The sequence below is a fragment of the Papaver somniferum genome, unplaced genomic scaffold, assembly GCF_003573695.1.
Source record: "Papaver somniferum cultivar HN1 unplaced genomic scaffold, ASM357369v1 unplaced-scaffold_102, whole genome shotgun sequence".
NCBI lineage: Eukaryota > Viridiplantae > Streptophyta > Magnoliopsida > Ranunculales > Papaveraceae > Papaver > Papaver somniferum.
The window spans coordinates 4,533-76,621 of NW_020619048.1; the positions used below are offsets into that span (position 1 = coordinate 4,533).

Consider the following 72,089-nt stretch of genomic DNA (forward strand, 5'->3'; position numbering starts at 1 on the left):
TGAGTTTGATAAAACCCTGCTTGGAAACCATCTGGACCAGGGGAACTCCAAGGAGGCTTACTCTTAACAACATTTTCAATTTCAGAATCAGTGGGAATATTATTCAAAACAGCATTATCAACATCAGATATAACACAAGGAATAACATTAAAATCATCATCAGTGAAAATAGGATTGGAAGTACTAGCAACTGTTCTAAAATGATTAGTTAGAAGATTACTAAATCATTCCTATCTCTAATCCAATTACCATTAGCATCACAAAGGACATTAATAGTATTAACATGCATTTTTTTTTACCATAGTGTGAAAATATCTAGTATTATTATCTTTTTCAAACTCAGACTTATCCCTAGACTTTTCTCTATAAAATTCAGATTGAATTTTGTACCAGTTTTCAAGCTCATTAAAAATAGACTTGAACTCTATCAGACTGAGAATCTGAAAAAGGTTCATTTTGAGCAGCATCAAGAATATCTTGAAAATTTTTAATGTTCTTGTGGATATCTCCAAACTCCATCCTATTCCAATGGGATAAGGACAATCTAGCACTATGATGCTTTTGCTTAAACTGATGAGCAGGACTCCCTTGAAAATCTATACTCCAAGATTTATCTAGTTGTTCCTTGAAACCACTATGTCTTATCCAAGTTCTAAAAAACTTAAAAGGCCTCCAAAGATACTTAGGGATAGGATCAGTTATTAGTAGAACAGGACAGTGATCAGATGCCATAAAACTTAAATGAAGAAGCTTAGCAGTAGCAAAGTTAAGAGTCCAATCATTATTGCTGAGGTCCATATCTAATATGGCTTTCCTAGTACCAGTTCCATAGGAGTTACTTGTCCATGTGTAATCTTTACCTTCATAGCCTATGTCAATGAAACCAGCACCATTGACTTTATTTTGAACCCATCTATCTGAAGTATTATTTTTCTTGTCTAAATAAAAATTTAAATCACCTAAAATTATCCATGGTTGTTGAACATCCTTACTAAATTCAGATAAGAAATTTCATTGTGTTAGGCTCACTATAGGTAGAACCATACATAAAGGAGACAAGTGCCTTAGGTTTTCTAGGATCTTATTGGATAACAACATGAATGATATTATTTTCACAACCAAGAATCTCAAAATCAATACCATCCTTCCACATCAAAATACGCCCACCTGCATATCCAATTCTATCAATACAAGTGAAGTTGACATAGTGAACTGATTGTGCTACTGGAATCATCATATTTTCATCAATCTTGGTTTCATAAAGAAAAATAAAATCATGATTCTTGGTTTTAACAAAATTTTGGAATTTTTGTTTAGTAAAAGCATTTACAATAACTTGCATATTCCAAGAGATTATCTTCATTTTGAACTTTAAATAAAAAGGATAAAAAAAAACAGAAAAAGTTTGAGATACCTGTGTCTCCTTTGTGATGCCCTTTTGGGTATCCTTTTCAGTGACTACATGAATTGTCTGTGTGTTCATTTATTTTACACTACCATTCTCAATATGTTCCAAAACATGTGTACTTGGAGCCTCATTTCTCTGCCTCTTACCGAGTCCTTCTCCTTCAGGAGAAACATTCCATCTTCAATAACAGTTCTGGAACTCACAACATAGCCATCTTTTGGTGGAACAAATCCACTACCTTTCTTGATATGTCTCTGAGTGAAATTAGGAACTTGATCTCCAGCTCTTGAAACTACAATTTTCTTGCTTTCTCATTCTTTCATCTCTCCAAAATAATGGGGCTTAGCATGATCCTTTTCTAAATAGTCAGTAGCATCTTTACAGGCACCTTGAGTAAGGCTTACGATATAACAATTGGGAAAAATCTTATGTGGCTGCTTTTCATAAAAAAAAATTTTATCCATCTAGTAGTCCCATCATTAGTTTTTGACATTACTCCTCTTCTTAAAGGATAGTTCAGATTAAGTTGAACACATACCTTCACTGGGACACCTTCTTCTGGTACTGCATATTTGAAAGATGGTTAGTTATACATATTTGAAAGATGAGAAAAAATCAGTCAAATTAGAATTAATGATTTGAAAAATAAAAATTACTCAACAGAAATAACACATAAAGAAGAATCAGAAATCTAAACTCAAAGGATTAAATCATGAAAACAAGGAATTAAAGAAAGATTTAAGAAAGACGAGAAAAAAATCAAAACTGAGTCGACTCTAAGTTTCTCTCCCGATTTACAGAAAGATGAAATTAAGAATATTTCTTAACCGAGGCCAGAGTGACCCAAACCTTATAGATGCTGTGAGTGCTAATTCTTTCGAGATCGTAACAACTAGGTATAACCTGGTTCTAGCATTTAATCAGGGTAGATGTAGTGGTTTGGATTTTATTATGATTGTTTTTTTATTTGCAGAAGCTATTTTTAACCGAATGTTAAGTTTCAAACATTTAATTCATTAACTGTATCAATTAAATCAATAGGAATGCTAATCATGGCAAAACGTTCCTCTCTGGTATTAAGCTTCCTTTTTGCGGTGTTGGTGGTTTTCCTATTCGAGTCCTAGTTAGTAAGTTCGCGAATGATTCGCGAATCATTCATGAATTTTACCGTCTTATTCGCGTACGTTTACAACTCCGAACCCAAGTCACGTATTATGTGGCATTCCCGGATTATTCGCGAACCGTTCACGAATTTTACGTATCCCGAATGATACGTCCGCTTAATTCGCCATAAATTCTTTAGCTTTTACTTTTCAAAGATCCCATTTTTTGGGCTTTACTGCCTCCCGAGCATACACGACCGAATATTAGACGTGTTGTAATTTTTATAAAACAAAAACGACTGAAGAGATTTGAAGGTGAAGGTGAGAGAGATCTCAAACTCACTAACCAAGCATCTAAACCACCATACGACGTCCTCTTGGATAACTAATGTTGTATATATTAATATCATCATATTAAGTTTATTTTTTCTTAAATAACTCACACATATGCATAAAAATTGGTCTATGACCTTATAAATACAAATTATTTTATATATAGATACCGAATTTTCAGAACCGAACTCACATTTATAAATCGAATTATACACGTACGTATGCCGTTCCGAATTACTAACGAATCACGTCCCGTTGACCGAATTTTGGACCGAATCTGGATTTTACAAAACCGTATAATACTCGTATGTTTGACGTTCCGTACGTTTGACGAATCCCGAATTGCTAACTAGGATTCGAGTAAGTACTGCTTGTCCAAAATCCTCGATTACTTTATTTGTTGAGCACCCCAATATGAAATTATAATCTGATAAATAAACTATTGTTGAATGCAGGTATGTCAGTGGTGCAGGTTTTCCCAAGAGACCCCAGATTCATACTCCAAGTTTTTTGTGTCAGCTAAATCCACCGTTCAATCCATCTCACCTAATCCCACCGGGAAAAACAGGGGTCCGTCTTAAGGAAGGAGCCAATTAAAATTTGAAACATAATGGTGTCGAAATTCTGTATAAGCGGGGCTCTAAAACATTTTTGTTCTCCATGAGATAATGGGCAGTGTGACCCCGTGACCCCGTACTGGAGGTACATTGGAAACACGCCGTCATGTGTTATGTGTGCAGCTGCTTGTGGGAGCCCAATATCAACCACTTCGGTATGTGTAGAGCAAAGCTTCAATAAACAGTGGTAACAACTTGAATCACTCTATTTCATTGGCATCTCAATCATTCTATTTCACTCGAGCAGCGGTAATAACTTGAATCGTGTGCCCCACCAATCACTTAGAAACATGTTTAAAAGAAAATAAAAACAGAAGTGAAAAGGATTCATCGAGATATGGCGAAACTACCATGTTTTTTTTCTAACACCTGAGCTTTGTGCTTTTATGAATAGACTTTTTAGATGTTTCCATCTAATCAGATTGGTTCCTCAACTCCTATAACCAAGATGCTTCCATCCACTTAGATTGGTTAGTATCATCCTTAATAAACATAAATTTTTAGGCTCTGGAGTTTATTATGCAACAAAAGGTTTCTCCCATACCCCCAAACTTAAATCTGACATTGTCCACAATGTTCCAAAGATAAAATTAAAAGCATGAACAAGTAGAAACTGTCACCATTTGAAGGAAAGGAAAAAGGAATAATATTACTGTGTCGCACGAAGAGGGTTACCTCCCTAGAAGTGCTAAGTTTAAAGTCTTCAGCCAGACATTGGAAGAATTAGTCGCATCATAGAATCATATAGCAGTAGTCGAAATAATTGTGGGTCATCTGGATCAAAAAGTGCTAACCACAAGAAGAGGAAACTACAACAAACCAATAAGATATCGAACATACCCTTGTTTAAGACAACTACATATAGTTGTGGTTCAGGTTCAAGATCTATGAAAGGGTCTAATAAAAAGTTTTCATCGGTTGGATTTCCTCAAAGGTAGGGTCCTTAAAATCAGTTTGTAAAGTCTGGAAATACTCAACCAAGAGCTTAGAAGCACATAACAAAATCCTGAATAATTTGGGATCCTCCAAGTCAATCATATTTTACTCACACAGCTGACCACAATGAAATAGGTGATCTTCCTTAAGAAAATGTGTCGACACTATTCTCCTAAAGTAATTTGGTTTAGTCACAAAACTTAATAACCGACACATCTGAAAATCATAAGTTCCCACAATTGGAAGAAAAGTTTTTGGTGGGAAACAAAGTAAATCTTGGTATCATAGCCTTGGTTAACCACATCAACCATAAGATGGGTTTCTAACAACTGAGATCTCTTATGGACACAACTAGGTTCATAAAAAAGTGTATGAAGATAATCTTGTAAGATGGTTGAGGCACAAATGTCAAGTCCTACACGAGGGAACTTTATGAGAGTTAAAGGTAAGGTACCTCGAAAGTAACAATCACCCCCAAACTTAGAGTTTTCAGTGTCTCTAGATAGACTAGTCACAATCTCCCTAATTTCTAGATCATCAGATTCCTGAAAATGGTCAATTGATTCTTCTAAGTTATTATCAGGTAATGCATCCTTACTCATCTCTACGAGTTTATGGTCTTCCAAGACTAGTGTTTCTAAATCGCTAGACTCTAAAACAATATTCTCAGGGTAAACTTTTCCCTTTAAACCATCATCACAATCATATAAAGGATTATCAGTGAAAGTTTCTAGTAAAGGCTCGTTAACTAAGGTGATAATCATAGTTACTTCCTCCTATTCATTGATAGGCACATCAAATAATGGATTAGCTAACACACGGAAGGCTAAAGGATCATGAACTACATCGTCTAAAACGGTGGTATCTCTAGTCAAATCCACATCCTTTTGAATGAGTGAATAATCATTAAAATTATTTGGATTTGTACTAGAAACAACGCTATCATTATAAAGCTCAATCGGAGTAACAAATTGCTGATCACTATGCCTATATATTTCATGATCTTCATCAATACTATCCTCATCATAATCCTCATTATAATAACATGAAATTGATTGAACCTCATCTAAACAAGTAGTGTTACCATTTCTAACCTCTTCATCTTGATTATTATAAAAATTATCCTTATTTCCACGGGTGATATAGGAAAGAATGTATTGGCAATCAAGAGTAATTCGAGCAACTTTTTCTTCCGTCTCTAATTCAGGCCTACGTGTTGACTCAGCAAACTCACGTGTTGAATAAGTTAACTTACATTTTGACTCATCTAACTTTCAGAGGTTATCTTCTAAAGAAGTTTCACTGATTTTTACCTTTCTTTCGTCCATAACTAAGTCATTTATGTCCGCTAACGTATGTGTCGACTCAAGTAACTTACGCGTTGCCTCAAGTATCTTACGTTCTTCATCTAGTGGAGAGGAATTATAAGAATCTCGCTCGTATGACCGGTGGGCATGTAGATATTAATTGGGCTCACCATGGTATGACCCATAACCTTCAAAAGTTTGGCGTTCCCAACCACTATTCACACTATGGTCATAAAAAGAATAATGTTCATGTTGCTCAGTCGAATAATCATTGTATTGGCTATACCAGTTCGACATCCTAACTACAAGGAAATTCTAAACAAGCACAAAGAAGGTTGACTCGACCAAAACAAGCCTATTTTATCTAGCAAAGAAAAAGCATGATGGCTCCCTTAGAATGTTTCTAGACTAGCTTCTATTCTTTCGAAAAGGAATTCGTTACAATCTGAGCAAACCTCTATGGAATCAATCCGAGTTAAAGTAGGTTGAATAGAGACGAGGGAAGCTCAGTGGAGCTTTGGTACCCAAGGCCTCACCGGCATTACAAGGCGGTGTATTCAATTTACAGAAACCATCATGAACTTCGAAGTATGCTCAATAGAGCAACCAATATTTTTCGAACTACTTTCCTATAAATATCGTTACCCTATCGGTATCGTTCTAGTCCAAATTTTAAGGCTTAGGTTCGCATAAGTTACGTGTTCCTAAGGCGGGCAAGAAGGAAACGTAATGAAATCCGAGTCCTTATCTTGATTTGGCCAGGCCTTTCCCTTTACTAGAAAATTAAATCTGATTTCAGGTCCTCAACATATATGCATACAAAATCATCCAGTAAACCCGCTGACAGGGGATTCACGGGTGTTTAGAATTCTTACCTCCCGTTCCAGACGGGGGATGAACTGTTGAAGTCGACTCGGGACACCGACTCCAATGTCAGTGTACGAACCCGAGGGGGCGAGGCGATATCGTAATCGCCGTCCTTCTCTGCAAACAGTTTATATTTAAAACTACCCCTCCGTAGGGTCTAAAAAAATAATGTCCAATGTCCAAAAATAGAATTCAAAAAGTGTCCAAAAATAAATAAAAGATAACAAAAATAAAGATTCTAATTACAGTTTATAAAAAAAACAAAATAATTATATACAAGAAAAAAAAATTCTTCTTCACTCCTTTCGGATTTCTCTTTACTTTCCTTTTTTGGCATTGCTTTTCTTTTTAGCACTTTATCTTCTTTTTTTTTAGCTTAGCTTCAAATCTGAAAGAAAACAGAAGTACCAAAACGCATAAATAAGAACAAAAAAAAAAAACCTAAAAACAAATCTATAAACGCAACGGAACCATTTTGGCGCCGCCGACGTGGATTTGTTTTTAGATTAATTTTTAGGTTTATTTTTAATTTTGTACGGTATTTTCATTTTTTTTAGATTTTTTTTCTTTTTTATGCGTTTCTTTTTGTATTTCTTTTCAGGGACTTTTTGAGGATGATGACTTCTTTTGAGGAGACGTCACTTAAGATGACGCTGGTGGAATATAAGCGTAGAAAGTCAGGCAACCTCATATGAGATGACACTTGGTGAATATATTCATAGGCAACGGTATGGAGTTTTTGCTCCACAAATGGTAAGTGAAGAATCTTCTCTAATGATATATGATAAGTATTACAAATATACACCACCTAGTTTGGAACAAAGATTGAGAATCCTGGAATGCCAAAAATTATTTAATGATGATGATGATCATTCTTGTAGTGACTCTCTGTTCCAGACAGAATTTGTAGATGACCTTGTGGATGATTGTATAGATGATTTGCCTAATTCCATAGATGAATCTATCTCACAAGATAATTTACCGAACTTAGAGGTTGTTTCTACACCCCTAGACTTCCAAAAGTTACCTAATTTAGGGTTAGAATTATGTGCTTCTAAAATTTTGTTGGATTACTTTGCATCCAAATACCCAGAGGACTTGCTTATTGCCGAAATTGTGCATGAACTAATTGATATTTCCCCAGTCTCAATAGAATCCCCGTATTTTGTTCTTTAATTATGCACTTCCATGTGTAGTACAACTAGGTTTGGGGGTTATCATTTGTTTTTGATAGTTTCAGTGTCTCCACGTTATCATGACATAAGTGTGAAGCTGTCATTTGTAAATACTGTATTTTGGGTTGATCCCCAAATTTTCAGGTTATTAGTGTATGGGGATCCTTCTTGTACATTCCAGTAGGTATATTTTTTATTTTTTATTTTATTTCCCATCTTAATTTTTATGTTGGATGATTCAATTACATTGAGTACAATGTGATGCTTAAGTGTGGGGGAGTGGTTGTTAACTTTTTATTTTTCTTTTTCAGGAATTTTCTTGCTTATATTATGACCAGCTGTGTAGCGGGTCTTTTTCTTTTCTTGCATATTATGACCAGCTCGGGTCACCAAATTTTTTTTGTTGATTCTTAGGGTTATGACCAGTTTTGTAGCGGGTCTTTTTCATTCTTATTCAAATTTTCACTTTATGACCAGCTGTGTAGCGGGTCTTTTTCATTCTTTTTCGAATTTCTATGACCAGTTGTGTAGCGGGTCTCTCTTTCTCTCTTACTATATGACCAGTTGTCTAGCGGGTCTCTTTCTCTTATTTCATGACCATCTATGTAGCGGGTCAATTTTCTGTTTTGCTCGAGGACTCGCAAAATGTAAGTGTGGGGGAATCTGATAAGCACGAAAATGCAACACAGTTTAACCCATAAATACATTAGCTGGGACTCATTTTATCACTAATAAACTTGTTTTAGTTTTTTTTGAAGAATAAGCTCTTGCGGAGAATTGGCTCGAAAAAGATGTTATTTACTACCGGAGGACACGTGTTATTCGTACTCCCAGTTTTGGATAAGGGAAAACCTAATTACTAAGGGGAACCCCAGTTATTATCGCCATCCCAGTAAATCGGATAAGGGGCACCTTTCTTCAACATTTTGAATACTGTAATTTGGCGGGGAAAAGTTGCAGGCAACTGGCAGAATTAGGGTTCACTTTTTGGACGCGATTTCATGAGATTCAATGGCTGATTTTTGTTGGATGGGCTCAATTCAGCTAGACATGGATGGTATGGGTCGTGGAATCAGTTAAAATTGGATGGATAATCCATTCGGATCAAGACAGGGGAGTATGATATTCACGGGACTTTGGTTTTTATTTTGGAAAAAATTCTAAGAGATTTGATCAAGGGATTGGATTGTTATCATTCTGTAACACCTAACCAGGCATGGTAACATGTTTTAATTCGTCAAACAAGGACTATAGGTTTAATAATACAGGGAAGGATATTTCGAGGATATTACTCGATATTCTGTTGGACGAGTTTGTGGATATTACGTGTTTTGGGTGTGAAGATATCCCCATTTGCACAAGTTTGACTCATTCCTAGATGAGTTATTGCATGATTGGAGTGTGTAAACGGCAAACAGGCGCGCGAAGAAGAGAAAAAGGGAAGAAAAATCTCGTATCTTGCGGAGATTATTTGGATTTGTAGGGATTTATTCTCGGTCCAAATGGGTATATATACGCTTCTGGGATCACAAAAATGGGTAGGGAGTGATTGGTGAAGCTACAAAGAAGAATAGGAAGCTGCAGAGCAGATTTTTTCTGCTGCTGCAGGGAAGAAGAACCCGAAGAACATAAAACCATAGAAGACTGTCGTTTTAAGGGTTGTATCTTTAACAGTCTGTAACATTATCTTCAGTGTGTGACAAACTTTGTAACGGTGAGCTCTGTAACGTCTGAACATCGTTGTGAATTCCCTTGAGTTATATTTTCTTCTTTGTAAACACATTTTGAGCAATAAAAAACCATTTTTAGCGTGTTTCCATCATGACGAGCTGGACCCCGACACTGGGTCGACGGAGGAAGACGAATTTCATACATGTGTGAATTTATTTTATTCTCCATTTGACTTTTGCACTAATTAAAATAGAATTATGGTTTTGATTAATTAGTTATTATTTTATTTAATGGGTCATGCTTACTTAAATGTTTGATATCCCATGCTTAGGATTTATAACTAATATTTGAGAATCTACCTTGGCAAAATCAGAGTCGGCGTTATTTTATTTGTTGAGCGATAATTGTTGAGAATAAATAATTGATCCTTATGATATGAATTCGGTGGAATCCTAGACCCAGTAACTCTCGCTTTTATTAAACCTTTAAATTTAATCTTCACAAGTCTTAGAATTCGAATCTTTATTACTACAACAAATTAAAAATATTATCAGCCTGTTATAAGTAAGTTGAAAGTAAATTCTCTGCTTGCTAGCCCACTTGCATTAGGAAATGATACTTGTCGTCTTATCTCAAATGGCAGAGAACATGATTTTCAACCATGTTATTGTGGGTTCGACTCCTACAGATGATACCGTTATTTGAGTTTTATAAAAGCTTACATACTTTTTATGGCGATTTTAGCTTCACAATATTTTTAGAGAAGGATAATTGACATCATTGTTCAACATCTATCTTGAGTATTCTCTTTATGAATTCTAAAGAAACTACAAATTTGCAAATAACAGGTAAGCAACGTCATTTCTTATTTCTTAGATCACTATAACAACCATCTCTTTCTTGATTGTAAAATAGAAAGCTTTGAACTGAAGTATTAGAGATTTACTTTTTCAAGTGGGATATAATTTGAGAATATCGAGAGGGTGATCTAGGGGAGCAAATGCAAATCTTTTTTTTCGCTTTTTTGAAATAATTTTTGCAGTAAAATTTTATGTAATCTTCAAAACAAGGATATATGCACGTAATTACTTCACATACAAATTGTTATTGTTTTGTATTTTGCATTGTTGTAGAGATACTCCAAGACAAGGAAAGCCGGTAGTAGTGGAGTATAAAGAAGGTGCCCTAAAGAGGTAATTTGGTCTCCTCAACTTCGTTGTGTTGAAACATGAATTTAAGGGAACGGTTTGATCAATAGGTGTTCGCAAAATCTTGACTTTGTGAATTCAATGTTGTTGAGAACTCATGATGCTCATATGTAGATGTTTTAACCAAAGATTACTACTTCGATCTGAAGTTTGTTCTAAGAATGTTAAACAATAGGAGATGATAAGTGCAACGTTTTTTCCACTTTAAGAATGGTTATTGCGGTTAATTTTTTTTTTCTTATTGCTGATCAATCTTGAACGAATTGATTTGTTGTAGGACACGTCCAATATTGCTAGGGTACGATGGGGTGATTACTTGACGTGGAAGTAGAAATTGAACTATTATATATATTGCCATGCATATGATGAAATGACAGGAAGATCATTTAACGAAAAATTTCAAGCTAATCCAATCTATGTATTTTATCTATTCTGTAACAAAATTTTTATTCATGTGAATAAATATATATGCACAGGAACATATATACGAGCGGGTTTAGATGATGTTTTTTGTATTCATTTTGTATAACAATTGCAAAGACCTCGCTGCTGGGAAACGTAGTAATTCAAGTTTATGAAAGAACTGGTGAGATATGGAAAGTTCCATTTTCTTTTTTCTGCATCAACTTTTTCACTCCAACCTAGATTCCGTTTTTTTAATCATAGGCCTCGATAGACAAATTGGCATGGCAGGGTTATGTGGCCACTATGTTGTGATCTGAAAAGTTAAAAGTTTTATTTCGGCTAAAGTTTTTGTGCTGAAATTTTAGATGAAAAACATACAATATTCTGATTGATACACTAAAAAAATGCAGCATACATGATCCATGTGGTTGCAGAAACCCAGTCATCCTGTATGAGAAAAGAAAAATGTACTGAAGGTTAACCAACTATACAGGTTGGTCGTACGTGTTCGATGAAGATGAATATCAATTTATCGTCGGCATAACGATAGAAAAGATCTAATTGTCTGTAACTGACACACGCAAATCACGCAAATGTTTAATTTTAATTAGCTATAAGGTGCATTAAATCTGATCAATTTTAAAATGTAGCTAAGGATATCACTAGAACACCGCTGGCACGATCAAGAGGGCGGACCTAAGAACAACGAAACACCGATTGTATAATGCGTTATACATCCTTTTTCTGTTGGAACGCATTTTTGAAGCATACACATAGTTTTAGTGATTGTATAACCAAATTAGTGGATGCACGAGCAAAAACACGACTGTATAAACTGTTATGCATCCTTTGTGGTGGCTCCGTAATCCGTTAGATATCTTACTTTTTGTTGGAATGATATTTCTAGGCATGTACTACCTCTGTTTCACAAAAAGAGAAATTTTCACAGTTTCATTATTGCCTAAAATAGGCCAAAATTAAAAAGTAAAAATATCACTTTTACTGACACAAAGGTGAAATTATCACTTTTCCTGACACGTGGTGAAAGTATCACTTTTCCTGACACGGGATGAAAATATCATTTTTCCTGACACGGCGCAAAAGTATCATTTTCTTGATACGGGGTGAAAGTATCAGTTTTCCTGATACGGAGTGAAAGTATCATTTTTCTAGATGCGGAGTGAAAATATCATTTTTCCTGACACGGAGGGAAAATATAATTTCTCAGACACGGCGTGAAAGTATCATTTTTCCTAACACGGAGGGAAAGGATCATTTTTCTGACACGGCGTGAAAGTATCATTTTTCCTGACACGCGATAAAAGTATCATTTTTACTGACACGAAGAGAAAGCATCATTTTTCCATACCTGGAATGAAAGTACATTTTTCCAGACATAAAGGAAAAGTATCACTTTTCCTGACACGGCGTGAAAGTATTATTTTTCCGACACGGCGCGAAACTATCTTTTTTTCTGAAAAATCTCAGAGTATGTCGTCAAGTAAGGATGAATATGATACATTAGAAATTATGTGAAAAGGCTTCACTAAAATCACTAAAAGGGAGGGACATTGTCGGTTTACCACCAAACCGTATCCAATCTTTTTATCACCAAACCGTATCCAATCTTTTTATCAAATTATAAATTTATGTTAGTCTACATTTTAATATTACAAGAAAGTAGTCATAAAAGGGATTCCCTACTTACGGGCCATCCGGTCGGTGTCTAATTACTGTTCAGCGTTGAGCGTTGTTTGGTTTAGCGCTTTAAATCTCAGCCGTTAGATCAGAAAATTTTCTCTCAGCGCTGAATGGTTCAGCGTTTTGTTTACTTTTTGAGCGCTGAACGATTCAGCTTTTGAAACTAGCTGCTAGTTGAACAACGAGCAAATGCTAGGAGAGAAAAGTAGCAGGTACATGTGTTAACTTTTTTCACACACTTATTTTTTGATTTGCAACACTTTTTGACCAATCTAGCAGCTCAATCTAGCTCATAGGAATGTGTCATTACACAACGTAACCATCGGGTCGATATCTAGGCCATGGCTCCAAACCAGGCACGGCCCGCTTAGACCTTATTTCATACTACAAGGGCAGCGCAACCCTCGTGTTTAGTTTCCACCATTGAGTTTATGTAACTTCAATGTCATATAGATACCCCTTAACTAGTGTCATTGGTTGGGTATAAATTGTTGGCCCATAAATCTTTTTGAGTGGCCGCTAAAAACGGCAGGGCATGTACTACCTCCATTTCAGAAAAAGAGAAATTTTCACAGTTTCATTTTTGCCTAAAATAGGCCAAAATGAAAAGTGAAAAGTCACTTTTACAGACACAAGGGTGAATTATCACTTTTCCCCACACAGGGTGAAAGTATCACTTTTCCTGACACGGGATGAAAGTATCATTTTTCCTGACACGGCGCAAAAGTATCATTTTCCTGATACGGGGTGAAAGTATCAGTTTTCCTGACACAAAGTGAAAGTATCATTTTTCTAGACGCGGAGTGAAAGTATCATTTTTCCTGACATGACGCGAAAGTATCATTTTTCCTGACACGGAGGCAAAGTATCATTTTTCCTGACACGGCGCGAAAGTATCATTTTTCCTGACACGGAGCGAAAGTATCATTTTTCAGGCACGGCGTGAAAGTATCATTTTTCCAGACCTGGAATGAAAGTACGTTTTTCCTGACATAGAGGAAAAGTATCACTTTTCCCAACACGGCGTGAAAGTAGTATTTTTCCGACACGGCGCGAAACTATCATTTTTTCTGATAAATCCCAGGGTATACCGTCAAGTAAGGATGAATATGATACATTAGAAATTATGTGAAAAGGCTTCACTAAAATCGCTAAAAGGGAGGGACATTGTCGGTTTACCACCAAACCGTATGGAATTTTTTTTTATCACCAAACCGTATCCAATCTTTTTATCAAATTGTAATTTTACAAGAAAATCATAAAAGGGACTCCCTACTTACGGGTCATCCGGTCGGTGACTTAATTACGGAACATCTTAGTAGTTGGATTTTGTTACAATTAAGCTATATCAAAGACAGATCAATTACTATTTTTCTTGGCCTTAAGACAGTAAGGCCGTCGTGATACCTAGTAAATAAATAATCTGTTATTACAGAACGTAGACCATCGGGTCGATATCTAGGCCATGGCTCAAATTCAGGCACGGCCCGCTTAGACCTTATTTCATACTCCTCTTTGCCGCATCTCTGGAAAAAAACCTCTATCCACTTCTCCGCCTCCAATTTTCTCCTCGATGAAAGTGGGAAACCCTAAAACAAAGGTACATTTTTTCTTTCATTGGGTTCCTTTTTGGTTTCCATTGAACTTTCATTACATCCATCTTCTTGGTTTTAAATTATCACTGTTTTCTTCTTTTAAAGAACTATTTTTGTAGCACGAAGATAGGATTTTTCCTGGGGTTTCATAAGTTGAACTGATTTTTCAATACCTTATAGTGCTAATCGGAATTGACATCATTTGCAAAAACCCATTTTTCAGAAATTTGATAAGGTAGACCTAAATTGGAATTTTTGTAGGGTTATATATAAAATTCAAGAAGCAAGAAGATGGTCTTACATTCCTCCGAGAATCAGAAGATTAACAGTGAGATTTCATCGTCTTTGATTGCTGTAATCAGTAACCCTGATTTGTTAAGAGGGGTTTTATTGTGTTTATCTGTGAAGTCTCTACTTGTATTCAAATCTGTTTCAAAACAATGGTGCCACCTCATCTCTGATTTTGATTTTATTAAGGAACATTTGGTTCACAGACGCCCTTCAGTTCCTGGATTTTACCTGCAGCAATTGTCTCCTTGGGAGGACCCAGAATTTGAGTTCATTTTCTTGGAAGGTAACATCCCTAGTAGTCTCCCGTTGCGAACACAAGCGGATTTCTCAAATGGAGGGCTCACAGTTTCAGGGATTGAACAATCTTGTAATGGTCTGCTCTTACTATGTTGCTACAGTTCCATTGATGGTAAGTATTATATCTGCAACCCGTCCACAAAACGTTACTCAGTTCTTCCTAAAGATATAAAGAGTAGTTGGGAGTTGAGTATTTGTAGTGTGAGTTTAGCTTTTGATCCCTTGAAGTCACCTCATTACAAAGTTGTTTGCATTTGGAGAAACGAGAATGATAATTTTGTGATTGAAATCTATTGTTCGAGAACGGCCAGTTGGAGGCTCTCTGGAAATCCTGTTGCTGCTGCACCTTATGATGTGTTTTACAAGTCTGGTGTGTTTTGGAATGGTTCATTGCATTGGATGAGCACAAATTGTGATTCAAGTAACTCTAGTGAATCTTCTGTTTATTTCGACGTTGATAGAGAACAACTAAGGAGAATGCCAGTGCCACCTGCACCCGAAAAATGGTATAGAAGAGTGGTTGAATACTTTGGAGAATGCAAGGGGAAATTACATCTTATTCAAAATTATCTTCCAAGTACTACAACAAGTTTAGATGTTTTGGAGATGGATGTTGATTATAGATGTTGGACGCTAAAATACTATGTCACACTAGATCAGTTGTCAATAATACATCCACACGATATTGTAGATGACCAGGGTTTGTTCAAATTCTCTGTATTGCTTATCGAGGAAGAAAAAGATTCGTCAAAGTTAGTGGTGCTAATACAAGAAAGAGTTGTTTCATTTGATCTTAAGAAATTTGAGTCAAAAATTATCCATGGAACTATTCAGCGGTATCCAGGATCCCCATGGTTTAAAGCTCATCAGTATATTGAATCACTCGCTTTCGTTTGATAACTTTTTGCCAGTTTTGTGACAGTACAAGGTATGTTAAAGTTAATGTTTAGATTTCTTTAATCTCTTCAGTTATGTTGAAACTGGCGGCGTTATTATAGTGAGAAATTTATGCAGAGAAGATTCGGTTTTATTTTAATTTTGAAATCTGACGTTCTTGTGAAACCCACCCTATGAGATATGAGTCCGTCTTTTAGTATTATAAATTTGTGTTCCAGTATCGAAGAGTTTTGTTTATTAGCTCTGACTGTTTATATTTTGAATTCATATGCCTTTTGTTTTGAAATGTTAATATTGTACTCCAGACTCCAGTTATGGGATTGTTTCTTTTTGCATTTATTTTGATTTCTTTAATGGTAATTGGTACCCTTTTATTTATTCACGCGCTTGGCTGATAAATGCTTATTCAGTTGTTGAAGGCATTATTTGCTTGATTGCTTTGCCTAATGCAGTAAAGTCATTTATTTTAATGTTTTATGTATTTCCTCGGCAATTTATAAGTAGAGGACAGTATGAGACCTTGGGAGCTGATTGTTTTTCTTGACCTTAATGGATAGTATGGGTTTTTTTTTGATCAATAATGGATAGTACGGTTCCCATAGGCCTTGTCTGATATTGAGGTTTATAGGAGACTTATGAATGTCTAATATTTCAAATTTTGTTTTGATTGGGTCTAACCCGTCCAATATTACATGGACAATAGCGTCGAAACATGAACCCCCGGTTCAGTTTTAGCCTTTGTACAGTTAAACCTCACCCACCACACTCGATAGCTTGGTGGAATGTTATTGAATTAATGCTAACCTTGAATTAACACCCGCAAACCATGCTTTCTATTTGGTTGTATGGATTTAGATGTTGCATTTTCATTGTGTATGTTTCATATTTTCCACCTATAAGCGCTGATTGAGTTGCAAGCTGGATTGACAAAGATTTTTTTGAAGAATAAGTTTCTCGACTGCTCCTCCACCTTATATCCTCCCTTTTAGCTGAGGATCTAGTGTTATTTAGTTGCCATCATTAGATATCTGTTTCCAGATTTTTCATTCTGCATTTCTGTCCTTGTATTACATATCAACAGTTGCTTCAGGTTGAAGTACTCTCTACTGTGATCTAAAGTCCCTCGTTTTACGTAAAAAGCTGATTGTCGATGATGTTGATTAGGTGAAGAAGTAGATCTATTTGCTGCATTTTATCTTTCCAAACATCAACATTTGTTCGTGATTTCGGTAGGATTTAGTTGGATCTGTAACTTCTGTGGCGGCATATTACTACATCTTCTGTTTTTCCTTATTTCCTATGGTTTTCATTTTAGAAGTTATAATGCGTGGGTTAACTCATGGGTTCCCATCAACAACCGTTCTGGTAATTAGGATGGTATTCTTTTCTATCTGTATTAAAATTGTCTACTTGAGACTCAAATATGGATAAAGGACACCAGGAGATGTGAATTGTAAATCTGAAACATATTAAAACTTCTACTTGCATGTAAAACATAGCTAGGAGATGCAGAACAGATAGGAAGTGATGAAGTGATCCATTTAATTTTTATAGAGATAGTATCATCTCAGTGTAAGTTGATTAAGTCAACCATGTTTCTGTATTTACCCCTGGGGTTCTGTAAAATTTTGATTAGGTGATCAAAGATTGCAGATTTGAACGAGGGACAGGGAGACAAAGGTATGAAACGTGCTGCACATATATGGTAAGTATGTGGCTGGGAGAAAGATAGAGATGCAAAGAGGAGGCCAGAAGTTATCATTGATGGAAGTTGCAAAGATAAATTTGGATTTGTGCAGGATTTCTACATGAGTGAGTGTGCAAGGCGTTACAGCTGAGCAATAGTATTAAGAGAAGGGTTTCCGCAGCTTAACTTGGAGAGCAGCTTCGCGAAAATGAAGGGATCGGTTGTATATGGTGAGCAGAGCTAGGAAGATTTGAGAGTTCTAAATGCAGGGGATGGTATTGGCCCTATTGGGTGTCGAGAGTTGGTACACAACTTCGAAGCAGTTGGGTAAATCTGAGTTCTTATGCTGTCCTCTTTTTATTAACCAGAGCTGAAAGTTGATTCTTGCAGTTAATGCTGTCTGTTTGATTGTTCTGCCTTTGTAGATGATTGGTGGTTGTAACCTAGTTGTTGGATCGCAGCCACCTAATTGGTGGTTTCTCATGCCAAATTGCCAATTTACTTAGTTTTTTCTTCTGGGCTTGTGCTGCTCCAGTTTGGAGTGGGCACATCTCTGTGTTTCTTTGAACTTTTGTTATAAATGGACTATTTTTATGCTGAAATTAGGTGTGCAACTCTAAATTGATTTGAAATAACAGTCACGTCCTTAATGCTAGTACCATTTTATTGCAACAGTAGGCTCTATCTCCTCGGACCGGAGCAAAAACTGCCCTGACTTAAAAGAATTCAGCAGAAAACTAGCTCATCTATTTTGTGTTCATCGCTTGGACTGCAATTTTCATGGTAACACATAAAGGAGCAGTAAATCAAGTACAGGGCACAAGATAATGTGACCCAAATCATGGCATGCTAAATACATGATAAGAACCTCAGGAAGTTAATAAAGTTATTATATAAACCCACTATTAACACCAAAAATACATGCCAAGTTCCTTTCATGCACATTATGAAGCGAATACAAATGCAATCAACAACGTCGATGGTCTTGTTTGTGATGGTTCTCCTGTGGATGCCGAAGAAGACTTTGTCGCAGAAATATTTATGCACCCCTCAATATGCCTTGGCTAATCAAGCTTGTAAGTCGCTACCAGTCTCACAGCATGGACATTCTAGTCATCATGGCCATAACAACCAACACCAACAGAGGCGCGGAAGCAGACAGCAGCACCACCACCATCACTTGTCACAACAGCAAACGGATTGTTGCAGGTGGATCAAGGAAATGGATGCTACTTGTGTCTGCCAACTGATGTCTAAATTGCCTGTGTTCATGTGGAAACCTAAGCATAGTTACACAGTTAACGTCCATGAATCATGCACTGTTACTTTTAATTGCTCCGGACGATTCGATTAATGGGCAACTAGATGGAACTTGATGCAATAATGGAAATAATGGATTTGATCTTTGGTCGCTCAAAAGAGAAACGAATAGTCAATTACAGGAAAACGGGTCTATGTAATGTTATCTATGGAAATGAAATACTAAGGTCTGTGTTATCCGATAAAGGCATGAATATTATAAGCATCCTACTTCACCATATCTAAGTTTCCAACTAACATGGTTCGAACTTCCAAGCCATCTTATTATACAGCCAAAAAGTAAATAATAGCCCAAGGTTTACCGTGGAAAATTCCGTGGCTGAATCTAAGGTTTACAAGGTAAAAGCTACGGTCATCAATCCGATGATTTTCGAGTGAGATTAGGCCACTTGCCCTACAGACGGTTCACCGGATTCTTTTCGGTGTTTTCTCGATAGGTGCATGTATATTAGTAGGGTTATACATAAGTTTACTCCGTTGACTTATGTATAACAGTATATTAGACGGTCCTCCTTTATCTTTCTTAGCTCATGAGATGCAAGGATTATAAAGAAGGAATTAGGTCTGAAAATGGCAAAGAAGGAAGGGGCAGACAGAGTTATAGGTGCATGTATATTAGACGGAGTTATAGGTCCATGTATATTAGACGGAGTTATAGGGCAGACAGAGTTCAGGGGCGTCTCTGACAATTCGACGATCTTGTGCCAAAAAGCATAGAACGCCTTTTTACGTAATAATTTTTTTTTTACACATATAATAATATATTTTTTAAATAAAATCTGTTGTCTAACAATGAAATTAAGTAATTCATGTCGCACAAACTAAGAACAATATTAATAAGCCCGGAACTTTCCATCAAAAACGAAAACAAACAAAGACAAAGCTACGTCCATAAACAGATTGAAGCAGACAGCCACCAACCAGTTACTCTTTCATTTTAGAACCTGTGATGTAATTTTTTCCGTTCTCGATAATGTACCTGCATTAAAGCAAGAACAAAACAAAATTAGCAAGGAAACTGAAGCCAAAAAAGATGCTGCAGTTGTAAACTGTAGTTTAGTGGAATCTTCGAAGATGTAAATTGAAGAAAGAGAGTGGTTAGTTATTAGTGAACACAAAAATCGCAACAATTTTGCAAGTGATTATCACTATAAACTATTAAAACTATGTGAACACAAAAGAGAGTGTACCAACGTGCAACTAAAGAAAGAGAGTGGTTAGTTATTAGGGAACACAAAATCGCAACCATGGAGATAGAGTTTTTGAGTGATAGATAAGTTCAAGTCTCCACATACCTTGTAGTCGATGAAGTTTCACAAGTTCCTTGAGTAGTTTTTCGTCTTTGTATGATGGTCCTCCATGGAGTCTTGAGCTCAACTACACTTTCTATCCTAGACCGAGACTTAGCTATAAGTAGACTAGAAATCAAGACTTATAGTTTTGATCACTAACATTGATAAACATATTTGAGATAGCAACGCATGAGAGTTCGACCGAGCAGTGCTCTAACAGTCTCCCCCTTTGTCAATTTTAGTGAAAAAACTATCAATACATATGGAATACAAAAATAGATAAACAAACTTTTGTAGCTTCTCTTCCACATGCCTGATATTCTTGGTTTTTCAACATTACTCAAAATCTTCGTCACTTCCAAGTACTCCAATGATCCCAAAAGTTGTAAGTTTAGTATCCCCGTTGTTGAAAATCCGTAGTCATAACAATTAGAAAACAAGAATTCTCAATCATTGTTATACATTGTCATAGTATTATTATACAACATCGAAGTGATAGACACATTTTTGTGTCTGATAAAATCTCAGTTACGTGTATTGTTAGTGCTCGATTTTGTACTTATTTGGTTATTTTATATCTTTGTAGGTATTTTTGGAAAAATAAGCTTTTGCGGCGAAATTGGCTCGAAAAGCGGTTTTTGCGCTCGTGGGAGAAAATTACTATACAGACCCTCCCTTTGGATAAGGGGTAACCTAATTACTAAGGGGCACCCTCTAAGAAACCCCCCAACATCACCTGCTATTCGCACCTCTACTCTGGATAGTGGGAGGTCATCTTCAGCATTTCAAAAACTTTCTTTTTTGGCGGGAAAAATGGTAGTCGAGAGAACAAAATTAGGGTTGAGATTCTGATCGATTTCTAGGGAGATTAAAGGGCTGAAATTGATTGGGTTTACTCCCAAGGAAAAAACAGGCCTGGTGTAGTCTTTTATTCGAACCCAAATTGGCTAGAATAGCCGGAAAAAGGAAACCAAGTTGGAGTTATACACGGGTTGTTGTTGGAGTTATTTTTGGAATTCAAGGGAGATTAAAGTGGTATAAACATTCCCAAAGATTTGTATCTATCTAAGTAAGAGTTTAGAATCAAAAGGAAAACTCAGAAACGCATGAAACAAAAAAAAGAAAAAATTATTGTCGTGGCTGCCAAGAAAGAAAAGAAGGAATTAAATCGGATTTTAGAGGTTTCTGAGTGGTATAAAAGGATGGGTCGAGTCCCATAGGGTGTTATCTAGGTCTAGGAGAAGTTACGGGAGGTTTAGAACATAACAGAGACAATATGAGAAGTTACAAAAATTTCAGTTCTGCTGGTGTACAAGAAGAACACGAAGAACAATGACTCTCACCTAACTTCTCATATTGTCTCTGTTATGTTCTAAACCTCCCGTAACTTCTCCTAGACCTAGATAACACCCTATGGGACTCGACCCATCCTTTTATACCACTCAGAAACCTCTAAAATCCGATTTAATTCCTTCTTTTCTTTCTTGGCAGCCACGACAATAATTTTTTCTTTTTTTTGTTTCATGCGTTTCTGAGTTTTCCTTTTGATTCTAAACTCTTACTTAGATAGATACAAATCTTTGGGAATGTTTATACCACTTTAATCTCCCTTGAATTCCAAAAATAACTCCAACAACAACCCGTGTATAACTCCAACTTGGTTTCCTTTTTCCGGCTATTCTAGCCAATTTGGGTTCGAATAAAAGACTACACCAGGCCTGTTTTTTCCTTGGGAGTAAACCCAATCAATAAAAGAACACGAAGAACAATGACTCTCACCTAACTGTCGTTGTTCTACATCACTTCAGTTCTATCGTTCCTGTAACAGTGCAACTGTAACACTTATAACTGTTGCAGATCCCTGTGTTGGCACTTTTTCACCCTTTTAATCAACTTTTGGGATATAAACATGTATTTTGAGCAAGTGATTAATATGAGGAGCTAAACCCCTTAGCTGAGGCGACGGAGGAAGTCATTTTTCCATGAAAAGTGGTATATTTCTATTTTAATTAATTTTTGCAATATGTTTTATGATTATTTGCATAGAACTAGTATTGTAAAATTGATTTTTATTTGCATGATTGTGATTCGTTTTGATGGAACATGCTTATTTTAGGACTTTTGATGTTTCATGCTTGGTGTTTACAATTTTTACTTCAAAAATCTACAAGAGGCAATAAATTAGAATCACTTTAAACGTAAAGAATTGCATGAATATTGATTAGATTAAATCACTTAATTGGTTAATGGTGGAATCCTGAGTTTCAGTGCTTTTTACAATCTTGATAACAAAATCATCTTAAGTTTTCTATTTTATTTTTGAGTCTGTAGTTGCAGGTTTCCCTACAACACACCCCTCATGATATCTTGATAATAATTTCTAGATCTAAACGCAAAAATGATGATAAGAGTGCGAAAATTGTAAATGGACACAAGGATTTTTTACATGGTTCGATCAATGTGATCTACATCCATGGTTCTTCACTATGATTGTTGAGATTACATGAATATTACATTTAGAATCTCCATTAATGGGTTTTTAGCAGAACTCTTGATCTAGTTTTTTAGGGAAGAAGATGATAAAGAAAATAAAGACTCTCTCCCTCTACAAAGTGTCTCCTCTACAAAATGTGTTTCCCCTACAAATTGTATCCCTTCTTTCTCTGTCCTTCTCTTCTCTTTATATAGGTGTTTACATAGTGGATGACAGCTCACAAGTAGTGGATTACAGCTCATATTACCCTACATTTTCGGATCCCCTGTTACGTTTTCCCAGGCTCTATTTATAATTTCGCAGGCTCACTTATAATTTCGCAGGCTCTGCTACATTCTCGCAAGCTAAGGAAATAATTGAGTCTCGCATACTAACAAATGTGTTGTGCGATATTTGGATCCTACATCTTGCCTCTTTTTCCTTGAATATTACTTGAAGAGCGATCTTTAAGGAAAAATCCACCTTGTTGTTGTTGGAGGAACGAGCGAAAGAATATTGGACTTGAAAAGTACGTACTTGCCTCTATTCTTTTGTGAAGTTCCGGAGCTTTGAGAAGTATATATGAAGTATCATTTCTTGAAGTATGCGAAGTATGAAGTATCCTTTGAGAAGTATAATAAGTATGAAGTATCCTTTGAGAAGTATAAGAAGTATGAAGTATCCTTCCTCGAATGTGAATAAGAAGTACTTTCCTCGTACTCTGCGGTACTATCGCGATCTTATAAGTGTTAAATTCGCAAACTTTCACAATCTCGCAAGATCATCATACTTTTATCGTGTTTAGGCTATCGTCATTTGTTACATCACTTTTCTAACTCATCTGCGATGTCTTCGCAATGTGTTGTAAATGATAATTTCTAAATGTCGTCATTTGCGAGATCCTGATCCTACATCTTGCCTCTTCTCATGTCTTCTCTGCGAAGGGGAGAATGTCATGAGAAATTATACTTCTAAATGCCGCAGCTGTTCATCTTTCCATATTTTCCTCTGTTATTTGTTTTCGTAAATGATAGATTAAGCAAAGAAGAGATTATTCTGTCATCTGGATGTATATATATATTTCAATCTCGCAGCTTCATCTGCATTATTTTCATTCATCTTGTCAAAGATAAGATTTATTGGATTTTCTTTCCATATCGATCTCTGGTGTGGTCTTATTTTTCCTTCCTAAGTAAAGGTCTTACTATGCCACCCTTTGTCATTTCGACAAAATCGCAGGACATTTTTACACTTTCATGTAAGAACCCATTGATCTTGCCTTAACTTATTCTTTTGAATTCTTGTTGCGACAATATGAAAGGCCTAAATTTCCTTGCTGATGAGTGCCAAATATTGTATATATTTATCCCTTTTTGTTGGCATTTTAACTCATCTTTTGTGCATTAATTCTACATTTTATCCCATATTCTGTATTTTCATTGTTTTCAAGAATAAATATTTTTATTAATTAATTCTGCATTTTTAGGTAATAAATAAAGTTCGGATGAGTCGCGGAGCGAAAAGAGCAGAAAAGTAGTGAAAAGCCGGGAGAAATTACGCAAGGAAACCGCGAAGAATGGTGCGCACAACCTCATTTTCTACACACAAAAGCGCCTCCGTTCTCAGCCATCAGATCATTTCTCAGAAGCATCCGACGGTCGCTCCTTCATAGAGCATCAAAATCTGAAGTCTCTGCCAAGCACCACAGCGCTGAAATTCCAAGCCTTCAGATTAGATGGTAGTTGAATCCAACGGTCGCTCCCTTGCTGTGCATCAAAGTTTGATACTTCCGCTAAACACTACAGTACCTAACATCATCTGAAACCGTTGACTTCGTTGTGTTTCAAAATCCAACGGTTGCATCGATTCATCTCTTATCTTACCGTTAGATCTACCAGCCATCTTCGCATCCAGCGGCTTACCTTCTCTGGACATCGAACCTTGATATCTCGCATAACACCCTAGCAACCGAACCATTTAACCTCAACCAAACATCTCCTCCTTCCTCTCCATCGACCTCACCCCCTCTGCAGAGCCATACCCTGCCGCACCATCACCACCACCTTCTTCCCTGTCGTCACCACCCCTCCTACAACAGCCACCAAACCACCAACTCTCCACAACAACCGCAACCCATCACTACTATCATCACCCCTATCACCTATTAAGCTATTTCAACAACTCCACCATCCTCTTCACTGTTAGGATTGGATTTGGTGAATTAGATTGATAGATGAAGCAATTGGAGGCGTGGATAGCATGAGGGGAGTCAGAGGAAGAATGGGTCGTCGCACATGGGAGGAATTGTGCCATAAAATTAGGTAATTTGCAAAACCTAATTTCACTGATTTTGGGGGAAAATTGGGGGAAAGCCCTAATGATGTAATTGGGTATAAATATGTGGTGAGGGATGTGTGTAAAAACTATGTTGGGATTAGCCCACATCCAGGACTCTCATGTCCTGTTAACTGTTAATTTTCAATTTTCAATTTACAAGCTCATTTCAGTTCATGTTGTTCTCAATATTGTTTCTTGTTAATTGCTGTGCTCTTGTTATGTTTGTGATGTTGTGTTATTCACTGTTAATGTGTTAAGTATCATGTTAGGTTAAATTAATTCCTGTTAGTATTTCAGTTCTGCTCCTGTTAGTTGTGCTTATGTTCATGTTTGTTTATATGTTTATCCTCATTGTTGTGTCATGTTTAATTCACTGTCATTTGAAGGAATGTTAGGCTAGATACATTTGAAGCAATGAACTGATTGTGTAATGGAAGAAATCAGTGCTTAAAGCAAGCTGATTTTCTTGCCATTCCCTGTGTATGCTTGTATGCAATGTGCTGATTGTGCATTGGGGGAAATTAGTGCTCACTAGTGACAATGAGCAAGTTAATTTTCCTCCCATTCTTTTAGTTTGCCTGTATTCTGCCTAGCCTTGCTTCATTTCAGTTTCTTTATCACCCCTGCCCTTGGCTTAGGCCTTGGTTCATCTTGTGTTGTTTTCTGTTGCTGTTGTGTCTTCCCTGTTGCTGCCCTGTTAGTTACCCACTACTTGTTTTCTTGTTGCTTCCCCTACTGCTGTTGTTTCCTTGGCCTTGCTGTGCATTTGCCTCTGTCTTGCTGTTCTTGCTGCTACTTGCATTGTCTTGTGCTGCAATACTGCTTTCTTTTCTTGGCCCTGTGTACAGCTGCTGCATTGCCTTCTATGCCTCCCTCTGCAGCTGCTGTTGCTTTTGCTCTGCAGTTGCTGTTTCTCTTGCACTTGTTGTATTTGGTGAACCAGATGTTGGGAAGAGTACATTTTCGGACCAGATTGTTGGTCAAAACCTCTCAATTGTAACAGATATACCTCCAACTACTAGACATTGGATACTTGGTATAGTTTTTAGCGAAGAATATCAGGTAATATCATTTTTTATTCGTATTTTGTATATTATGTTGCTGAAGTACTGAAAGTGTGTAAAAATTATTCACGTTGGATATGGTGACTCACTGGTGTTATTGGTAAGAAAATGCTTGAGGGAAAAATGTTCGCAGCTCTGCTGTTCGCACCAGTTGGTATGCACTTTTTCAAATAAAGTGGAACCTTGCTGCAGTTAGTGTTTTCTGAAGTGTGTGTTTTTTTTTCCTTTCAGATTGATGAGGTTTTGGAGGAAGCTAACCTTAAATTCAAAGTGAAATGTTTGGTTAGGCATGAAGAGGTTGCAAAGAGACTAGAGGTTATAAACTATTAGATGTATTCTAAAGTCTTTTATTTGATTGAGATTTTATGGTTCCACATTCCGAATAAATTTACAATTTTAGTCATCAAAACTAGAAAACAGTGTTAGTATATGTTTAATGGGAAGATAGATTTGACCGTAAAAAGTCTGGATCAGTGACATTTGATGTTGTTTCATGTCTTTTATGTTACATATTAATCGTTTTTGGAAAAAGCAAGCAGTGTTATGGCCATATGTTATAGCGGTATTCCTTCTATGCAATCGTTAATGTTGCACAATAAGTATTACTTATCATTGCTTCTGATTTTATTCTTGGTTTTTACAGGAAAAGCTACAAGATTGTCGTATTTTGAATGAATCATCGACAATCATTTTCGTCAAAGAGATGAATGCAGGAAATTGAGTTGTTGGTCTTTATTCATGTCTGTTTTCTTCGTCGCCCCCCCACTGCTGCAACAGTCATCTAATATAAGAAGACCTTACATATTTATAATTAAAGATGGACAAACCTGAGCTGCCAATATCGATTTTGATTCTTGACCTATATGAATATGGGCTAGTCGAAGTTGTTCTTGGCCTTTTAAAATTTCTTCTTGTAGGCGAAGACTTAAATCAGGTAGCTTTTGCAAAGTATAGCCAGAAACGAAAAAATGGATCCAGCTGAATGAACTTTTGTATATTGTAACTCTGTTCTTACCTGCTTTCTTTCAGCGCTTGAGATTGGAATTTAAGTCGCTTGAATTATTACATTTGTCTCACATTTTTTCGTTACCTTGTGTTGATTTGATAATTTATGCAAGTGGTGAATTACAGGAGCACGGCAAATGTGATGGGTATAGTTCTTCCAATTGAGCAAGTAACAAATGTGTTGGGTATAGTTCTTCCAATTGAACAAGTAAACAGACCTCCAACTACATACTCCAATCTGATGGGCAGCTGGTGACCAGGTGATTATAATATATTTTAATCAATATTCATCATGTATGTATTAGTTATTCCTTCTTTGATGTATCAAACGTTCTAGAGTGGGTTTTTATTGTAACAAACACAAATTCATTTGATTTTATCTGTATTTATTCAGGTATCCTCTTGGTCCTGGTATAGATGTGGGAGTTAATCACCAAGTACTTCATTGACCAATGTGGCCAACAGTGTAGAAATTGATCAGCATTCTGTTTTCTGTCCAGCTGACATTCTGTTGATGACAACACAAAGTATCTGTTCATGAGGTAGAAGCACTTGTCCACGCCGGTGGAGAATCTTGGAACTGGAAGGTGTGTTTTTAGTTAGGGAACTGTGTATGCTTTGGATGACTTGACTGACATCTTGCACTTTCATGGAGTTGTTTGTCGAACCACTGAGAGTTATAATGAACTTAGATGACATTATGGAACGTTGAAAGTTATATATTTCTCTTCCAGTGCCCTACTGTTAGCTTGTCGAACCACTGAGAGGAGAAGGCTGCAACATTTGCACCTGGAAAATCCCCTTCCACACTGAGTGTGAGTATGGAAAAATGCTCATGAACAGGTAACAGAGAAATGTATTTCCCTTGACCGGGAGTTGATTTTTTTTTTTAGTTTATATGCATATAGTACTTGCGGTCTCAAATTATGTTATCACGAACTAGGCGGGTGCAAAAGTATCATCAGAATCTTTTCCAACATGAATCGGCTGCTGCAGTAGAACGAACTTAATGGTGAAGGCAGTTGCAGAAGGACAATGCCTCTTAGCTACACTGTAGGAAGCTTATAGAAAGCTTCATTTGTTGATTTGGAGATCTCTCATTGCCGCACTTGAGCATTTGTGTGGACTCATGCAGCTTCTGAGTTGTTTCCTGAGTTGGACTAGGTTTGAATGCTTCGCCTCCCTTCCTAAACCCTGCAAAACACATGCATACCGAAGGAACAAATGGGATATGAATGGTCAGAGCTTAGTGAGTTCAAACCCAGGTCCTGACTTTCAGCTGCTACCAATCCCTCAATAACAGCCTATGTCCTGTGTGTCCTTGATGTCTTGGTTTTTGGTCAGTTTTTCTTTTTAATGTAAATGTACAATGATTATGGATGTTATTACACAAATACGCTCCAAGTTTGTTGCTGTCTTGTTGGTTAACCAGAAGAGGCGGATGGATTTTGTAGTCTACTTTGTTGCATTATTTTTAGAATAAAATCCATATTTGTTTTTGCATTGTACTCTTGTGAATCACTTTCAAAGAAGATGGCAGAGGGCCTCCACCAAGTGAACGTCAACGACCGGATAATGTTGGTCGAATTCTTTACCAACATCACACCAACGCCTAAACCGGCTAATTATTTTGCGTCTAAACTCCTCTACCAACTTAACTTCAGTGGATAAAACCCGTGATCTTCAAAATGTTGGGTGGTTAAAATCCTTGACCGACGACATCAAACACCTTCACCAACTGAAATTCAGTAAGTTAAAACCTCTAGCAGCTGGAAACATTATATACTGGCCACCTCTACTAATGATGTATTAGTCTTCAACAACAACTATTTTTGCGGGTGAAGTATTTCAGCAACAAATAGTTTATGCTTCTACCAACGACAGCCAGTAGTTATTAAAAATTTTGGCCGACCAAAAATTTTGTCGTCTATTTCAGCTGAAAGATATCTCTTCCAGCAGCATGGTTGATCCAGGTCTTTAGCAAAGCAAGATTTAGTCACAGGGCGTGTCTGTTGCCATGATCGTTGCTACATAGATCCAGTCGCTAAAAACGGCCTTGTATCCACTTAATGAGACTAGTCGCTGAAGCCCAATTTTCTTGTAGTGACACCAATCAAAGCCCAACGAAAATTATCCTCCACATTAAGGCAAGAAATACTTATAGTAAAAATACCTTCAAGATAGTCATCAACTTCAATCATATCCGAATTCCATATTAACAAAATTCCGCCCGATCTTCCATAAGAATTTAGCGCAATCCACCTACACGGAGTTGCACCCCAACATTGACGCACAATATGGTCGTCGCACGCACTAAGATTCGTCTCTTGAATAATAAGAATAAAAGGCTTCCATCGTTTCACAAGATTTTTTAACTTCCAGCGTTTATTAGGGTCGTTAAGACCGTTATCATTCCAAGATATTATGCTAAACATTTTAAAAATTGCAAGCCCCTACAAACCAATCCAAAAGAGCAAGACCAATCAACTTTCATCCATTTCTCCCACCACAAGCTCATCTTTAAAAGCGTTAGCATGAGCTAAGACAGAAACTTTAACAAAAGAAATTTCTTGATCGGTGAATCCTATACCCGAAGGATTACCGGAATTTTTAAGTTTACCATAAAGGGTGTTGAATTTTTCTGATGTACCTTTGCGGCATTTAACGAATCACTGGAAGCATCAATATTACTCCTTGCATTACTACTAGTCTGTGATGTCGCGTCATCATTTTCTTCATCTGAAGTGTTCACTGACTTGCTAACCTCTCCTGTGGACAGTGACTTAGGAGCTTCTTTACTAACTTCATCGTCACTGCCATTTCCACCATCAGCAAATTTATGTACTGAAACCGACAATGAGCTGGACGTTCTTTGCTTTTTAGACATTTTATTTTTGGACTTCAACTGTTTTCTTAAGCTTCTTATGGAATTAGAAGCTAATCCAACAGAAGTGGAAAAATGAGCACCGGGCCCAGAGACATGAGGAGTATTTAGCTTGACCACCCAAAGAAGGCCCATTTTTTTATTATTTCTGGTGGAAATGAATTGGACGCGTCACCATGGAATGTATCTGTAGCATCATCCTCCCTAGCTACTTCTACGTTTGAAGTATTCAAATTCAAATAATTATCAACAAATGTCCCCAAAATCTCTGCCAAAACAGCTGTTGATTTTGACCCACCTGATTGCATACACCCCTCTTCTAAAAACACGTGATCAGAAGCCTCTTCAGCCACTGCCATGCTGCCACGTAATCCTACATCATCTTCTTTGTTGCAGATCACCGGAATTGGTTTCCGATGCCAGGAGGATGCTGTGATCGATCAGGAGTGATGGAAACAGGTTTCATATCTTCTCTGGATGGCTCTAATGTCTCCCCAATAGATCTAATCTCAACCCATATTCCTCTATTATCAATAAATATTTCCTCACACCAAACACCATTACTTACAGGGCCAGCAACCAAGATCCTTATTTCAGTCAAGTATGTTGCCATTGATAATTCCGGGCTAACATCTGTCAAACCCCCAAATTTATCACCAATTATTTTGAATGTAGAAAAGTCCCAATTCCAACCCACTGCTTCTTGATATTTTCTGAATTTGGTACCTAATGATACAATTTCCACAACCAGTGTTCTTTGCCAAAAAGAGTTTAGACCCTTATCAAAGGTTTGGACAAGTGACTGATTCTGAATTTTCTGATGTTGCCAGCAATCTTTTCGATTTGTGTCAAACCAAGCATTTGAAGCTGGCTTCATGGTAATTCTTTTCTTTTTGCTTAGATACACTAGACTTCAAATCCTCAAAAAAAATCCACCATCCGGCTCCATTATTTCCGGCAGGAAAAAAAAAGGGTATCTGGATATGTCTTGTTGTGAGAAACCTGGAGACGAATAAATTCACCGTAACAACTTTTTTCTTCCCTGAAGTTCCATTTGGATAACTTTCCATCACCACCATTTGCTTCCATCTTCAAGATACGAGTTAACCAAATTCCAGCCCTAAAACTAAGCCCACAAAATCTTCTTTTATTTCCTGAACAAACTGCAATATGAATCAAGTCTGGAAACAGATGCACCACCTTCATTTGAGCCTGCTATCGATATCAGATAACATAAACTTCCTAAATCTAGCATGGTGTGCGCACATCTAAAGCCATGAAGCTTGAACGTGTTTCCTGGGTGCAGAGCTTTCTGGATGAAGCAGGGAAGGTATTGGATGCAGTCAGTTACGGAAATGTGATTCTTCCAGCGGCCAGAGTATAGAGGGGGCCATGGTATTAGCACTGCCGTCAAACGATCAAGCTGAAATTCTTTCTGACTGGAAGATGAAGCCATGAATTCATACAATGAAACGGTGCTGAATACTCTCATCCCAGGTGTTTATTGTAAGCAAGCGAAACAAGGAACTAACGAGGCTTGATCCGTGAGTATGCTTCCATAAACCACCAGAACCAATATATAGGCTTGTAACACCAATTTTAATACATGCGTTGAACAATATGGGACTAATTTTCTATGGTAGGGATGTATATTAGTCCCACATCGCCTATTTCATAAACTGTAACTAGGTTTATATACGGGGACCTGCCAAGAATGAATGTCCTCAAGGACATCCGATAACTTATTAAATTATTTACCTTAAGCATGGTGGCACCATTAACATGCTAAGGGGTGGGGTGCATATCTCAAGAAAGGAAGGTGTAATAGCCTGTAATGTTGGCCCTACTGTCCCGATACGTTTTTTTCTTTCTTACTGACCCGATCTTTGTTTTTTTTTTTTATCTTTTTTCGTCTTTTTTCCGATCCGCGAAGAAAACGTGTCCATATGATAGGGATGTATATTAGTCCCACATAGCCCATTTCATAAACTGTAACCAAGTTTATATACGGAGACCTGCCAAGAATGCATGTCCTCAAGGACATCCGATAACTTATTAAATTATTTACGTTAAAGCATGGTGGCACCATTAGCATGCTAAGGGGTGGGGTGCATATCTCAAGAAAGGAACGTGTAATAGCCTGTAACGTTGGCGACCTTTTTTTTTCTTTTTTTTTAGCATGTAACGTTGGCCCTACTGATCCCAAACTTTTCTTCCTTTTTTTTTTAGCATGTAATGTTGGCTCTACTGACCCCCGACCTTTTTTCTTTTTTTTTTAGCATGTAACGTTATTTTTTCTTTTTTTTAGTCTGTAATGTTGGCCCTACTGACCCGACCTTTTTTTTCTTTTTTTTTTAGTCTGTAACGTTTTTTTTTTTAGCCTATAACGTTGGGCCTACTGACCCGACTTTTCTTTTTAGTGTTGGCCCTACTGACCCAACCTTTTTTTTCTTTTTTTTCTCTCTCTTTTTTTTTGGAGGTGAAATAGCCTGTAATGTTGGCCCTACTGACCCGACCTTTTTTTTCTTTTTTTTTTAGTGTAACGTTTTTTTTAGCCTATAACGTGGCCCTACTGACCCGACTTTTTCTTTTTAGTCTGTTGGCCCTACTGACCCAACCTTTTTTTTTCTTTTTTTTTCTCTTCCTTTTTTTTTGGAGGTGAAATAGCCTGTAATGTTGGCCCTACTGACCCGACCTTTTTTTCTCTCTTTTTTTTTCTTTTTTTTTCTCTTTTCTAATATCAAAGTAACAGCGAACACCCATTCCACTTTTGGTAAAAATTAATAGTAAGTATTAAATTGATTAATTGTCTCTGTTGGCCCTACTGACTCGACCTTTTTTTTTCTTTTTTTTTTCTCTCTCTTTTTTTTTGGAGGTGAAATAGCATGTAACGTTGGCCCTACTGACCCGACCTTTTTTTTTCTCTTTTCTAATACAAAGTAACAGCGAACACCCATTCCACTTTTGGTAAAAATTAATAGTAAGTATTAAATTGATTAATTGTCTCTGTGACCAGCACCCAAGTTAGCGTTCTCAGCAATCGCATAAACAACGACGGAACGAGGATTTTATGTTCGGGTGGGCTAATTTTTTTTCCACAAACATTAACTCTATTGGAACCAGGTTGTTGTAAGTTAATTTCTTGAACCGCGGTATCTTTACGTTCCACTTCTTGGATGTTCCACTACTCGGAAAGGATCAGTTTCTTTTTGTTCAACTTTTGCACCATTAGCTTCATCACCTTGTATATTTAGTACTCCTTCAACATTAGTATGTCCATTGTAACCCGGTAAGCATTAGGCACAACTTGAATTGGTACAAAATTATCATCATTAGATGATGAAGAAGAAAAAATACTTTTTGAGGGAAAGAAAAATGAATCTACTCTTCCCTTTTTAGCCACTGGACGTTGGTTCATTATAACCTCAAAACTCAAAGACATCCACCTATTAGAATACCCGTTGCCGATTGATAATTCAAAGTTAACCCTAATTCCATAAACAAAATAAGAACAAAAATGAATAGGATTTAATTGAGAAAGAAAAAGAATCCCATGTTCCCAATCCAATTGAAAATTCAAAGTTAACAAGAATGGGCTAATCCCCAATGAAAAATAAATAAATTTAGTTGAGCATGAAAGACCACCGAATGAATCAACTAAAAATGCATTGTTCTAGTATCAGTTTTCAGTTTGTTTTCAATATAATGGATGAAAAATAAAATTTTACATCAAAATAAAGTAAACCCAAACCAAAAGTAATTAGTTATTGTATTCAAAGAATAATGAACAGATGAGCTTGAAGATGAAAACCTGATAGTGAATATTGGCTTGTGTGATTGTTGCGACAAAGAGTCCAATAGAACTTTAAGTGTGTTGAGTTGTGACGCGCTAGAAAGAAACTACGAATAAGACGAAACACCGTATTGGCAGGGTCCTGATGTATTAGCTGATTTGTGACACGGGATATAGTTGACTCACGGGAGTATCAACTCATGGGCTAATTACAATTTTTGACCTGGGCTATTTTTCTTCTTTCTCACGATTACCACCAACCAAGTTAACTTTTTCACATTTTGGTGGTGGTGGAGGCTACAGCCTGGGTAAGCTACTCCTGTTTCCGTCACTGCAACAGTCAAGTCAGAATATTTCACTGTATTTTTTGTTTTGAATGTCCATACAAGCTGATCATTGTCATCAAGATGGACTATTTCACTGTATTTTGGTGGTGGTGGAGGCTACAGTCTTGGTAAGCTACTCCTATTTCCGTCACTGCAACAGTCAAGTCGGACTATTTCACTGTATTTTTTGTTTTGAATGTCCATACAAGCTGATCATTGTCATCAAGATGGAATTCACGAAACATTATAGACTCATCAGTATCTACATGAATTAAGAAATAATTAACATAACTAATTAATTAATGATTTTATCTTATTTATTATTACATCAGCTTTAAAATCAATGATTTATTTTTTTTTATTTTTTTTCCAACCACTCAATTACAGACACTACACCAAATTGAGTAATTTGTAACACTGAATATGTGTGAGAAAAGTTGTTACACAAATATGTGTGACATCATTAAAAAGTGTGACAATAAATCTCTATCTAATAATAATTTATTTCTAATTAATCTTGTCACACTAAATAGTGTGACTAATTACGCATCCAATAAAATGACTAAAAATATATAAAAGATAAAAATAGTTTTCCGTCAAAATATAGTCGGAAATTAGATTTTCCACCTCTCGCCTATTTTTCTCCCAATTCGGCACAATAACCACGTTTATTACTCGGTTATTAACCTAAACCAAAAAGTAAGTAACTGATATCATCTTGTACCTTGATCTATGTGTTTCTTCAATAGCTTTCACTTCTTTTCTTTCTAATCTTCGTTCTACATATACAGATCCGTGAAGCTTCCGATATTTCGTAAAGCTTTACACCATTTTCTTTTTCCACATCCAGATCAACACATTCACATAAATGTCTGACCTGAAAACAAGGCCTATCTCAATGACATTCGTAAAATCACCAAAAATTGACATCTGCTTGTGAAGCTGTAGTGATTGAGCTATCAATTTCGGTGTATAGGTTCCAAGAAAAAATTGCTTTATTAGCAGGTTTGCGCACATCTAAAACCATAAAGTTTAAACGTTTCATGGGTACAGTGAAACTTTTGATTTAACAATCCAATTTTAGTCCATATTCGGGTACTAACTGTTTTGATTGCAAATCTTGAAGCGCGAGCTCCCCATTTCCGAAATAAATCAACAATAAGACAATCAGAAATATGCCATCAAGTATAGATCAATAATAAGACAATCAGAAAGGCTTAAAACTCTTAAATTTTATAGTCCCACATTGTTAGTTAGCCTGAAAGTTTTTGTTTAAATATCGTCAAAACAAAGTAGCCATCGAGCAATGATACAACGACACGATGTGGAAAGGGTTCCCATAATTTTCCGATCCGCGGAAGAAAACGTGCCCATATGATAGGGATGTATATTAGTCCCACATCGCCCATTGCATAAACTGTAACTAGGTTTATATACGGGGACCTGCCAAGAATGCATGTCCTCAAGGACATCCGAGAACTTATTAAATTATTTACCTTAAGCATGGTGGCATTAGCATGCTAAGGGGTGGGGTGTGGGGTGCATACGTCAAGAAAGGAAGGTGAAATAGCCTTGACCCTTTTTTTTTCTCTTTTTTTTGAGGTGAAATAACCTGTAACGTTGGCCCTAATGATCCGACCCTTTTTTTTCTCACTTTTTTTTTTGGAGCTCAAATAGCCTCGATCCTTTTTTTTCTCTCTTTTTTTTCTTCTTTTTTTGGAGCTGAAATAGCCTGTAACGTTGGCCCTACTGACCCGATCTTTTTTTTTCTCTCTTTTTACGTTGACCCTACTGATTCCCTTTTTTTTCTCTCTTTTTTTCTTTTTTTTTGGAGGTGAAATAGACGGTAACGTTGGCCCTACTGACCCGACCTTTTTTTCTCCTTTTTTTTTTTTTGGAGGTGAAATAGCCTGTAGCTTTCTCTTTTTTTTTCCTCTCTTTTTTTTTTGAGGTGAAATAGCTGAAATAGCCTGTAATGTTGGCCCTACTGACCCGACTTTTTCTTTTTTTTTTTTGGAGGCATGAAATAGCCTGTAACGTTGGCCCTACTGACCCGACCTTTTTTTTTTCTCTTTCTCTTTTTTTTTTTTTTTTTTTTTTTGGAGGATATCATGGTTTCGCTATTTTCTTCTATCTGTTCTTCTCGGTCTTAATTTGATTTCTCGTTTTGTATCTCAGTCAAAACTAGCCGGTGTGAATCCTGTTTGATCTGGAATCTTTGGACTGAAACTTGGTTTGATCTGGGTATGCTGTTTTTGTAAAATCAGTGGAAGGAATTACATTCGTGAATGAGAATAAACTTGGATGATTTGAATGGCTCGAAACAGAAATACCAATTTAATACGTGGGTCGAACAATGTATATTAGTCCCACATCATATATTCCATAAATTGTAATTGGGTATATATACGGGGACCTGCCAGGAATGCACGTCTTTAAAGACATCCGATAATTTATTAAATTATTTATCTTAAGCATGGTGGCATTAAGATAAACTGCACACTCCTGAGGCGTTCCTGCTCTCGAGGGCTTCTTGATAGTCAGCTCTTCGTCTGGCTCTTCGCCTCTGGGCCTGCATGATTAGTACCTCTTCATCATCCTCTGTGTCCGTTGTCGTGAGCCCATGAATTTGTTCAGGTCGCGGGGTTGATCATCTCTAATAACGGGGGGTCATCATCTCGCCCCAAGTCGACTTCTTCGTAGACAGTCTGCATTCCTTCTACTGACGCTCGAGATTCCTCGGGGGAGGTTGTCGGCTGTCCTGTTGTCTTGGTTTTGTGGCCCCTCCAAGCATCCTTCTACCGATTGTCGTCCCTACCTGCGTCAGCAAATACATATAACACCTTACTTTGACCTGTTTTCGAAAAGTTTTGTGGGACGCATAAATCTAAAAGAAAAGGCCTGACACTTGAACTGGACTCTTAGACATAAGATTCCCTGATTTCACGATTTAATACTCTTTGACCCCAAGTACACCTTTAGACGAGTACTATGCTACGTCGCATTCAATACTGCATGACGTCGCTTTCAGTATCTCGGCTTTGCATTGATCAACATTTTTCCTACATTCCCTATGTTCCAAATCATTAAAAGTTAGCACTTATTGAGCAGAAAACTCGAATATGCACTTTTCAGGAGACCAACCTACTGCCTTTAATAAATTCCCGCTTTGATCTTCAACCTACCAAAACCATTAACGCAGTCCCCTCTTCAAGTTGACGAGCATGGAGCTTGACTTGAATGCCCATCTTGAAGCTCCATTAGACTGAGCCTAATAATACATGTTTCTCTTTTTGGTGTATATATTATAACTGTATGACCGCCCTTTCGGCGGAGCCAGAAAATCAAACTAGGGGGGCTAAAACAAAAATACGATAAAGGCACTATCAGTAACCAAGGCGGAGCCAGAAATTCAAACTAGGGGGGCTAAAAGAAGATTTTGTGGGCTTAGTTTTAGGGCTGGAATTTGGTTAACTCGTATCTTGAAGATGGAAGCACCAATAACTTTTCTTTCCACCTTGATATTTTTCCCGTTGCTCACTGTTACATCCGGTCTCAACCTTGTATTCTCTTTATATGTCTTGAACGATTTGCATTCGTTGGATCTTGACCTTCTTCTTATCCTTGTCTACAGTCCTGTTGATGTTCACCATTTCCGACGATCTCCTTTATCCAGTATAAGCTCTCCGTACTACAATCGCCAGCTCTCTTGTTAGCGTAATCTCTAGCATATTATACCAGTCAAGATTTATCACTGCGACCAAAAGTTGTTGCCCAATAATCTGAAACATACGACATTGCTCAAAGTTTCTTGGTAATTCCAAATGATTCGGTGACCCTCAAAATTTGTATTGTGATCTGAAATGTACCGCTATGGCGGCAATGTTAACCCCACGATTCAAAATCCGTCGTGTGACTTGAGTCAGGGATAACAGGATCTTCAGTCTTGAAATACAAACTGCGAGTATTCATGATTGATTTAATGGCATTGGACCTTTGGCCCCTATATTGTTACTTTGTAGCAGAGTCCATCACAATATATTGCATTGCGTCTGAACAATCTTAACTTCTACCTTTTTATTTTCGTGTAAAAGTATTTATTCCCTAGCCAATCATACATTAAAATAAAAATACTACTGTACTAAACCATTTTTCATATACATGTTTACAGAAAAGGATTACAAACAATTGTAGCTGGTGGAAGCCATTTTGCTTTGGTGAAGACTCGTATACTATACTTTTTCCTTCGAGTGGTTAGATATTGACAAGTTCAAATACTTTGGAACCTAATTTTTCCCCTCTCTTTCGCATGTTGTCTTTCTTTCTCCTCAATTTATAGCTTGCTTTTTCCCCATTTTTGCCGAGTTTACTTTGGGTTACTTCGTTACACACTACTACTGATTCACTTGTCCATAATCCATGAATATATATACGTACGAAGAAGTAAATACTTGATCTAGTGCTCCATGTTCAAGCAAAAGTTTGGGTGTCGTGGTCACCTTTTCATCTGTGACTTCAATGGTTTTGAGTTTCCACAAGGCTTCTTTTCCATTGTATATAACATTTGAACACAAGTTTCTGGTTGACATGAGAACCTAGATATTTTCTTTCAAATGGATTTTTGATTGACTCACCATCTACATCAGCTCCAGGCTTTCATATCTGTGTAGAAGACACTCCAGATATGCCGGAACATTGCCATCTCAGCCCCAAACCAATAGATTCTTCTCCTTCTCCTGTAACTATCCCTAATTAACCCAGATATCGCTTCCTTGTTCCACATCTTTCAACCCATTCCTCGACCGATTCACCCTCATACTCCTTCCAATATCATATCACTCATACACCAACACCAACCATATCTGCAATAGTTCCCGCACATTCAACCCCTCCCCAAGATATCATGTCAGTGAAGTTCCTTAGACCCCAGAAAAGAAACTTTAGCCTTATAATCCCTCAGTGGGTTGTTAATGAAGTTAACAGACTCTTCAAGTTGGGAGTTCAACTGGGAATCAGTTTTAACGCCATGCCGAATCTGTTGGCGCAGTGCGGAATTGTGATGGGTTTATCAAAATGATTTAGGAAATGAGTATAAGAAAAGAGGTTGGTTAATTGAAAAATATTGGTTTAAGAAAAGTGAGGCTTTGATTAATGTTGGAAATGGAAAATGTTTACATGAAAATTTAGTGTAGCTCTTTGGCTCACTATGTTTACAAAGGGCTCTTTGGCTCTTACTAACTCTAGCTCTCACTCTATTGACTTCTTCACTCACTTGAGTTGTTGATTCATTCAAAAAATGAACCGGAGCTTGCCTATTTATAGGCAGTGAGTGACCGACCACATTCTTTCTAGAATAGTCTAGTATGCATTTAGACTAGAACTTTCTTTCTAGTAAACTTATCAACTGAGTTCGTACTTTAAGAACTCTCTAGACATTTGACCGATCAGTCTAGGCTTATTACTGACTAGCCTAGATCATTCTAAACTTACTTTGTCTAGAAGATTATCTTCTTTGAACTGCCTTGAGCAATCTAGATTTTTCTACATTTACTGTTTGCAAAATCACAAATTAATGTATGTTTTTAACACCCCCTCTTAATTTGTGATGTTGAGCTTGTCTCTAAAATGATTGAACTTGTCCACCGTGACTGCTTTTTTGAAAATGTCTGCATGTTGTTCTTGCGTCGGACCGAAGTGGAGCTCGATTTCCTTATTCTCTACCAACTCTCTGATGAAGTGATGTCGTAGCTCTATATGCTTCGTCCGTCCGTGGAACACTGGATTTTTTGTCATTGCAATTGTAGACATATTGTCACAGTAGACAGTTGTTGGTTCTTTTTGCTTTTGTTGTAGGTCGGTCATTATTCTTCTTAACCATACTGCTTCACATGCTGCACTTGTTGATGCTATGTACTCTGCTTCGGCTGACGATAGTGCCACCGTACTTTGCTTTTTAGAACTCCAAGAGATAACTTTTGTTCCCATACAGAAAACATAGCCTGATGTGCTTTTTCGGTCTTCAATAGAACCTTCCCAATCGCTATCTGTGAATCCAATTAAATCATTATCTTTTTCTCTTGTATATTTGATGCCAAAATCTTTTGTTCCCTTGATATATCGAAGAATTAATTTTGCTGCAGCATAATGTAACTTGCTTGGCTCGCTCATAAACCGAGAAACAATGCTGGTTGCATTGACGATGTCTGGCCTTGTATTTGTTAAGTAGATCAGTGAGCCGACTAGACTTCTGAATAAGGTTGGATCAACTTTTGTCACTCCATCATTTTTTACAAATTTTTCATTAGTACCCATTGGAGTTGCAATTGGTTTGCAATCCATCATGTTGAACCTTTTCAGTAAGTCTTCCGCATATTTTTCTTGGGAAATGAATATTCCTTCTGGAGATTGTTTTACTTGAATCCCAAGAAAATATCGCATAAGTCCTAAGTCTGTTATCTCATATTCTTTCATCATCTCCTTCTTAAATTTTTCTACAATCTCTTATTTTGTGCTGGCGTAAATTAAATCATCACATAGAGACAGACGATTAGGAAATCCGTACCTTGTTTTCTTATGTAGAGGGATGGCTCACTTGGACTCTTCTCGAATCCATTATCTCGGAAATACTTGTCGATTTTGCTGTTCCATGCACGCGGTGATTGTTTGAGACCATATAGTGCTTTGCGGAGACGATAAACCATTTTTTCTTTTCCTTTTCGGACATATCCTTGAGGTTGTTCAACGTACACCTCTTCTTCAACTTCTCCATTTAGGAACGCCGACTTTACGTCCAATTGGTAGACCTTCATTTTTAGTTGTGCTGCCAAAGCTAACACCATCCGGATTGTTTCATGCGAGCGACTGGGGCGAATGTCTCGTTGTAGTCAATTCCTGGTTGCTGGGAATATCCTTTTGCAACTAGCCTTGCCTTGTGCTTTTGAATTGACCCATCTTCATTATACTTTTTCTTGTAGACCCATTTCAGACCAATTATTTTTTTTTAGTTGGCTGATTAACAAGCTCCCATGTCTTATTTTTCTCGATTATTCGCATTTCCTCGTCCATGGCATGTCTCCATTTTTCTTCCTTCGCCGCTTCCTCATATTTTTGAGGTTCTAGTGCCATGAATGCACAATTAGATATATCATAAATATCTTTTAGGAAACGCACCTTTCTTGGTAGGGCACTTGCTTCTGGTGAACATGGACTTTGTTGTGTTGGACTAGGAGATCTCGGGCTTGCTGGTGGAGTATTATCATCTTGACGTGGTTGTTCTGGCTCTTCTTCAATTATTAGTGGCGACTCGTGGTTGTCTGCTTCATCATTCCAATCCCATGCTTTAAATTCATCAAAGATAACATCTCTCGAGATTACCAGTTCCTTTGTATCTGGCTTTGGAGTCTATAGGCTTTAGACTCTTCGCTGTATCCGATGAATATTAATTTTCTCCTTTTTCATCAAATTTTTCTCTATGTTGGGATGGAATATGTGAATATGCGACGCAACCAAAAATTCTGAAAGAAGTTACCTCGGGCTTTTTCTTATGCCAAGCTTCATATGGAGTTTTGTTGATGACTGCTTTTGTTGGCGAGCGATTAAGTATGTAAACCGCCGTGTTGACTGCTTCTGCCCAGTAAGTGTTAGGTAGCTTCCTTGCTTTTAACATGCTGCGAGCCATTTCCACAATCGTACGATTTTTTATTTCCGCAACGCCGTTTTGTTGTGGAGTGTATCGGACGGTAAGCTCCTTCTTAATACCGTTTTCTTTGCAGTAGTTGATAAATTCATTTGAAGTAAATTCTCCACCACGGTCTGTGCGGAAAACCTTTAGTTGATGACCACTTTGCTTCTCTGCGAACGCCTTGAACTCTAGGAATTTAGTGAATGCCTCAGACTTTTGATCGAGAATATACACCCACATCATCCTGGTATAATCATCCACGAATAGGAGAAAATATCTTCTGTTGTGGAGTGAAGTTGTTCTTGTCGGACCGCAGATATCGGCGTGCACCAATTCGAGGGGCCTTCTTGCTCTCCACGATTTATTTGTAAATGGAAATCTATGGAACTTTCCAAGAATACAACCTTCACATATTTTATATCCACCGCTGATATTGGGAAGACCAATTACCATGTTCTTTGATTTTAGAACCTTCAAGGATCTATAATCGAGATGCCCGTACCTCAAATTCCATAACTTGCATTCATCAATATGATTGGTACTCATTGCACAATTTTCAATTGATGGCATAGATAGAGGAAAGACAAAATTTCCTGACATTTTTACTTTTGCCACCAATTGCTTGTTAATTTTATCATAAATTGTGCATTCTCCGTCTTCGAAATGTAGTGAGTACCCCTTTCTTATAAGTTGTCCAACACTTAATAAATTTTGAGCTAGGCCAGGAACATAAAGAACATCAGATATGTATCGAGTTTTACCTGAATTTGTACGTACGGATATGACTCCTCTTCCTTCAATATTCTGAAACTTTCCATCTCCGAGATTGACCGGTAGAATCTCTTGTTCCTCCAATTTTACGAAATATTCTTTGTTTCCTGTCATATGGCTGTTGCATCCGCTATCGACGTACCATATACCTTGTGCTTCTTGTTGCGAGGTGAGGCAGGAATAAAATACTTGATTTTGAGAATCATTTGTCTCGGAATAGTTATCTTCATTAAGCCAACAATCTTTTTCCATGTGATTTAATTTATCACATTTGGTGCACTTATATTTACAATTTTCGGTTGCATGGCCAAACTTTTTGCAAACATTGCAACGGAGATTTGAGGAGTAATTTTTTCCGTACCGTTGATTGTTGTTTCTGTAATCTCCTTTTCCTCTTCCACGTCCGCGGTAGTAATTTTTGGGTCCTTGATTTGATGTCGACCCTTTCTCGTGAGGTGATGTTGATGATGATCCCCCTCTGGAGCTTTCTTTTCTGGCTTTCGTATTTTTCTTTTCACTGAAATTTATTTTTAATTGAAATGCCTGCTCCAACGGTTGCTCCGCGAACCTATTGATTCCCTCGAGTGAACCCATTAGTTCATGTACCGATAGAGTCGATAAATTTTTTGACTCCTCAATGGCAGCGACGATATGATCGAATTTAAATGGTAAGCTTCTTAATATTTTTTCTACAACTTTTTTATTTTCTATGGTATCTCCATAACTACTAATTTGATTGACTATTCCAGTAACTCTTGAGAAGAAATTCTGGATAGTTTCATTTTCTTTCATGAGTAAATTATCAAAATCTCTCCATAAATTTTGTAGTTTAATGGAGATTACCTTTTCTGAACCTTGGAATGCTACTTTGATAATATTCCAGGCCTCCTTTGAAGTTTTCGCCACCGAAATTCGAGGAAAAATAGCTTTGCTTACGCCCTGTTGTATAAACAGTAGTGCTTTAGCATCTTTCTTTTTATTTTCCTTATACTCCTTTTTCTCTGCGTCCGTCCATGACGATAGAGTTTCTGCCGACTCTGGTACTTTATAACCTTCTTCTACAAAATCCCATAGGTCTTGTGAAATTAATACTGTCTTCATTTGTAGACTCCAATAATCGTAACTCTCACCATCAAAAATTGGAATTTGACTTTGGGCATAATTGAAACCTTGAATACTTTGGTTGATTGCCATGGGTAGAGTTTTAGGATTACTGGGTTAGGTTGGCTCTGATACCAAATTTGTTGGCGCAGTGCGGAATTATGATGGGTTTATGGAAATGATTTAGGAAATGAGTATAAGAAAAGAGGTTGGTTAATTGAAAAATATTGGTTTAAGAAAAGTGAGGCTTTGATTAATTGTGGAAATGAAAAATGTTTACAAGGGAATTTAGTGTAGCTCTTTGGCTCACTATGTTTACAAAGGGCTTTTTGGCTCTTACTAACTCTAGCTCTCACTCTATTGACTTCTTCACTCACTTGAGTTTTTGATTCATTCAAAAAATGAACCGGAGCTTGCCTATTTATAGGCAGTGAGTGACCGGCCACACTCTTTCTAGAATAGTCTAGTATGCATTTAGACTAGAACTTTCTTTCTACTAAACTTATCAACTGAGTTCGTACTTTAAGAACTCTCTAGACATTTGACCGATCAGTCTAGGCTTATTACTGACTAGCCTAGATCATTCTAGACTTACTTTTTCTAGAAGATTATCTTCTCTGAACTGCCTTGAGCAATCCAGATTTTTCTAGATTTATTGTTTGCAAAATCACAAATTAATTTATATTTTTAACAGAATCATACTAAGAAGTTTTGGTTTGGAAAAATCTCTTTTGAGGGACCTATAATAAGAAAGCCATCTCATAAAGGATTGATATCTTCTCCTCTGAAGAAGGATATTTCGGTGCAAATAATTATCTCACTAAAAGGTACCCACGACACCTCTATTCATGAAACAAAGTTTAGAGCTCTATCTTTACATGGATGGAAAATACTTATATTGTTCAGCTGGATAACGATGGAGATTCCTATGACTCTAATACACCGACCTTCCCACAAGGTTTTGAGCCGGATATTGCTAGTTTATAGACGGACTCAGTCTCAGTTGATAACACTCTAAATATCATCCCTAAGAAATAACTTGGGGAATATAAGAGAATAGGGATTATGCTCAAGTAATAGAAGAAATATTGTGAAAAAGATGATACAACTTACCGGAGAACCAATTATCATCTTGCATGAGACAAAAATGATGCATTGTACATCTTTTGATATCCAACAGATATGTGGGAATCTAAATTATGATTGGTCTTTTCGAAAAGATTTTGGTAGCTCAGGAGGGATGCTAATTCTTTGGAATACAGACTTCGTTGAGGTAATTGACTCTCTGATTGGGGACTACACCCTCTCGATTTCTTGTAAAAACAAGATGGACAAATTTGAATGGGTGTTAACCAATATCTACGGTACAAACAGAACCCATGAGAGAACTGCTTTCTGAGAAGAGCTAGATAATGTCGCTTGTTTTTGGAATCTACCTTGGTGATAGGGAGGTGATTTCAATGTCATCAAGACATGTTTCGAGAAGAAAGGTTGTACCCGAGTAACCGAAAGCATGGAAAAGTTTGTAGACTTTATAAACCAGTATGATCTCATTGATTTGCCGCTGAAAGGATCTCGTTAAACATGGTCCAATGGCCAAGTTAATGTAGGGTTTAGAGCCATCTACATACTAATCTTGCGGAAACATATTAGCTAACAAGAAACACTTGATCTCTCAGATTGATCCATGAACCTTACTAAGATATAGGATAAGAAGAAGAGAAGTAGAACCACATAGATGCAAGCCATAAACGAAGTTACAAGAAGTAAAGTACTAACGGATTTAACGTGGTTCAACAATATACACAATGTATGTAATATTGTCAACATCCACCAAACGGCTATGACCTCTTTATTCATTATAGAATCACCACTGAGAATGACACAACTGATTGATTACATCAACCCATCGACTCACTACAATGTGACCGAACACAAGAACTCTCACAAGCACCCTATAAGATACAAAGTAGCGTCTTCACCCATACGAGATAACATTTACCACATTATCTACCACAACGAGATGATATTCTCTGCACACCCTGACATACATTACCATGGAAGCCTTCATCTCAACACCAATAATCTAATCCAGCACCACCAAGATGATCTTCTCCTTAACAAGATGTCTTACCAACATCTCCACACGAATACTCCATAACGACATATCTTACAACATCGATAAGTATCCCATAAGCAACATAATGATGTACTCCTTCCACCATTAATTAGGTCTCTCACATAACCACCTCAATAGGTGGGATGAATCCCTCACATCTCTACGAGATTTACATTGAGGATTCCATGACTAGAACACTTAGCCTAGACCTCCTTATATAGGAGTCACAAACTTGGTTCCCAAGTCTTGGGCTCCTTGGATTAGGAAACGACTCTACTAGGAAACCATGGTCAATTTAGGTATCCCATCTTAATATGGTAATTAACTCAAACTAAGAATTTAACCTAAACTAGGAAACCACCGTTTCCCTACAGTTAATCCGATCATGTGCAGATTGGATAGATTCCTAATTTCTCCATCTTTTGAAACCTATTACCTTTTTGTTTCCCAACTTGCGAAATCCAGACTCACCTCAGATCATATTCCGATTCTTCTTGATGTCTCTGACCCTTCTTGGGGTCCAAGTCCTTTCAGATTCGAAATCATGCGATTTTTGGAGAGTGGTTTTATTGATTTACTTGAGGAGCGGTGGTTGTATTTTTGTTTTACAGGTACACCGAGCACAGTCTTATGGCTCAAATTGAAGGCACTTAAGGAAAATCTAAAAGAGTGGAACAAGGATACATTTGGGCATATAGATGCAAGACTCAAGCACATTCTGACAGCAATACATGGTTTTGATTTAATAGCTGAAGATAATGTTCTTGATGAGGGGCAAAGGAAAGAGAAATGGAGTTATAAGGAGAAATTTTATAAAGTAACACAGATGGAAGAGACAACTTGGATGATTAAATCTAATACAAGGCGGTTACAGGAGGGTGACTGAAATACTTCCTTCTTCATTAATCAAGAGACTGCTAGAAGAAGATACAACAGAATTAGGAATCTATACATTGACATGGAATTGGTTTCAGACAAGAATAAGTTGCAGACTCATATTGCTATCTTATAAGAAGATTTGTTTAGAGAAGAAGAAGTAATAAGGACCGAATTAGAAGACATAACTTTCGACAGCATTAACTCAAAAGAATCAGATATTTTAGATGCATCTTTCACAGAAGAGGAAGTACTACAAGTAATAAAATACCTTTGCCAAGTTAAAACTCCCGGACCTAATGGGTTTCTAATTATTTTCTTTCATAAATGCTAGAATTTCATCAAGAGTGATATTATGGCAACAATGGCAGAATTCATGGAAGCGGCAGGGTAGATGAGAAGCACAACTCCACTTTTATAACTTTGGTACCAAAGAAAGATCATATAGAAACTATCAAAGTCTGCAGGCCCATATTTCTTTTAACCAGTGTATATAATATTATTGATAAAGTTCTTGCTTTCTGTCTAAAGTTGGTTATAACTAAACTCATCTCTGGTGCAGTGTGCTTACATCGAAGGAAGACAAATTACAGATGGTATTCTAATTGCAAACGACCTAGTTGATTCTAGATTAAAATATGGAAACCGTGGAGTTATTTGCAAGATTTATCTTGAGAAGGCCTTTGATAGGGTGAATTGGAGTTACCTAGAGTTTGTGCTAAAGAAATTGGGTTTCAATTCAAAGTGGTGTATGTGGTTAAGATTTTGTTATTCAACAGCTCCCTTCTCAATCTTGATAAATGGGTCTGCTTTTGGATACTTTGGAAGCAAAAGTGGAGTTCTCTAAGGGTCTCCATTGTACCCTATTTAAGTTAACATTGCAATGGAGGGATTCTTAAGATTCTTAGACAGAGCTGCTGATTTGAAGTTGTTCAACGACTTATCTGTCTCTAGAAATGGTATAATTATCAACCATCTTCACTATGCAGATGATACAATATTCTTTTTAGATAGTAAGAAGAGATAATTGATAAACTTATTCTCAACCCTCAAGTATTTTTAATATATTGCAGGCTTAAAGGTTAACACTACCAAGACCAGTCCCATTGTTATTGGAGAGGTTGAAAGTATCAATGAGTGGGCTGTCGAGCTTGGGTGTTCCACTGGCTCGATTCCTTTCATATATTTGGGCATGACACTTGGAGCCAAACCATCTTCCACCTCTATATGGGACCCCATCATTGCAAAACTTGAATCCATACTTTCTGTCTGGAGGAGAGGAAGTCTTCCAAATGGTGGTAAACTCGTTTTACTCAAATGTATTTTAACATCCTTACAAATGTACTTTTCTTTATTTTTAAAGCTCCATAGTCATTTATTAAAAACATGGAGCATAAAATGAGGAATTTTCTATGAGAGTATAGAGACAATTCAAAAAGTTCTCATCTTGTCAAGTGGGAGATAACTTGTGCTGCAAAGACAAATGGAGGTTTAGGAATTCTAAATATTAAGAAGATGAACCAAGCTTTGTTGGAAAAATGGTGTTGGAGATTGAGTGTCGAAATGACATATTTGTGGCGCAAAATTATCGGAAAAAAACATGGAGCTCAACTATCGGTTTGATCTCCCAGTAAAGTAACTACAGCCCACGGAGCATCCTGTTGGAGAACTATTGGGGAAACGAGTATGTTAATTACGGATAATCAAAATATCCTTATCCATTCAGGTGAGGAAGTTTCATTTTGGAATGATCATTGGGTAGGTAACTCAACTTTGGCATCTGAATTTCCTGTTTTATGTAAGTTAGACAAGCCTTATACTGCCAGCACTGCACGTCATATAACTTCAGGTTCATGGAAGTTCGATTTCAGACGTGGGTTCTCAAATGAAGAAGCTAATCAGTTTGGAGTCCTTATATCTACCATTGGATCCAATCCCCCAACTCTGGATTATGTACCAGACATACGACGATGGCCATTAACATCTACCGGAAATTTCACTGTCAAGTTCCTATATCATAGCATCACTGAAACAGATGGAGTGGATTACTTTCCATGGTTTTTCATTTGGAAAAAGGACATCCCACCTAAGATTAATTTTTTAGTTTGGTTTACAAACCATGGAAAACTCAACACTTGGAACATGCTTCAGCGCAAAGGGATGGATGTTTACTGTTCATTATCTAAGGGTCTAAGGATACTCACTCATTTTTGAGTGAATGGAATGGAACCTTTAGTCCCACATTGTGGAAAACTAAGGAGGTACTCCACTATATAACCATGTGCTTATGGATATGTAGTAAAACAATGTGGGTGGAGCGGGTAGGGCGAAAAATACATGTTTCGACCCATGCCCATGTGTGTATGCCATACACCAAGTTCATCTTCTACTCTTATTTATTTTTGGCGAATTTTTTCTTTAGGAAATTAATTCCGAAAATATTTTCTTAAGAGTTTTATTTGTGGGAAATTCTTTTTACGAGTTTTACTTGTTTTTGAAGAAAACCAAAACCTAACTTGATTTGCAAGTATCTCATCCTATAAATAAGACTCGAAATTCTGTTTTCAAAAACAGAAGCAGCAACCATCTCTAGGTCTAATTTTCTTCTTCTTCTTCTTCTTCTTCTTGTGCGGCGTTTTATTTCTATCACCGCTGTTGAGTTCAAGAGTGGGTAATTTGTGTTATGCTAACTCAAGTTATATCGGGAAGTCTTATCCTGGACACATCTTCGCACGTTTGGGTTTAGCATTACTTCAGAGTATACCCGCGAACTAATTTTTTAAGCACAACTTGTTGAACCTGTGATTTTGCCCTCATCAATTATTCGTGGTAGAGTTGTTTGATACGGTTCTTTATATTTATTATTTGATACATCTGACATTTCTTCTATTGGTTCAATATCCCAACAATCTTAACACATTATTATTCTTTGTAACAATGGGAAATAATGACGTTAAAAGACCACAGAAGTTTAACGGAAAGGATTTCAAGAGATGGCAATCCAAGATGTTGTTTTATCTAAGCCATTATGAACTGGTTATGTACTTGTTCCATATGATGAATTAATGAATGATAAATCTTTAACTGAGGAGGTGATCGAGTATAACAAGAGGTGTAATTTTCTGGCGAAAAATCATATCATGAATGGTTTGGAAGATGCAATGTATGATTTTTACAATGCTAAAGAAATTTTCAGTGCTTATGATTTATTGGACTGCATTAGAAGAAAAGTATCAAGCTGAGACTGCAGGGAGCAAGAAATTTCTGGTGGCGAAGTTTATGGACTTCTATATGACGAATGATAAGCCTGTTGTTGATCAATTCCTCGAATTTCAACATGTCATTAATGAGATTCTTGCTAAAGGTATGGTCATTGATGAGACGTTTCAAGTATCGGCGGTAATTGAGAAGTTACCGTCTTCTTGGTCGGAGTACAAAAAAAAAGCTAAGACATGAAACTGGCGAGATCAACATGGTTGAATTAGGAAAGACAATTAAAGTGAAAGAGATATTGTGCACCAAAGACAAGAATGTGTCTTCTGCAAGGGACATGAGTAACAAAGCTCATATGAATGAACACATATCTTCCAAAGCTGGAAAAGTTTAAAGTAACAATCGTAACTCTAAGCGTGGTCCTCCCAAAAAAAGTAAGTTTCAAAAACCAGAGTCTAGCATTATTAAAATTAAGGGTACTTATTATGTGTGTGGAGTTACTGGTCATATGGCAGTTCATTGTAGACATCGTAAGGACAAAAAGGATAATGCTAACTTGGTTAAAAAGAACAAGGACAAGTTTTTTGTTGTAGTGTCTGAAGTTAATTTTGTGATCAATGTGATGGACCTATGGGTATATTCTGGAGCTACCAAGCATGTTTGTGGGAACAAAGACATGTTCACCTCCTACCAGAGGGTAGGGGAAGGCGAGAAACTCTATATGGGTAACTCATCTGCATCAGAGGTTGCAGGAAAAGGAAAGGTCGGTCTGAAGCTCACATATGGCAAGATTCTCACATTGAATGAAGTTCTTCATGTTCCAGACATCTGCAAAAATCTTGTTTCTTGTTCTGTTTTAGATGATAAGGGTTTTAAAGTTTCAATTGAGTGTGCAAAACTTATAGTAACTAAGAGAAATGATTATGTGGGTAAGGGTTATAAGAATGGAGGTCTTTATAAAATTAATGTAACCTTTCCTAGAGTGAAATTGAATGATTCTTCTGCTTAAATGTGTGTGTCATAGAATGTTTGGCATGGTAGACTTGGTCATGTAAACTACAAATCAATGCATAAACTGGCTAGCGTAGGATGCATACCCAAATTCACTTTAGATAAAAGTCATAAGTGTGAGATTTGCGTAGAATCTAAGCATACTAAGAAATCTTTCAGTAAGAATGTCCATAGAAATACTAAACCCTTAGAGTTAATCCATTCAGACCTAGTTGACATGAAGTCAGTTCAAACTAGATGTGGTAAGAAATGGTTTGTCACTTTTGTAGATGATTGTACGAGGTATTGTCATGTTTATTTGCTTAGAGGGAAGGACAATGCCTTAGAAGCCTTTAAGATATATAAACGTGAAGTTGAAAACCAATTGAATGCTACCATTAAAACTTTTAGGTCTGACCGTGGTGGTGAGTATCTAATTCCTATTGGAGATTTCTGTGAAGAACATGGGATAATACATGAAACTACAGCCCCTTATTCACCTCAATCCAATGGTGTAGCTGAACGAAAGAACCGTACCCTTAAGGATATGATGAATGCCATGTTGATTAGTTCAGGATTACCTTCGAATTTGTGGGGGGAGGCTATCCTCTCAGCCAATTACATCCTGAACAGAGTACCCTTTAAAGGATCAGATAAAAGTCCATATGAGTTATGGAAAAGTAAACAAATCTTATGATTACTTCAAAGTGTGGGGGTGCTTGGCAAAGGTGGCCATCCCTCCTCCTAAGAAATAAGATAGGACCCAAAACCGTTGATTGTGTTTTTATAGGGTATCCTGAGCATTCTAGTGCTCATAGGTTTATGGTTGTGAGTTCTGAAATTTCTGACATAGGGTTGAATACTATCATGGAGTCTAGGGATGCTGAGTTCTTTGAGAATGTTTTTCCTATGAAACGTGATTCTCGAAAGAGATGTTTAGATGATCCCCTAGAATTTACATCATCCAGTCAGTCATTACCTTTAGAGGAAGATGAACCAGAAATAGAACCTAGAAGAGGTAAAAGGGTTAAAACTATGAAAACCTATCCTGGTTGCATTACATACCTACGAGTCTGATCCTCAGACTTAAAGAAGCCATGACTTGTCCTGAAGCTCCGTGGTGGAAAGAAGCTTCAATTAGTGAAATGGATTCCATTCGAGAAAACGTACTTTTGAACTTGTAGATTTACCTCCAGGGTCTAAGGCCATAGGTTGTAAATGGATTTTCAAGAGAAAACGTAATATAAATGGAACTATTGAAAAATACAAGGCTAGGTTGGTAGCGAAAGGCTATAAACAGATAGAAGGTATAGACTTCTTTGATACATATTCACCAGTAGTAGAATTAGCTCCATTAGGATGTTAATTGCTATAGCTGTCCATAACCTACAGATACATCAAATGGATGTAAAGAGCGTTTTTGAATGGTGAATTAGATGAAGAAATTTATATGGAACAACCCGAAGGATTTGTAGTTAAAGGTTGTGAAAGAAGGTTTGTAAACTGAAGAAATCTTTGTATGGATTGAAACAAGCACCTAAACAGTGGCATGAGAAATTTGATCATGTGATGATTTCTAGTGGTTTTAGAATTAATGAATCTGATAAGTGTGTTTATACTAAACTTGTCAAGGATGCCTGTGTGATTGTATGCTTGTATGTTGATGATATGCTTATACTAGGTACAAACATGGATGTTATTAATACCACTAAAAAATGTTGAATGAGAACTTTGACATGAAAGACTTAGGCCCCGCTGATGTCATATTAGGGATGAAGATTAGAAAAACTTCTATATGTCTGAGTCAGTCTCATTATGTTGAATCCATACTTAAGAAATATAATCAGTTTGACTGTAAACCTGTTTGCACTCCATATGATTCTTCTTGCAAACTCATGAAGAATAAGGGTGTAGGTGTTAACCAACTTGAATACTCAAGAGTCATAGGAAGTCTGATGTATTTGATGAATTGTACGAGACCAGACATTGCTTATGCTGTGAGTAGGTTAAGCAGGTATACTTGTAATCCAGGGCAGAAACATTGGGATGCACTTAATAGAGTGCTAAAGTACTTGAAGTACACAATGACCTTTTGTTTGAATTACGAAGGGTATCCGGCCGTCCTTGAGGGATTTTGCGATGCGAACTGGATAGCAGACTCAGAGGAGTCTAAGTCTACGAGTGGATATGTATTCACTCTAGCAGGTGCGTCTGTATCTTGGAAGAGTTCCAAACAGACATGTATAGCTCGCTCAACTATGGAGTCGGAGTTTATTGCGTTAGATAAAGCAGGAGAGGAGGCCGAATGGCTAAGTAACTTTTTATAAGATATTCCTCTCTGGCATAGTCCCATGCCAGCTATATCTATACATTGTGACATCACATCTGCAATAGGTAGAGTTAAGAATAACATCTACAATGAAAAGTCTATACATATGCGTAGAAGACATGATTCTTTGAAATTACTAATCTCAACAGGCGTTATTTCCATAGATTGGACAAGGTCCAAGGAGAATATCGCGGACCCTTTGACGAAAGGTTTTCCTAAGGAGATAGTTAGTAAATCATCAAAGGGGATGGGGCTTAGGATCAAATAATTAAACTTGCCATGAAGGATACTCAACCTTGCTGACTGGAGATCCCAAGATCAAGGTTTCGAATGAGACAACTAATTTTTGGTAGGTAAAGTTAAACACTATCAGAGAATTTCATTCTTTATCCCTTTCCTATGGTGTTGATGTGATAGTGTGAATGCATGCGGAGGAAGACTTTTAATTAAGTCTTAATGAGTTTTATAGTTTCAATTTAAGATTGAAGTGGGGTATAACAGTAAACACTCTTGATGGAACTCACCTATTTGAATGAGGAAGTGGGTCGCTTCCTATGAGAATTGAGATGATTCTCTATAGCGTTCTGAGAAACAGGACATGTCCAGGGCCAAAATGGACAAAACGACACGAACTTAGCACACTTGGAAGATTTCAAAGAGTATCAACAAAATATGTCACATCTTGTGCAACCTACTGATGGGTTTTATAAACAACCTACAATTTGACCTGCAAGTATACAGGGTCAATTGTAGCTAGAATGGGAAGAAAGGGAAAGTCCACAGGGACAAGGGGGAGCAAATGTTGTTTTCTAGCTTCTCTAGATGCTTCCTAAGCTAACATGGAGCTGAATGGAGGCAGTAAACAGTGAGTGAAACAAGTAAAGATTGTGGTGTTAAGACACCACTGTGAGCATGAGGGAAAACAAACAGTGAGCAATGAAGGTAAAATAAATGAAAGAAAACAGAAAACAAGCAAAACAGTTGAAGATGGAAGTGTATGAAGATGGATGAGAATTCTCCTTCACCTAGCTAGTTCACCTTGGTTACATCCCTGTCATGTGGTTAGTTAACTACCTAAAGTCCTTGGATAACCCCTAGCATTGTCTATCTGATTAAAGCATAGGCAATCACAGGTCATTTAGGGTCTAGGTCTCTAACTAATATGGCTTTGTGAATCCCTTAGATTATGACTAACTCCTAGCATTAATGGTCTGTTTAAAGCACCACTAATCACAAGCCAGTGAACCTTTGGAATGTTACTAACCTAAATGTTTTGAGCTCAAAAGGGTCTAACCCAAATGGCTAACCAACAAAGTTCAGTTGACTTCTCACCCTAGTGGTGAATTAGAACTTAACAAACATGGCGATTTACATGAACATTAACATACACAAGAACATGAACATAACATCAGAACAGAGTTTAACAGTGAAGAACAAATACTGATAGTGTAATTGAAATTGAAATAGAAATTGAAACTGAAATTAAAATTAAACCTACTCAGACCCAAATTGGGGGTTGACTTGGCTAGCCCAAGAACAAGTTTTAACATCCTACATCAGTTCCTATTTATAGTTTACAACAAAACCCTAAATTGAAAATCCCCAATTTTGCAAACCCTAATTTTTAAATTCGAAATTAAACTCACTGATTCTCTGAATTTGTCTCCCCTGTGCTCGACCCATGCTTCCTTTTCGTCCTCTCCTTCTTTTCCCATACTCTCTGATGCTCCTGTCGACTGATACTCAAACCCTAGCTCTCTTAGATTTATCTCATAGGGTGAATGAGATAGAGGTGAGAGAGATAGAGTTTAGAGTGATGGGTTTTGGTTTCTGGGATGTCGGGTGAAGGTGGAAGTGGTGAAGCTCGAGAGAGCAGCTCTGCCATGGTCGGGGAAAGGAATTTGCAGGCTCTGCAAATTTTGGGAAGAAGGGGAAGAAGAGCTCGAGAGAAGAATGGGTTAGGGGCTGTTTGTTTTGGGGTATAAGGGTTCGGTTGCTAGGGTGTTGAGCGGGTGTAGCGAACTTTGATGAACAGCAAGTAAAGAGCCTTGGATGATCCCATATAGATTGAATCGAACGGCTACGATGGAGAGGTATGTAGCGACCGTTGGATTATGAGATACAACAAAATTAACGACACCAGATGGAGTTAGGTGTTGTAGTGTTAAGCGGAAGTATCGAGGTTTGATGCGCAGGCAAAGAAGCGACCGTAGGATCTAAATGTGATCTAATCTGAAGGCTTGGAATTTAGGTACTTTGGTGTTTTGCAGGGACTTCAGATTTTGATGAACGATGAAGAAGCGACCATTGGATGATGAGATGGATCTGATCTAACGGTTGAGAATGGAGGCGGGTATGGATATAGAAAATGGGTTTGGGTAAGGGTTTTGGGCCTTGAGTATGCCAAGCCCATATCTTCTTTAAGAACAATTCTCCCTTCTTGAGCCCATTCCTAGCTTTTTGGACGTGCGCTCCATTCTTTGCGTCTTCCTTGCGTAATTTCTTCCGGCTTTTCACTACTTTTCTGCTCTTTTCCGCTCTGATATTCATCCAAACTTTATTTATTACCTAAAAATGCAAAATTAAGTAAGAAAAATATTTATTCTTGAAAACAATGAAAATACAGAATATGGGATAAAATGTAGAATTACTGCATAAAAGATGAGTTAAATGCCAACAAAAAGGGATAAATATATACATTATTTGGCACTCATCAAATACCCCCAAACCTGAATTTTACTTGTCCTCAAGTAAAACAAAACTAAGGAAATCCTACCTATACCACTGTCGCTGGTCTCTCGAATGCATTTAGCGTATGCACTAAGCCTTTTAAACCACTAAGTGTCCCTAGTGGACGAGTGAAGTCTCGTGAAGGTTTACCAGAGGTGTGCCTACAAAACCTAAGGACAAAATATGAGCTCAGATTCCATCAAATGTGACATGTGCAAGTCAGTTTAAGCTCACAGCAAAATGGAGATGTCAATCTAGCTATCTAAGGCACAATCCTAGCACTGATAACAAAAAAAGACATGTGATAAGAGTGTAAAGTGTATCTACACATGTGTAAAGAAAGATCTGAAGTTATGACTACTAATCACCAAGAGATAGTTTCTCAGGCTAAGAACCAAGGTCGAAATCTAGCTAGCTGTCCGGACTTTACGAGAATTGTGAATGAGTAGGAGGTATTTCACAATTACTCGCGTTGTACATCAATGGCTTGCACCCTCCTTGCTTATTACAATAAAACACAAAAGATGACTCTTTACATGACTCTTATTTACATTGACTACTCTCTTTTATTTTGGAACAAGAGAGAATGGAATTGAAAAATACATGATTTTTTTTTTTTTTTTTTTTGATAAGGAAACAGTTTTGATACATATACAAAAGGAAACAAAAATTACATGACACTTGCAAGAGGTAGCCCTTTTTGATGCACCCAGTTAAATTCGAGGGTTGTCTTTCTTAATGTAACCTCCACCTTCTATCCCAACCAACCAAAGAACAAGCTAGTCAAGTTTCGTTCAGTATTCTAAGTGATTGGCAATCGTGACTTCCTATCAAACACCTTGAAGATCGAGGCCATACATGTATTGGTAGATCGTGCGCGTGCAAATTTCTTATCACGATGTGAATTGTGCTAGAATCAGGGTGCCTAAATATCTAGACTAAGACTCCTAATAAAAATGCATATTTGCACAAGAGTCAACATTTCAAGGTAAATGAGCTCCATTTTATGTTCTTTTTTTTTTTTTTTTTATCAATTTTTTTTTTTTGATTTTCAATTTTTTCAAAAGAAGAAGGAGTTCTTGTTTTCAATTATGGCATATTATCAAAGTATCTACTTTTCACCCCCAAACCTAAACTAAACATTGTCCTCAATGTTTCAAAATATGAACAAAATTATAATACAACATATGAAGAGGATCATGTTGAGTAGAGAAAAAGGAAAGAGAATACCCGATTTTGAAGAAAGTAATATTAGAACTCCGTTATTCAAGGCAAAAATCCATCATATGTCAGCCGAGATCATATTGGATTAGCAAAATATACAAAAGGAACAAAAGGGTTTTTTTTTTTTTTTTTTTTTTTTTAAGAAATTTATCTACTGGATTATATAAAAAATTCACCATACACTAACAATCTAAAGAGTTGAGGATCAACCCAAAAGACAAAGTGTAAAGGTTTCAACAGCTTCACACAAATATAACAGGAAAGAAACGCAAGTGAAACTGTGAAACAAAATGAGCTACCCCCAAACCTGGATTTTTCAACGGATAAAATTTTGGAAACAAAATCTCGCAGTTTTGGGGGTTCATCATGCACAAGGTCTAGCTCGAAATGAACTTTGCTAGGGACGGGCAAACATGCTATTTCCAACTGTGGTTCCTCAAATGTATTATATTTGGATGAAAAATAGTCCAAGAGGACTTGGGAAGCACACAGTTCCAATCCTAGATTAGGAATTTTCAGAAAAATCGGTTTGACAATATGGGTACAAACCAAATCTAGGTTGGGTGGAAGACCATCAGATTGTGACTTAGGTAGAAGAATAGGTATATCATTATCAATCAAATCAAAATATCCTAACTCATCTACACATGTCACATCATGCTCACAATCATCAATCAAATTGGCAAGATCACAATCAGAATCATCAACATCATCAACAAATTTATTCTCATGCATCGGCAAATCAGGAGAAATATCACAATGTGACCTAGGTAGAGAATCAGACACATCAAATATATTTTCATGCATATTAGTGTCTACAGAAGATTCAACTATTCCTATGTCATGCTCATCTTCACAGAATAATTGTACGAATCCCATGTCAATATCAAAATCATATGAATTACAATGAGTGTTAGAAAAAAAAACATTCATGAAGGTCGAGGGCGAGAAGCCATATGTTATTGAACCAACATGTTCCACAATATTTTCATGTTCTTCTAACATATCATCATAATCATCATAATCATCATCATGGTAGCATGCATATTGGTCCTCATTAACAGTGGTGGTGTCATTAGTCGATTCATGTTCCTCTAAATTAGGTTCGTATTCAACATCATTTACATGAATGGGACTAGACACTTCATTAGGGACAACATACATTTCCTCATGAATTTCCTCCTTTTGTAGGTGAAGCAAAATCTGATCTAAATATGCCTGAATTCGTGATGTAGATCTATCGAAGTTTTGCTCACTGAGTCTGAAAGCTTCTGTGGTGGAGTCTAAATTCATGGGAGTACAAAATTCTTCATGTTCAAATTGTGGTGATTGGTACATGTGTGCATGGTCATTAGGGTTTATAAAAGATTGATCGCAACCCTCAAAGGATTGATTATGGTCCCAATGACTACCATTCTCACAATTTATGGGCATTTCATACCTTGGATTTTCTCTAGATTGCCTAAAATTATACAAAATATGACAATTCTCAACAGGGTGGTCTAAACTACCACATGCGGGACATGCATAGATTTCAGGTTGCCTAAGAAAATTAGATGTGACAGATTCCTCATGTGATTGCATTTCTAAAGCTGCGATTCGAGCTTCTAATTGATCCACAAGAGATGATTGTGTGAGTGAGGTATTAGCAAAATGTTCATTTTCACGTTGTGGCGAAGGATGCATGTGTGAATAGTCATTAGGGTTCATGTATTGAGGCTCGGGACTTTGAAAATGTCCATAATAATTCCTATGACTATTGACATCATGGTCTATGGGAGGTTCATAACGTGAAGTATGTCCACACGCAAGTTCTCTAAGGGATTTGTTGTATTCCCCAACTGTAGACCAAGATCTAGACATGATTGGGCTCAAAAGTTAAGTAACTATGTTACAAAGCCCAAAATTTGGTTTTAAGGGAATGAAAAACATTTGGTTTTTGATGGGAAACATTTGGTTTTTATGGGGATAAAAGAAAAAAAATTTGGTTGTTAATGTGGGAGCAAAATAAAATTTGGTTTTAAAATCTGGGAGCAAGTAAATTTTTTTTTTTTTTTTTTTTTTTTTTTTTTTTGAACTTATCCTAGCATAAATTAGCACAACCCATAAAAGAAAATAAAAACAACAATAATAATTACAAACCCATAAAAGAAAGAAGAAAAAAGAAAGAAAAGAAAATTATTACAAGCCCAAAAAAAAAAAAAATAAAGAAAAACAAAAAATTACAAGCCCACAAATTAAAAATGGAAGCTCACAGGTTGGGTTCTCTTAATGGGTTTAGGCTTACTTGCTTAAGCACAGCCCAGCTGCTCAGTTAGGTTGCAAAAGCCCAGTTGGGCTTTGGATCATCCTAAGCTTTTGTCTTTGTTGAGGCCCAGTTGGGCTTGGCTCAACTTGTTAAGCTTGGCAGCAACTTCAGCAGGCCCAGTTGGGCTTGTGATTTTCTCCTCAGCAGCACAGTCCTGTTGGGCTTGGTCTTCAGCAGGCTCACCAGCTCAGGGCTTTGCAGCAGGAGCAGATCAACAGCAACAGGTGCAGAAGGCAGCAGCAGGCAGCAACAGGGAGAGTAACAGCCTCAGTTCCACCAGTTCACCAGCAACATCAGAGGCAGTGCAAATGGGCTAAGCAGTTCACAGCAGTGCACTAAAGCAACAGGCAAGAAGATGCTCTGATGTTGTGCAAGAACAACAAGCCAACAACTAGATGAAGATGTAAACAGCAAGAATGCCCTGTAAACAGCAAATGATGCAAGTGCAGCTGCAAGTTAAAAGCAGCAGCAAGCAAATGAGCAAGGAAAGAAAAACAACATATGCGCCGCAACCGAGTCCCCGGCAGCGGCGCCAAAAACTTGATGGGTTTATAAAACAACCTACAATTTGACCTGCAAGTATACAGGGTCAATTGTAGCTAGAATGGGAAGAAAGGGAAAGTCCACAGGGACAAGGGGGAGCAAATGTTGTTTTCTAGCTTCTCTAGATGCTTCCTAAGCTAACATGGAGCTGAATGGAGGCAGTAAACAGTGAGTGAAACAAGTAAAGATTGTGGTGTTAAGACACCACTGTGAGCATGAGGGAAAACAAACAGTGAGCAATGAAGGTAAAATAAATGAAAGAAAACAGAAAACAAGCAAAACAGTTGAAGATGGAAGTGTATGAAGATGGATGAGAATTCTCCTTCACCTAGCTAGTTCACCTTGGTTACATCCCTGTCATGTGGTTAGTTAACTACCTAAAGTCCTTGGATAACCCCTAGCATTGTCTATCTGATTAAAGCATAGGCAATCACAGGTCATTTAGGGTCTAGGTCTCTAACTAATATGGCTTTGTGAATCCCTTAGATTATGACTAACTCCTAGCATTAATGGTCTGTTTAAAGCACCACTAATCACAAGCCAGTGAACCTTTGGAATGTTACTAACCTAAATGTTTTGAGCTCAACAGGGTCTAACCCAAATGGCTAACCAACAAAGTTCAGTTGACTTCTCACCCTAGTGGTGAATTAGAACTTAACAAACATGGCGATTTACATGAACATTAACATACACAAGAACATGAACATAACATCAGAACAGAGTTTAACAGTGAAGAACAAATACTGATAGTGTAATTGAAATTGAAATAGAAATTGAAACTGAAATTAAAATTAAACCTACTCAGACCCAAATTGGGGGTTAACTTGGCTAGCCCAAGAACAAGTTTTAACATCCTACATCAGTTCCTATTTATAGCTAATTGAAAATCCCCAATTTTGCAAACCCTAATTTTTAAATTCGAAATTAAACTCACTGATTCTCTGAATTTGTCTCCCCTGTGCTCGACCCATGCTTCCTTTTCGTCCTCTCCTTCTTTTCCCATACTCTCTGATGCTCCTGTCGACTGATACTCAAACCCTAGCTCTCTTAGATTTATCTCATAGGGTGAATGAGATAGAGGTGAGAGAGATAGAGTTTAGAGTGATGGGTTTTGGTTTCTGGGATGTCGGGTGAAGGTGGAAGTGGTGAAGCTCGAGAGAGCAGCTCTGCCATGGTGGGGAATAAAGGAATTTGCAGGCTCTGCAAATTTTGGGAAGAAGGGGAAGAAGAGCTCGAGAGAAGAATGGGTTAGGGGCTGTTTTTTTGGGGTATAAGGGTTCGGTTGCTAGGGTGTTGAGCGGGTGTAGCGAACTTTGATGAACAGCAAGTAAAGAGCGTTGGATGATCCCATATAGATTGAATCGAACGGCTACGATGGAGAGGTATGTAGCGACCGTTGGATTATGAGATACAACAAAATTAACGACACCAGATGGAGTTAGGTGTTGTAGTGTTAAGCGGAAGTATCGAGGTTTGATGCGCAGGCAAAGAAGCGACCGTAGGATCTAAATGTGATCTAATCTGAAGGCTTGGAATTTAGGTACTTTGGTGTTTTGCAGGGACTTCAGATTTTGATGAACGATGAAGAAGCGACCATTGGATGATGAGATGGATCCGATCTAACGGTTGAGAATGGAGGCGGGTATGGATATAGAAAATGGGTTTGGGTAAGGGTTTTGGGCCTTGAGTATGCCAAGCCCATATCTTCTTTAAGAACAATTCTCCCTTCTTGAGCCCATTCCTAGCTTTTTGGACGTGCGCTCCATTCTTTGCGTCTTCCTTGCGTAATTTCTTCCGGCTTTTCACTACTTTTCTGCTCTTTTCCGCTCTGCTATTCATCCAAACTTTATTTATTACCTAAAAATGCAAAATTAAGTAAGAAAAATATTTATTCTTGAAAACAATGAAAATACAGAATATGGGATAAAATGTAGAATTACTGCATAAAAGATGAGTTAAATGCCAACAAAAAGGGATAAATATATACATTATTTGGCACTCATCACCTACCAATCCAAGAGCACAACTAGTGGAACCTAGCAGTCCAAGATCAACTTGAAAATCACAATGAGTGACCACTGCCTATTGTTGATTAGCATATTCATCGACATCTTATATAATTAAACCACATGTTTTTTGCAAGATCGCAGAACATTTCTTTACGATGAGTCTTTTGGGGTGGAAATTCTAATCCCCATGAAAAACCAAAATCCACAAGTTTATCAGCCGAGACTTTGTTAGGAACGTTAGATCTAAGAGGCTTTTTATTTTTTAAACTTGAAAGGGAACTATTTGGGAGCATACATGTACCTTTGTATTTGATACTAATTTCATGCCAATTCCTATCATTAGCTTGGACGATGATGGCTTTGCGGTGCTTACCTTTGAATCTTCCAAAACTATTTGGGAAGTGGCTACATCCCCTTATTTTTCTTCTTCTTCTTATTTTTCTTCTTCTACTTCAAAACCATGAAACCTGTTATGGTATTCAAAACCAGGGGGAATGGCAGGAGCATCAGATGAGGTGCTTGCAACTTCCACAACCGGTTGACCATTTTCAGGAGTAGCATACGGGTTCACTGTAGGAAGCTGTAAGTACTTCTCATTTTTATTTTTGTCGGTCCTTTCTTTCTTTTATAAGTTTCCCACTCGCCAAGAGTATTTTCTTGTTCAGATGCCCTCTCACCATTCACACACATCTCTGCACAGGGATCAACGGCAGAAGACGATGATTTCAAAGTAGCACCCCCACTCAACTCATTCTCACAAAGAAACAAATAGGACTCATTATCTTCATTATTGCGTGTATTTTCACTCCCATTTAATCTAAGAGCATCATCCCCTTGCCCAATAACTGCACTCGTATGCTCTACCTGTGCAATCTTCGCGGCGGCATCCTCCACTTCTATAATCTTTGCAGCATCATTCCCTGCACTCTTTTTCACTCTTGGAGAACAATTTTTCTTCTTCATTTTTCATGATGTTGGGAAAGAGCTCCTAGAGTGACCAAAGGAAGAGCAAACATCACATCTTGGTGGCTTCCAAGAGTACTCCACAGAGACTTGAAACTCAACTCCATCAAAATCTATTGGAATATAATCCGGATAGTCGAAATTTACCTCTATTTCTACACAAACTATATCAAAGCTCATCCTAGTTCTAGCTATCGTGTGCTTGTCAGCGAGTAAAGGAACCCCCAAATAGCTAGCCATCTTACTTATTCCTTTGACATTCCATAAATGGATGGGGATGTTCTTCAAGTTTAGCCAAATTGAGACAGTATTCATCCCTTGCACTGATTGTTCCACAAATAAGTGCCATGGTTTGATCAAAAACAATTTGTTTGAAATGAACACTAACCCAAGCTCCATGGCAGCGAGTTTATATTCTTCAAGGTCGAATTCAAAAATGTAAATGTTATCTCCGTTCATAGTCACACGAAAGTCCCCTTTGAGTTTCCAAATTTTTTCATAGTAATCTCAACTTTGGGAATGTAAACTCTATTGACCCCAATCTCTTTAAAATGTGGACATTGCATCAATCAGGTTTGGTTTCCCGAATCCAAACACGAAGATTTCGTTTCCTGAATCCAAACACAAAAATAGTTCATATACATGCATTGTTGCAAATAATGAGATGTACTTCATAATAGTCTTCATCCCAATCAGAAATTTGAGTCCAGCTAATAAATATTGATTTGTCTAAATGAAACTGAGTGGTACCTGTTGATTTTCCATTTTTGTATCACTATCATATTTATTATGTGCTCTTAAAGACCAAGGTTTATATTTGACCCTGCTTTATACTTGAAAACTAGCCCTTAACCCGTGTCGTAACGGCACGGGCCATGACGTTGGTTCATTTTTAATATATTGTATATTTTGTGTCCAGAATACTTATCAACTCCTTATGATTTAATATGGATTTGTCATAAAAATAATTGGGATTTTCCTCTCTTTTTTTCATGTTTTTTCCTTTAATATTTTACCGCCGGAGATTTGCTCAAATGAAAGATATATATTCTTAATTTCCAGACACTTTTAAATTTAGGTTCATTTCTTATAATGAGATAATGCTCTACATGAACGTGGAAGTTTAAATTTTTTGGAAATATGTCGTAAGCAGCGCTCATCTCAGTGAAATCAACTAATTAATATCGTCCATAAAAGTCTCCCCATGCTCCTATTTCGCTCCAGCTGACTCATCGATCATGGTCATGTTGTCGATCCTCCAAATAGGCAGAGAATAGTATTTTTTTGCATCAAACGGATGATAAAAACTCTCCAATGTGACATGATTTTCCTGTAAGTTTTCAACATCCATTAAATGACAATATTTAAAATGTGTACCCATTACCTTTTCAAAGGGATTGTATATATGCGAATCTCTTCCATTAAATCTTCAACAAAGTATTGTGCCCAGCAGTTCGTCTTAACGAAGGCTTTGGTAACTTCAAAAATCTTGGAAATTTTGTCACTTCTATATGTTCCTACCTTCACTTGGAATACAATCTTGCGACACATTACCTCAGAACCGTGAACACATATTGTACTCCCTGATCTTATTTCAAATTAATATGTTGTCAATAGATCCTTTACCAAAAGTTGACATCTTCTACGTTGAATATTTAAACAAAAAGATTATGGTATTGTGGATCGTTGCTTTCTAAGATTGTATGTAGTTTTCAAAATTGGCCTCTTCAAGTCCCGCGGCTTTCTAACTTTATATATCCTGTTTTTTTTTAACATTTTAGTTAGCCATATTATGTTTGTTACTAACTTTAAACTTGATGTCATCTTCTTCTGTGAACTTTATTTGATTTCAGAATCAAAATAGTTAGACCTCTTTCATTCGTATCAAGTAATCGGTGGTATATCCCAACAATTCTTATACAACAATTCCTTTCTTTTGTCGTTTTCGGACCATCAGTAGCCATTATTGTCAAACGCAATATGTCCAATTTTTGTTGATGTTATGTATTTGCAATTTTCATTTTTCTTAAATAAATAGATTGTGGAAAAAAAAAAGAACATAAGTCTTACATCTGGTCTAAGTTACTATATCCAAAATACTTCGGACACTTCTTCTGGCCTTAAGGGCGATTTCTATTCTTGCGGAAATCCTGGACATATGGCGGTTCACTGTAGAAACCGTAAGGACCTTAAAAAGAAAATATTGTTAATTTGGTTTAAAACAACAAAGATGAATTTTCTGGCAGTGTGTATGAAGTAAATTTGGTAACAAATGTGAGAGATTGGTGGGTAGACTCTGGTGCTACCAAACATGTCTGTGGAAACAGATATATGTTCACCTCTCATAATAAGGTAGGGGAAGGCGAGAAACTCTATATGGGTAACTCATCTGCAGCTTCAGATAGGAAAAAGCAAAGTTTGGCTCAAGCTCACTTCTGGAAAGACTCTCACTTTGAATGAAGTTCTTCATGTTTCGGACATCTGCAAAAAATCTTGTTTCTTGAGGTGTTTTAGATGATAAGGGTTTTAAAATTGTAATAAAATATTAGAAATGTGTTGTAACTAAGGAAACTATATTTATTTCCTTAATTAATTTGACAGTACATGCAACACAAATCATTTGTGAAGTGAGCTATTTGCGCAAGTGTGGTCAATGTATTCCTTAACTGTAATAATAATAACAACACGTCAGTTTTTTTCAAGGCTTCCAGTTGTAAGTGGTATGAATCTAATAGATTTGAATTGTACCTCAATATTAGATATCACATTCTTCTCACATAACATAGCAATTGAGGAGGACAAATCTTGACCACTCTTTACATATGAAGAGTTAGCCAAACTATGTTTTGCAATTGTCTTACGTGGAAATCATTATTAATCCATATTTTAATCGTTCCTATCGAAGCCGATCTAATTAGTCCTATAGAAAGTTAATCTTAAATTTTTGGCCTTATTTCTTGACCAAATTATTGAAATATTCTCAGCCATGTTCTGCTTTGTGTGATCTACCCATCTGAATCTACTATACCTTCTAACCCAGTGAGTGAAACCTATGCATATTGATCCATAATTTGATATTTTTTATTTGTAATCAAGAGGTATGCGATTTGAGAATGTAAATTATAAAAAATATTTTATAAACATCGGAGGCAAAATTTAGATTTATGATTTAGAGTTTTTTATGATGATTTTGATGAACAAACATAATTTTCAAACAAATATTTTAGAATGTAAATATATTTTCCCGGTCAATAAGGTTTTATATCGGGAATTGAGTGAAAGTACGTTGTTGTCTTTGTAGGTAGTGGTCGTGAAACAACTCGACATTGATGGTCTTTCAGGAAAAAGAATGTAATAGTACTTGATAGAGAGATAATGTTCTCTTACGCGGATACACCAATTTCCTTTATATAATACGGATACCGTTTCGGTGATCCAATAGTCATGATCATATTTTCTTATACGTTCCGGTATCATCCTCGAAATTTTTGGTTTTTTTCCTTATCAATCGTGCTAAAAACAACCAATTACATCTTTCACAATACAATGTTGCATGTTTGTGAAGATTTTTTTTTTACTCGGTCAATAAAACTCACTAAAAAGCAAAAACTATTATTATCCACTACTATTACCAACACCCACCACCATAAAAAACCATCCACCGCCACTATTTTTTCCACCAATAGTAATGTTACCGCCTCCACCATTCACAAACACCCGCCACCGTTAGAATTAGTATATTTTTTAGTAAAATTATTTATTAATAAAATTATGTATTTATGTTAGATTATTAAAGGGACATTTATAATAGAAATTTAATTAATCATTATGAACAATCAATGAGACACTAATTAATAAAACATTTAAAAATGGTTAAGTTGAACAAATCCCAGCAGTAAATTTATCTTTTCCAAGGACAAATCCTGACCACTCTTTACATAAACAAATCGATAATAAATAATATCATATGTTCTGATCTTGATTCGTGTTGTTCCTTTATTTATTACATAATATGGAAATTGATTGCACCAATTTTTTAAAACGAACATGTGGTTTATCGAGTTTATTTTAACATTAGAATGATCACCCACGTTTTATACTTTATAATATAACGTTACATATTGGCGTTACGAAATTAGCATAACATGTTTTTGTTCACCAATACCCACCACCACCATAAACCACCACCACCTAGCGGCAGAGCTAAGGGTTGACTAACCTGGCTCTAACCTCTTGAATTTTTTAATAACTACATAATTTTTTTAGTTTATATTATAAATAGTACTTTGTCCATATACATTTATGGTTTAGTCCACCAAAGTATACATGTTTCTTTTTAAAAAGTAGGCCTCCTCAATGTCAATTTTTGACTCCACCACTGCCACCATCACTGCCGCCCACCCCATGTAGTTTGTTGGACACAATTCTAATTTTCAATCACAAATACCATGTATGAGGTTTAGATTGAACAAAATGTCGTCAATTGATTAGTTTCATTTTTTTTACCGTGTATGTATTCTTTTTTTGTATTGCAATCAATTTTATTTTAACATTAAAAAATCATGATTATACGATATACTACCAAAGATAACAGGGATACCATTTGAGTGATCCAACTACGATCATGAAAATATTGTCTTGTATGATATCATTCCTAAAATATATGGTACCTTCATTTATCAAAAGTGTTAAAAACAACCAACCACATCTTTCACACTACGATGTTATCGATGTTGTAACGACAATATAAACTTATAATATTGTCCATCACTATTCACCAGCACTCACCGTCACTACTTCTTCCACCACAAATCAGGGGCGGAGCCAGGATTTTGAGGAAAAGGGGAGAAAAAATTCTTGGCAAGTCGGATACATGTGACAAATGGACTTTGTATCCCATTTTACAATAAAAGAACAAAAATAAATATAATTGTGCTTGGCTCCGCCCTTAACCACCACTAATCTTTCGGCCTCCACCTCTTCTACTACTCATTGTCGCCAAAAATGTGTATTGATATTATTTATCAAAATTAGTTATTAATAGAAATAAATATTATAATTAATTAAGAAAACATTTATAATTAAAAAATAATTAGTCATTTATTATGAGCAGTTAGTGAAATACTAATTAAAGAACACTTTATAATGAATAGATTATTTATTATGTGCAATTAGTGAATCACTAATTAATAAAGCAATTATTGATATTTAAGTTGAGCAAACCACCACCGTTGATTTATCATTTATATTAATTCCACCCAAGTTAGAACATTGTTAGAGGCCACTCTTATGACACAATAAGTTATGAGTTCGAAACTCTCTGTTATAATTTTTAAAAATGCATATCTTGACTTTATTATTCATTTTTCATTCATAATATTGGAATTAACGCCACGCGTGCGAGTTGTAGGGGGTGGTCAGGAGAAACACAACCCTTGATTTACCTTTGTCTGGACAAATCTTGACCACCACTAACACAGGAAAACTTAGACTAGCTTTGTTTGTACTAATGACTAGGATTTTCATTTTTACTCTTCCATTTTGTCTAGGATATGTAACTATCTAAAACTCGCAATAGTCCATGCATTCTTCATACATTGTTTATTTTAAACCGACAAATGTTGTAGTTGTTAGAAGACTACTTGATGAAATGCCCTATTCATATACTCAAATCCTTTTACCTTCTTATCTTCTACTCACTTCATGGCAACATCCTAACTATGTTGAATTATGTGTACTGTTGTAAGAACTTTTCATATGACAGAGTTTGTCATGACACAGATGTTTCTGGAATGGTTTTTCTCTATATTCAATCGTATTCAACCAAGAGATTACAACATACTCTTATACAAGATTACATCATATAAAAGGAAACAAAATAACCGAAAATATAAACCAAGGAATACACAATATATAAGAGAATAATATCAAAGATATCAAGGCGGTGTATATTCCCCCACACACACACACCCACCCCCAACCTCAAGATGGTGTTGAACACATCTTGAGGTTGTTAACCAAAAATTGAAGCCTAGGTGAGGGTAACGACTTCGTAAAGAGATCAGCAAGCTAAAATTCAGAAGAAACATAAGGAAGCTTAATTGTCTGTTGCTTGAAGTGATGGCATACAAAATGGCATTCGATTTCAATGTGTTTTACGCTCATGAAACACATCATTATGTGAAATATGAATGGCTGATTTGTTGTCACAGTAAAGTGGAGTAGAGCATGTCATATGAATTCCTATATCACTAAGGAGCCATCTTAACCAAACTATTTCTGAAGTTGTGTGAGCCATTGACCGATATTCAGCCTCAGCACTAGAGCGAGAGACAACTGTTTGTTTTTTGCTTCTCCAAGAAATAAGAGAGTTTCCTAAGAACAGGCAGTAACCTGTTGTTGACCGTATGTCAGTGATATCCCCAGCCCATTCTGAGTCAGTGTAAGACGGAGACGAAGATCTGATGTGGAGGAGAAGTGCAACCTTTGATACATTGTTCCCTTCACATATCTTAGAATACAAAGAAATGCAGCAAAATGAGAGGTGCAAGGAGCATCCATGAACTGACTTACGACATGAACAGCGTAACTAATATCTGACCTGGTGATAATCAAATAGTTGAGACTGCCCACAAGTTGACCGTACAAAGTTGGATTGGGAAAATATTTGCCATCAGTAGGACTGAACTTGACATTCATCTATATAGGAGTATCAACTACCTTACTGTCAGTTAACCCGGCATGAGAAATAATGTCTGAAGCATATTTGGATTGAGAAACGAAGTACCCAGCTGGAAATTTATCAACTTCGATACCAAGGAAATATCTAAATGGACCAAGATCTTTCATCTCGAAACATGAACTCAAGTAATATTTCAAGGAAGTGATACCATCTGTGTCATCACCAGTAATTACTATATCATCGACATATATGAGTAGAAGAACCATACCATTGTCTGAGGACTTGGTTAATAGTTCTGAATCATACGAACTTTGAGTGTAACCATGTCTAATAACAGCAGTAGAGGATTTTTCAAACCAAGCACGGGGTGCTTGTTTGAGGCTGTATAATGCTTTGCGTAGCCTACAAACTTGATTTGGCAGATGAGCAAGTCCTGGAGGTGGTCGCATATAAACTTATTCCTGAAGTTCTCCATGGAGAAATGCATTCTTAACGTCCATTTGGTGAAAGTTCCAGTTACGAGTTGAAGCAAAAACTATAAGAGCACGGACAGTAGTCATACGAGAAACTAGGGCAAAGGTTTCTTTGTAATCAACTCCATATTCATGAGTGAAACCTTCAGCAACAACACGAGACTTACATCGATCTAGTGTACCATCTTAGTTGGTTTTCACCTTGAAAACCAATTTTCTCCCTTCTACAGGCTTTCCTGAAGGTAAATCAATCATATCCCATGTATCAGCATCTTTGTGTGCAGTCAATTCATCTCCCATAGAATTTTGCCATTTTGGAATTGCTGCTTCTTCCTTGTAGTTCTTTGGTTCATAAACAGAAAGAATAGTTGTTAATGAACAATGATAGTTAGGAAACATAGCTGGAAGCCTCGATTACGAGGATGCAGTTGCTCTACTTCATTCACAAGATCGATATTCAAAGTTGCATTCTCAGGATATTCCATAGAGTGATCATAGACAACATCATCAGTTCTTGGAGTGGTTTGAGAAGTGGATTCAAGAATAACTGAGTTCGGAACTAAGATAGAGGGATCTGATGGTGGGAAATCTAGATTGGGAGAAGCTGAATCATCAAAAGGATCTATATAAATGAAAGTTAAGGAAGATGACTTACTATTAGGAAGAGACCAAAATGGTATCTTTTCCCAAAACGTAACATCACGAGAAACTCTTAACTTACGACTCTCGGGGTCATAACATCGGTAACCCATTTGCTCAATTCCATATCCTAAAAACACACACATTGTATTTTTTTTGCTAAGCTTACTGTATTCTCGATTTGTGAGAATAACAAAACAGGTGGATCCAAAGAAACGTAACTCAGAGTAATTTGGTTTCTTTTTAAACAAGCGCTCATATGGAGATATTCCTCCTATAACAACAGTTGGAATTCGATTTATTGTGTATACTGCAGTGAGGACAGACTCTCCCCAAAAGTTGGAGGGAACGGAAGAGGATAGGAGTTGGGTTCTAGCAATTTCTACAATGTGTCGATGTTTTCGTTCAGCAATACCATTTTGTTCAAGGGTTTCAGTACAAGATAGTTGAAGAAGAGTACCTTGAGATTTGAGAAATTCTTTGAAGGGGTTGGATATGTATTCACCTCCTTGATCTGCACGAAATACTTTCATGGTTTTTGCAAACTGAGTTTTGATCATTTGAGAATATTCAGTATATATATTCTTAAGATATCTGATCTTGAGCTAAACAAATATACCCAAGTATAGCGAGCAAAGTCATCAATGAATATGACATAATAAAGATCTCCTCCCTCAGTAGCAATGGGAGACTTTCCCCAAACATCAGAGTGAACAAGATCAAAAGGTGCATGAGATACAGAATTACTTTTATTAAATGAAAGAGCAGATTGTTTACCAAGTTTAAAAGAAATGCAATATGGATCTCTGTCTATTGGAACACTACCTAGTAATCCTTCATCGATCATATATTTGAGAAGGGAAAAAGAGACGTGGCCTAACTTAGTAAGCCAAGAAATAAAAGGAGAGGACTCTGAAGTGAAAGAAGTGGATGCAACAACTGCAACACTAGAGTTCTTAGGTTGTCTGGGAATAGCAAGTGATTCTAGCAGGTACAAGCGACCAAATCTATGGCCTATCACAACTTCCTTCTTTGTCTTGGAATCATGTATAACACAGCCAGATGAAAAGAAGAAGATGTTAAATCCTTGATTACATAATTGACCGATGGAAATAAGATTCATCTTTATTTCATGAACAAATAGAACATTCGGTATTTGTATCTTATCTGTAACCTTAACATGTCCAATATGGCAGGCTATTATTTTTGATCCATCCGTTGTGCGGATTTTCAGTGTTACAATAATGTGAACAATCTCAAAAAGTGTAGAATTGAATGTCATATGATTTGAGGCACTGGAATCAAGAAACCAAACAGTTGTAAATATACCTGAGGGAACCGAGAGAGCAGCACTTTCTGTAGAATTGTTACTAATTGAGAGTGCTTGTTTAAGCATCTCCTAAATCTCAGCAAGGTTTTTGTTTGCAACTGGCTCATGCGATTTCT

General features: G+C 36.9%; 1 protein-coding gene and 2 long non-coding RNA genes across 5 annotated transcripts; all 3 read left to right on the forward strand.

Annotated features, from left to right (window-relative positions):
- Positions 1–14,239: 14,239 nt before the first annotated feature.
- Positions 14,240–18,100, forward strand: LOC113327504 (F-box protein At5g07610-like). Of its 3 annotated transcripts, none has more exons than XM_026574694.1 (3): positions 14,240–14,331; positions 14,588–15,842; positions 17,448–18,100. In XM_026574694.1, the coding sequence occupies exon 2, from the start codon at positions 14,618–14,620 to the stop codon at positions 15,809–15,811; it is 1,194 nt and encodes a 397-aa protein (XP_026430479.1). In that variant the 5' UTR covers positions 14,240–14,331; positions 14,588–14,617; the 3' UTR covers positions 15,812–15,842; positions 17,448–18,100. The 3 variants fall into 3 exon arrangements, 2 of the variants coding, with proteins under 2 accessions (XP_026430479.1, XP_026430480.1); XR_003348954.1 differs by having other exon boundaries at positions 14,277–15,842; positions 17,448–17,825; positions 17,924–18,100; XM_026574695.1 differs by having other exon boundaries at positions 14,277–15,842; positions 17,465–18,100.
- An 8,154-nt stretch (positions 18,101–26,254) lies between these two features.
- LOC113327507 lies at positions 26,255–27,415 on the forward strand. Its single transcript, XR_003348959.1, has 4 exons — positions 26,255–26,299; positions 26,628–26,918; positions 27,116–27,249; positions 27,384–27,415. It is a non-coding gene; the product is annotated as an uncharacterized LOC113327507 (long non-coding RNA).
- Positions 27,416–27,442: 27 nt separating this feature from the next.
- On the forward strand, positions 27,443–28,364 carry LOC113327508. Its single transcript, XR_003348960.1, has 3 exons — positions 27,443–27,576; positions 27,724–27,832; positions 27,933–28,364. It is a non-coding gene; the product is annotated as an uncharacterized LOC113327508 (long non-coding RNA).
- Positions 28,365–72,089: the final 43,725 nt, after the last annotated feature.

Bases quoted from the DNA above. Each gene is read 5' to 3' on its own strand.
- LOC113327504 (XM_026574694.1), top strand. From the start codon at position 14,618: ATGGTCTTACATTCCTCCGAGAATCAGAAGATTAACAGTGAGATTTCA.